The following is a 72,089-nucleotide window of genomic DNA, read 5'->3' as shown; positions in this document are numbered from 1 at the left end:
CGAATATTTGAAAAATGCTATTGATTGACCCTGACGTACTCGCGATAAACCACGCTACATAACCACTTATTATTTTAGGTGGTTATGTAGCGAATAAACGAATATAGCGAATAGGCGAATGATCTAATAGCCAGCTAATAGGCGAATTTTTGAAAAATGCTATTAACCCTGCCGCAGTAGTTAAAATATACCATCGGAACTGAGTTTTCACGAACGTATGGAAAACTTAGATCCGATGGTATATTCTAACAACACAGTGAAGTGACGCTTGTCGGGTTAGAGTGTTAAATGTATCGCATAATATGTATTATGCGATGCGAAAATTCGAATTATCGCATATGCGAAATAATAACGAATTTGAATATTCGCGAATATTTTACGAATATTCTTTTGAATATTCACGAAATTTCGCGAATTCGAATATGGGACATGCCGCTCAACACTAATGATCGGCTCATTGTTGAGCCACAGCGAGTTGATATCCATTTAAATGGCATCTAGAGATATTAGATTTTCGGGGCACTGGGACAGTAAGGTATATTTATAATCAGATACGTGTATCCAATTCTATTGGGGACATACAAACCGGATTCCAAAAAAGTTGGGACACTATACAAATCGTGAATAAAAACTGAATGCAATGATGTGGAGGTGCCAACTTCTAATATTTTATTCAGAATAGAACATAAATCACTGAACAAAAGTTTAAACTGAGAAAATGTACCATTTTAAGGGAAAAATATGTTGAATCAGAATTTCATGGTGTCAACAAATCCCCAAAAAGTTGGGACAAGGCCATTTTCACCACTGTGTGGCATCTCCCCTTCTTCTTACAACACTCAACAGACATCTAGGGACCGAGGAGACCAGTTTCTCAAGTTTACAAATAGGAATGCTCTCCCATTCTTGTCTAATAAAGGCCTCTAACTGTTCAATAGTCTTGGGCCTTCTTTGTTGCACCTTCCTCTTTATGATGCGCCAAATGTTCTCTATAGGTGAAAGATCTGGACTGCAGACTGGCCATTTCAGTACCCGGATCCTTCTCCTACGCAGCCATGATGTTGTGATTGATGCAGAATGTGGTCTGGCATTATCTTGTTGAAAAATGCAGGGTCTTCCCTGAAAGAGATGATGTCTGGATGGAAGCATATGTTGTTCTAGAACCTGAATATATTTTTCTGCATTGATGGTGCCTTTCCAGACATGCAAGCTGCCCATGCCACACGCACTCATGCAACCCCATACAATCAGAGATGCAGGCTTCTGAACTGAGCGTTGATAACAACTTGGGTTGTCCTTGTCCTCTTTGGTCCAGATGACATGGCGTCCCAGATTTCCAAAAAGAACTTTGAATCGTGACTCGTCTGACCACAGAACAGTCTTCCATTTTGCCACACTCCATTTTAAATGATCCCTGGCCCAGTGAAAACGCCTGAGCTTGTGGATCTTGCTTAGAAATGGCTTCTTCTTTGCACTGTAGAGTTTCAGCTGGCAACGGCGGATGGCACGGTGGATTGTGTTCACTGATAATGGTTTCTGGAAGTATTCCTGAACCCATTCTGTGATTTCCTTTACAGTAGCATTCCTGTTTGTGGTGCAGTGTCGTTTAAGGGCCCGGAGATCACGGGCATCAAGTATGGTTTTACGGCCTTGACCCTTACGCACAGAGATTGTTCCAGATTCTCAGAATCTTCGGATGATGTTATACACAGTTGATGATGATAGATGCAAAGTCTTTGCAATTTTTCGCTGGGTAACACCTTTCTGATATTGCTCCACTATCTTTCTGCGCAACATTGTGGGAATTAGTGATCCTCTACCCATCTTGGCTTCTGAGAGACACTGCCACTCTGAGAAGCTCTTTTTATACCCAATCATGTTGCCTATTGACCTAATTAGTGTTAATTGGTCTTCCAGCTCTTCGTTATGCTCAAATTTTCTTTTTCCAGCCTCTTATTGCTACTTGTCCCAACTTTTTGGGGATTTGTTAACACCGTGAAAATTTGAATCAACGTTTTTTTCCTTTAAAATGATACATTTACTCAGATTGAACGTTTGATCTGTCATCTACGTTCTATTACAAATAAAATATTGACATTTGCCATCTCCACATCATTGCATTCCGTTTTTATTCATAATTTGTTTAGTGTCCCAACTTTTTTGGAATCCGGTTTGTATATCGATAATAGTATCAAGATCCATACTCATAAAAAATAAAATGAAACGGGGGCAAAACACTGCGCCAATGTCAGACTAGGTGTATCATAGCCGTGCACCATATTGGTATTCAAAGTAAAAGTGGGAAAAAGAAAGAGACAGTGAAAGGACCCGGTACTGCGGGTAGCCACAATGTCCCCCCTACCAAAATATAGGGCCATGGTCAGATACCCACTGTTTCAAAAATAAGATGATGTAATGGCCGGCTATAAAAAGCATGAAAAATTTATGGTCTCGTTCAATCCCAATGGTGACATCGTGTTTAACATAAAGATCCATTTGGATTCCTTTTGTTTTAGGATTTTATCTACATCGCCTCCCCTGATGGAATGTTTGATTGTTTCAATCTTCAAGAACACATTAGAATTACCTCCATGAAGGAGCACCACATGTCTAAACAGCGGTTTGTCACGTTTATTGCGAACGTCCCCAACGTGTTCCAATATCAATTTCTTGAAGGCTCTGTGGGTTTTACCCACATACTTGATGCCGCACCCGCATTGGGCCAAATACACAAAGCCTACAGTGTTGCAATTTGCAAACGTGCGGGCTGTATATATATGTTCCTGATTGTTATTTGAGAAGGTGTCCCCTACTTCCACAAATGGACAGGCTTTACACCTCCCATATTTGTAGGTACCACATCTCCTGTCCATCAAACAAGTTGTGGGTGCAGCGGATGGTTCAGATTGGCTATATACCAATGTGTCACTCATGCTTCGTCCCCGTCTGAACGTAATAGATGGACAATGATACCAAAACAGCAAGCAAAATACTTTTTTTTGTTTGTTTTTTTCACAGAAGAATGATGATGACAATAATCTCTCCCTAGCAGAGAAAACCCTAACACAATGACACTAAAACAGCACGCAAAAATACTTTTTTAGTTTTTTTTGTGTTTTTCACAGACAAACGATGATGACAATAATTCCTCCCTAAAACACAAACCCTAAAACAATGACACTAAAAAAGCAAGCAAAAGACTTTTTTTTGTTTTTTTCATAGACGAACGACGATGGCAATAAACCCTCCCTAGTACTTGAAACCCTAAGTCAATGACACTAAAACAGCAAGCAAAATACTTTTGTTTTGCTTTTTTTCACAGACAAATGAAGATGGCAATAAACTTTCCCTAGCACATGAAACCCTAAGACAATGACACTAAAACAGCAAGCAAAATACTTTTTTCATTTTTTTTTCCCCAGATGAACGATGATGATACTAATCCTTCCCTAGCGTATGAAACCCTAAGACAATGACACTAAAACAGCAAGCAAAATACTTTTTTTTGTTTTTTTTCACAGATGAACGATGATGACAAAAAACCCTCCCTAGGCACATGAAACCCTAAGACAATGACACTAAAACAGCAAGCAAAATAAAATAAAAATTCACAGACAAATGACGATGACAATAAACTTTCCCTAGCACATGAAACCCTAAGCCAATGACATATCACAAAAACATTGCACCAAACGGATATACCACTGACTATACTGGCTAGTCATACAAGTAGATATTAAAAGCTGAGACTTTTGCCAATATATTCCTGTCGGGAAGATATCGGAGCCCATCATGCACCACGTCACGGTCCTCAGCATGGCAAGGGGTGCATGATGGGCTCCGATATCTTCCTGACAGGAATATATTGGCAAAAGTCTCAGCTTTTAATATCTACTTGTATGACTAGCCAGTATAGTCAGTGGTATATCCGTTTGGTGCAATGTTTTTGTGATATATGATTGTATTTTCATCCGCACAATGCCTTGTTGTGTATGGGATGCCTTAGTGGTGCATGTGGACCGCGCCGACATCCTCCATTGTATGCATTTTTTGCTGGGGATAGTCGTCCGCTGCGGTCCACATGCGGTGGAACTGCTCCCCCAATGTAAAACACGCTACAGTGTTCGGTGTTTGAGCAGTTCCTCCATATTTGCCACAATATTTTTGTGTTTTTTTGTTTGATATGCAGTGTATGTGCCTTTACTTGGCACTTAAGCACTTTTGCACCTGGTAACCTCCATCACATGGTCTGATATGGGTGTGGCTTACAGTCTTGCTTTGTTCACATTGCATTAGTTGTCCTGCTACGCGGTTGTGTGGAAGCTTGGCTGTGAGCTGGATTACATCACCTTCAGACCTTGTTCACACCATAGGTAGCTTAGTGGTAGGACCCCTTGCCATGCTGAGGACCGTCACGTGGTGCATGATGGGCTCCGATATCTTTCTGACAGGAATATATTGGCAAAAGTCTCAGCTTTTAATATCTACTTGCCTTAGTGGTGCATGTGGACCGCGCCGACATCCTCCATTGTATGCATTTTTTGCTGGGGATAGTCGTCCGCTGCGGTCTACATGCGGTGGGACTGCTCCCCCAATGTAAAACACGCTACAGTGTTCGGGGTTTGAGCAGTTCCTCCATATTTGCCACAATATTTTTGTGTTTTTTCCTAAGCCAATGACACTAAAACAGCAAGCAAAAAACTTTTTTTTGTTTTTTTTCAGACAAATGACAATAAACTTTTCCTAGCACATGAAACCCTTAGACAATGACACTAAAACAGCAAGCAAAACCCTTTTTTTTGTTTTTTTCACAGACGAAAGACGATGACAATAAACCCTCCCTAGCACATGAAACCCTAAGGCAATGACACTAAAACAGCAAGCAAAATACTTTTTTTTGTTTTTTTCACAGACGAACGACGATGGCAATAAACCCTCCCTAGTACTTGAAACCCTAAGACAATGACACTAAAACAGCAAGCAAAAGCCTTTTTTTTGTGTGTTTTTCACAGACGAAAGACGATGACAATAATTCCTCCCTAGCGCACGAAACCCTAAGACAATGACACTAAAACAGCAAGCAAAATACTTTTTTTTGTGTTTTTCACAGATGAACGACGATGACAATAATTCCTCCCTAGAACACGAAGCCCTAAGACAATGACACTAAAACAGCAAACAAAATACTTTTTTGGGTGTTTTTCACAGATGAACGACGATGACAATAATTCCTCCCTAGCACATGAAACCCTAAGACAATAGTGTAATTGTCTTAGGGTTTCATGTGCTAGGGAGGAATTATTGTCATCACCATTCGTCTGTGAAAACCTTCATGTGCCTGAGGACAAGTTGTTCAAAGCACTTCATAGCAATAGGAGTGAGAGCCACCGGGCGATAATCACTTAAGATCTTCACCCCGGCCTGTTTTGGAATTGGGACAATTGTGGAGGACTTCAGGCAAGTGGGGACAATGGCCTGCTCTAGTGAGCTGTTAAACATACTGGTAAACACTGTTTTCAGCTGTTTAGCACAGTTTTTTTAGGACTTTTCCAGGAACTTCATCAGGGCCAGCTGCTTTGTGGTGATTAATGTGGTTTAAGGCCCATTCTACCTCATGTGCTCTCAGCATCAGGGAAAATGATAGAGCCTCTTGCTGGGCAAATTTGATGATAGGCAGCTCATTGTCTTTGTCAAATCGTGCAAAAAAATGATTTAGGTCATCAGGAGAGAAAGAATTTCTAGTATTGATAGAACAGGTGTTGCTCTTATAATTCGTAATTGACTTGATACCCTGCCACATGCTTCGGGAATCAGAGCTTGTAAAATGATGTTGTATTTTTGTTTTGTAGCAGTCCTTTGCCTCCTTAATGCCCCTCTTCAGATTGGACCTGGCTGTTTTGTACTCCTCTGGGTCTCCCTTTCGGAAAGCAATGTCACTTGCCTTCAAAAGGTTTTGGACATTTCTGTTTATTCATGGTTTCCTATTTGGGAAGGTCCGAATGATTTTGGTATCAGTGACATTGTCTATGCAAAATTTAATATAGGATAGGACAGAGGAGGCATATATGTTTAAGGCCTCATGCACACGACAGTATTTTTTCACGGTCCGCAAAAACGGGGTCCGTAGGTCCGTGATCGTTTTTTCGTCCGTGGGTCTTCCTTGGTTTTTGGAGGATCCACAGACATGAAAAAAAAGTCGTTTTGGTGTCCGCCTGGGCGTGCGGAGCCAAACGGATCCGTCCTGAATTACAAACCGAATTCCAAAAAAGTTGGGACACTATACAAATCGTGAATAAAAACTGAATGCAATGATGTGGAAATGGCAAATGTCAATATTTTATTTGTAATAGAACGTAGATGACAGATCAAACGTTTAATCCGAGTAAATGTATCATTTTAAAGGGAAAAATACGTTGATTCAAAATTTCACGGTGTCAACAAATCCCAAAAAAGTTGGGACAAGTAGCAATAAGAGGCTGGAAAAAGTAAACTTGAGCATAACAAAGAGCTGGAAGACCAATTAACACTAATTCGGTCAATTGGCAACATGATTGGGTATAAAAAGAGCTTCTCAGAGTGGCAGTGTCTCTCAGAAGCCAAGATGGGTAGAGGATCACCAATTCCCACAATGATGCGCAGAAAGATAGTGGAGCAATGTCAGAAAGGTGTTACCCAGCGAAAAATTGCAAAGACTTTGCATCTATCATCATCAACTGTGCATAACATCATCCGAAGATTCAGAGAATCTGAAACAATCTCTGTGCATAAGGGTCAAGGCCATAAAACCATACTGGATGCCCGTGATCTCCGGGCCCTTCAAACAACACTGCACCACAAACAGGAATGCTACTGTAAAGGAAATCACAGAATGGGCTCAGGAATACTTCCAGAAACCATTGTCAGTGAACACAATCCACCGTGCCATCCGCAGTTGCCAACTGCAACTCTTCAGTGCAAAGAAGAAGCCATTTCTAAGCAAGATCCACAAGCTCAGGCGTTTTCACTGGGCCAAGGATCATTTAAAATGGAGTGTGGCAAAATGGAAGACTGTTCTGTGGTCAGACGAGTCACGATTCAAAGTTATTTTTGGAAATCTGGGACGCCATGTCATCCAGACCAAAGAGGACAAGGACAACCCAAGTTGTTATCAACGCTCAGTTCAGAAGCCTGCATCTCTGATGGTATGGGGTTGCATGAGTGCGTGTGGCATGGGCAGCTTGCATGTCTGGAAAGGCACCATCAATGCAGAAAAATATATTCAGGTTCTAGAACAACATATGCTCCCATCCAGACGTCATCTCTTTCAGGGAAGACCCTGCATTTTTCAACAAGATAATGCCAGACCACATTCTGCATCAATCACAACATCATGGCTGCGTAGGAGAAGGATCCGGGTACTGAAATGGCCAGTCTGCAGTCCAGATCTTTCACCTATAGAGAACATTTGGCGCATCATAAAGAGGAAGGTGCAACAAAGAAGGCCCAAGACGATTAAACAGTTAGAGGCCTTTATTAGACAAGAATGGGAGAGCATTCCTATTTCTAAACTTGAGAAACTGGTCTCCTCGGTCCCCAGATGTCTGTTGAGTGTTGTAAGAAGAAGGGGAGTTGCCACACAGTGGTGAAAATGGCCTTGTCCCAACTTTTTTGGAATTTGTTGACACCATGAAATTCTGATTCAACATATTTTTCCCTTAAAATGGTATATTTTCTCAGTTTAAACTTTTGTTCCTTGATTTATGTTCTATTCTGAATAAAATATTAGAAGTTGGCACCTCCACATCATTGCATTCAGTATTTATTCACGATTTGTATAGTGTCCCAACTTTTTTGGAAACCGGTTTGTACAATGCAAGTCAATGGGGACGGATCCGTTTAACATTGACACAATATGGTGCCATTTCAAACGGATCTGTCCCCATTGACTTTCAATGTAAAGTCAGGAGTCCCTTTTATACCATCGGATCGGAGTTTTCTCCAATCCGATGGTATATTTTAACTTGAAGCGTCCCCATCACCATGGGAACGCCTCTATGTTAGAATATACTGTTGGATATGAGTTAGATCGTGAAAACTCATTTCCGACAGTATATTTTAACACAGAGGCGTTCCCATGGTGATGGGGACGCTTCTAGTTAGAATACACTACAAACTGTGTACATGACTGCCCCCTGCTGCCTGGCAGCACCCGATCTCTTACAGGGGGCCGTGATCAGCACAATTAACCCCTCAGGTGCCGCACCTGAAGGGGTTAATTGTACTATCATATCCCCCTGTAAGAGATCAGGGCTGCCAGGCAGCAAGGGGCAGACCCCCCCTCCCCAGTTTGTTTATCATTGGTGGCCAGTGCGGCCCCCCCCCTCCCTCCCTCTATTGTAATAATAGGTTGGTGGCACAGTGTGCCCACTGAAAAGCATAATGAAAATCTTGAAAGCAGTTCTTATCCTACATAATGCTGAAGTATACAATGTTTACAAGGGAACCTTGATAAAGATATTCCAGAGTGGTGTGACATAATAATGATTGTTTAGTGGCCACAAAATAAAAGAGTTCTCCGAGGCTGGAAATCCATTTTTCAGGGGGCCATACAAATGGGTTCAGTACAAATGAACTGAAGCTGAGCAGTCTTGTGCCTTGCCTGAAAACTTCATCGCTGTGGCCATTGATTGGCTAGCAGAGGTGACATACAGTAAGTGTAGATAGCCTGTCAAACTTCTTGAACAGTGGGGAACACAGGAGGAAGAGAAGTGAGATCAGCAATTGACCTGTGACAGGTTACTCTTTTATTTATTTTAACTCTTGTACCATTTGTGGCCACCTGAATAGGAGTTCCCATTCTCTGAGATCCCTTTTAATTTGTGGATCCTAAACCCCTTTAAGTGAGAGTTTTCCTTTAAGAAAAAGGGGTTTGAGCTGAATACAGAAACTAGCTGCACAATCGCTTTAAGAGTCACATTCATTACAAAACAATATATGCAAGACTAGCAGATGTTACACCCTCTGCATATTTTTTTTAATTTGGACACTTTAATTAAGCATTTCCTTGTGGAATCCTTTTAAAAAGGGACAATTAGTTGTTGTGGATACAAACCATTACCGAATGATTAATTACTCTATTTTGTGTGGATTATTTTGATGCTTATATGTAAATATCTGGTACTTATTTAATAATTTAATAGTTCACAGATATGAATAGGACTGTACACATTCTAATGAAATTTTAATTCATTTATTAATTATTGGTGTCTTTACTGAAAGTGAAATGCTGTAGTAATTTAATCATACAAAATATTCAAATAATGAATGAATAAAAATATAGGGCCAGATTTTTCATATCCTGATAGCATACATTGGGCTATGAGAACCAGAAACGCTACAAGATGCTGTACCTGATTTATGATTAGACATATACCTTGTCATAAATTAGGTGCAGAATTTGGCATTCTATGTACCTGAATGGAGATCTACACCATCCCCAGGCTAGCATAAATTTCAGTGTTCTTCTATGCCAGAAAACTTGTATGGCAATTACAATCCCTACACCCTCTCCTGGTGAAGGAGACCTTTCCTTCCCTTGAAAATATAGCACTACTCATGCAGTATTTGACCTTCCCAACACTGTTACACAACAAATTTCTGACCAGATTCAAACAAGCTATAACTTGCATTGACCCTTCCAGATTCTTAACATGGTTCAAAACTTTATCATCTCAATCACATAATGTACCTCCAAAATAAGGTCTGTCCAGCTCTTATAAACAATTACTAGAGATAAGCAAAGTTTAGAAAAATTCAGCAGCTTCATCAAAGTTCCACAAGAAATTTGATTAGTTACAAAATAATTCATCATGAATTTCTATAACTCAGGTATACTCAGACCACTCTGCGTTAGGGTATGGCCACATGGAGTGGCTGTGCTTTGGGCAGGCTTGTGACCACGCTGCGGTGAAGAACCGCGTGGCCAAATAGCCTGCAGCTGCCTTTTTTATTTAATATTGAAGACCGCACTGCATAGTCAAACTTTCTTGTTAATGCCCACGCGGCACTTTTAATGCACCTTTAATCCTTTAAGGACCCATTACGTAGCTGGATGTCATGGGTCTAATCCCTGAACATGCACGGGAACTCTACTTAAATAGCAGAGACACATAGCACATGTATGTGATCAGCCATAAGGCTGATCGCATACATCTTACCCTTCAGATGCAGTGGTCAAATGTGACCACGGCATCTGCGCAGACCAGAACCGGAAGTTGTGCGCTTCCGGTCTGGTAACAGCTTTCCCAGGCTGAGATCAGGGAATCTGTTACCTTTTTGCTAATTGACCGAAGCCTGAAGCAGGTTTCAGAGTCAATTAGATGTATATATCAATACAGGCTACTAGGTGGCAGCCTTGTATTGATATAGTGCAAATGAAGTCTTCAATGATGGCTATTTAGCCATCACTGAATACTATGACTTAAAAAAAGTAAAAAAAAAAGTTTTTACAAATATAAAAAAAAAAAAAAAAAAATTTAAATCACCCCCTTTCCTTAAAATAAAAATACTTAATCAATAAAAAAATAAACATCATGGGCATCGCCGCATGCGAAAATGCCCATACTATTAAAATATAACAATATAAATGGCATACAGCAAATGGCGTGGTGGGAAAATAATAAAAACAGCCAATTTGCAATTTTTTCATCAAAAAGTTACACACACTTAAAATTGGCATAGCTGAAAAGAATAGATTGTCCCGCAAAAAAATGTGCCCTCAGACAGCCCTGTACAGATAGCTACAAAAAAGTTATAGGGGTCAGAATATGGTTATGAAAAAAAAAATCCTTAAAAACGCAAGAAAAATTATACAAGTGTGGTTTCGGAACTGTACTGACCTGGAGAATTAAGATAGCAGGTCAATTTTACCGCATAGTGTACAGTGTAAAAAAAAAAAAAAAAAAACCTTTATCAGAATTGCATTTTTCCCAATTCTACCCAATTTGGAATTTTTTCCTGCTCCCTACTACATGGTATGCAACCGTAAATGGTGCCATTAGGAAGTACAACTTGTCCCGCAAAAAATAAGCCCTTTATAAGGCTATGTAAATGAAAAAATAAAAAAGTTAGGACTATGGGAAGGTGAGGAGTGAAAAACGAAAATGCAAAAATGGAAAATCCCAGGGTTCTTAAGGGATTAAACAGGGGTTGTACCCACATCTCCAAGCCCAGCACTCTCCTGCCCTACACGTGGGAGTCTTTCTTCTGCCATCTGCTTTTCCTCCTTTCCACATCATCTAATATCGATTAGAATACAGTTAGGTCCATATATATTTGTACACTGACACAAATGTTGTTTTTATGACCTGTTTACTAAAACATATTCAATTATATTTATATAATGGACATGGACATAAAGTCCAAACTTTTAGCTTTCATTTAAGGGTATCCATATTAAATTTAGATGAAGAGTTTAGGAATTTCACCTCCTTTATATGTGGCACCCTGTTTTTAAAAAGACTAAAAGCAATTGGACAATTGACTCAAAGGCTGTTTCATGGGCAGGTGTGGGTAATTCCTTCATTATTTCATTCTCAATTAAGCACAGCCAACCAAGTGAACAACACTATCCAGGATATAGGAATATCAATATCCAAATATACCATAAAGGGAAGACTGCATGAAAGTAAATCTAGAGGCTTCACTGAACGGTGCAAGCCACTAATAAGCCTCAATAATAAGAAGGCTAGATTGGACTTTTTTTTAAAAAACTTTTTAAATAAAATTTCCAATAATAACAGACAAAATTATTTTTTAAACATATATATATATATATATATATATATATATACAGTACAGACCAAATGTTTGGACACACCTTCTCATTCAAAGAGTTTTCTTTATTTTCATGACTATGAAAATTGTAGATTCACACTGAAGGCATCACAATTATGAATTAACACATGTGGAATTATATACATAACAAAAAAGTGTGAAACAACTGAAAATATGTCATATTCTAGGTTCTTCAAAGTAGCCACCTTTTGCTTTGATTACTGCTTTGCACACTCTTGGCATTCTCTTGATGAGCTTCAACAGGTAGTCACCTGAAATGGTCTTCCAACAGTCTTGAAGGAGTTCCCAGATATGCTTAGCACTTGTTGGCCCTTTTGCATTCACTCTGCGGTCCAGCTCACCCCAAACCATCTCGATTGGGTTCAGGTCTGGTGACTGTGGAGGCCAGGTCATCTGGGGCAGCACCCTGTCACTCTCCTTCATGGTCAAATAGCCCTTACACAGCCTGGAGGTGTGTTTGGGGTCATTGTCCTGTTGAAAAAAAAATGATGGTCCAACTAAACGCAAACCGGATGGACTAGCATGCCGCTGCAAGATGCTGTGGTAGCCATGCTGGTTCAGTATGCCTTTAATTTTGAATAAATCCCCAACAGTGTCACCAGCAAAGCACCCCCACACCATCACACCTCCTCCTCCATGCTTCACGGTGGGAACCAGGCATGTAGAGTCCATACGTTCAATTTTCTGCGTCACACAAAGACACGGTGGTTGGAACCAAAGATCTCAAATTTGGACTCATCAGACCAAAGCACAGATTTCCACTGGTCTAATGTCCATTCTTTGTGTTCTTTAGCCCAAACAAGTCTCTTCTGCTTGTTGCCTGTCTTAAGCAGTGGTTTCCTAGCAGATATTCTACCATGAAGACCTGATTCACACAGTTGTTCTAGAGATGTGTCTGCTGCTAGAACTCTGTGTTGCATTGACCTGGTCTCTAATCTGAGCTGCTGTTAACCTGCGATTTCTGAGGCTGGTGACTCGGATGAACTTATCCTCCGCAGCAGAGGTGACTCTTGGTCTTCCTATCCTGGGGCGGTCCACATGTGAGCCAGTTTCTTTGTACCGTTTGATGGTTTTTGTGACTGCACTTGGGGACCCTTTCAAAGTTTTCCCAATTTTTTGGACTGACTGACCTTCATTTCTTAAAGTAACGATGGCCACTCGTTTTTCTTTACTTAGCTGCTTTTTTCTTGCTATAATACAAATTCTAACAGTCTATTCAGTAGGACTATCAGCTGTGTATCCACCTGACTTCTCCACAACGCAACTGATGGTCCCAACCCCATTTATAAGGCAAGAAATCCCACTTATTAAACCTGACAGGGCACACTTGTGAAGTGAAAACCATTTCAGGTGACTACCTCTTGAAGCTCATCAAGAGAGTGCCAAGAGTGTGCAAAGCAGTAATCAAAACAAAAGGTGGCTACTTTGAAGAACCTAGAATATGACATATTTTCAGTTGTTTCACACTTTTTTGTTATGTATATAATTCCACATGTGTTAATTCATGCCTTCAGTGTGAATCTACAATTTTCATAGTCATGAAAATAAAGAAAACTCTTTGAATGAGAAGGTGTGTCCAAACTTTTGGTCTGTACTGTATATATGATCTTCATTTTCCAACCCCATATAACCCAACCCTAACCCCTCCGAATCCCACCCCCAGATGTGTCCTCCTTCGGCACCAGTCTTCCGTAATCCGACCGAGGAAAGATGTAGAAGCATGGAGATCGAAGGAAAATCTATCTATTCCAATCTCTCCAAATTTTAACCATGTATTAATACTTGGAGCCTCTCGCGCAAAGCAAGAGAGTGCTATTAGGAGTTTTGCCAGGAACATTATCTTAATCAGAAGATTTTTTTTATATTGATAACAAGCCACCCTGGCAAGATCCCCCAATAACCAAACATCAGCCATAAAAGGAATCCGCACGTTCAATTTACTCTGGATATAGTCATGAATAGACCACCAATATTGTTTCAACTTTGGGCATGACCAAAACATATGCAAATAGTCAGCGTCCGGAGCCTCACACCTAGGGAAATTGGCATGACTCCTAATACCACATCTCCTAAGCCATTGTGGAGTAACATACAATCTATGTAGAATATTAAACTGCACCAAAACGTGATTAAAATTGTGTGAAACCACTTTAAGATCCTGAGATACCCTCTCTTGTGTCACGGGGCGCCAAAGGCACAATCGGTCTCCCATCAGCCGCAGACCTGCTGCTTAGCTTCATGAGCGAGGATCTGTGTTTGGCCTCGTTCCCAGGGCGGCTTTTATAGCTGGGAGGCTCCCTGCTTCTAGGTCTGCCTTGAGCGCCAAGCTGATCACTTGGTGCTTGACTTGTCTGTCTGTCGGTCATGTGACGCTGGCCACGTCACATGACCCTCAGACCCCACTATAAATACAGGCAGCCTGCTGGCCACAGGTTGCCTGTTAATTCTAGGTTCCTGGCTATTTGTTGGACTACTGAATACTCACCTGATCCTGTTCCCTGACAATCCTTTGCCTGCTCCTCCTGTACTGCACATCCGTCCTGGTATTGTGACCTCGGCTCCCACCTGACTACTCTTTGCGGACTCCTCTGGTACTTCTCTACTCTCCTGGTATTTGACCCCGGCTTCGCCTGACCATTCTTTGCTTAACCCTTTGTACTGCGTAACTCTCTTGGTTCTGACCCGGTCCATTCACGTTCCGTATTTTGTCTTGTCTGTCTTCCCTGCACATATCCCAAGTAAGGGACTGTTGTCCCCTGTCATCAGGACTCGTGAGGCAAGTAGGCAGGGCCAGGGGTGAGGGTGGAGCGCAGTGGTCACCATCCTTCCCCCTGTGTGTGTGTGGACGTGACCGTTACAGATTAACAGGCCCAATAACCACTGTATCATGAATCCTCTTATCACCCTGACTGACCATGTCTCTAACCTGACACAGATGGTGCAGGAGCTAGGAGAGAAACTCCTTTCTTTTGAGTTGGGGCAAGGTTCTTCCACTCCTCAGTCCTCCAGTCCACATTTTGAGCCCCAGATCAAGCTCCCAGAACCCTTTTCTGGAGACCGGAAGAGGTTTCTCTCCTTTAAGGAGAGTTGCAAACTCTACTTCCGTTTGCGCCCCGTGTCCTCCGGTCCCGGGAGCCAATGCGTGGGGATTATTATTTCTCTACTACAGGGTAATCCCCAGGACTGGGCATTCTCGTTACCTCCTGGGGCCAGTTGTCTAACTTCTGTGGAGGTTTTTTTTCAGGCCCTTGCTACCCTCTATGACGAACCAGACAGGGCCCTGGTAGCCGAGACGGCTCTTAGGGCACTGGTTCAGGGCCATCTCCCTGCGGAGGAGTATTGCACCCAATTCAGACGGTGGTGTGTCCCCTCAGGATGGAATGAACCAGCCCTGAAGAGTCAGTTTAGGTCTGGTCTGTCTGATAATTTAAAAGATCTATTAATCAGTTATCAAATTCCAGAGACCTTAGAGGAGATGATGACCCTAGTTGTCCAACTTGACCGACGAGTTAGAGACAGACGACTAGAACGACAGTTCTGTTCTCAGATGGTGGTCCAGCCAGAAGCCTTTTCCAGGGACAACACTGAGGTCTCCACCAAGGAACCCATGCAGGTTGGCATGACCCGGGGTAATCTTCAACGCAGACGTGGAGAGTGCTTCTACTGTGGAGATCCTGGCCATTGTACCATTGTATCAACAAGTGTCCTAAGAGGGTCCTCTCTGACAAGTCTCCTAAGGCAAGACAACCTAAAGACCAGGTACACCCTGATTTTTTTAAATGTAAGCTTTTGGTACCCATAACAATTTCTCTGGGGGTTAATAAGTGGCCGGGTAAGGCCTTTATTGATTCCGGTTCAGCGGCCAGCTTTATTGACTTTGAATATGCTAGTAAATTGGGTATTCCTATGTTTGCTTTACCTACACCTATCCATGTCATGGCTATTGATGCTACTCCCCTGATTGGTGGTACGGTGAGGTCATGTACCTCTGAAATTTCTCTAACTGTGGGTGTGTGCCACTCTGAGAGATGTTCTCTTTTAGTCCTGGAGAACCTACCGGTTGAGGTGGTAATAGGGTTACCTTGGCTCCGTTTACATAACCCCACAATAAGTTTGTCCAAAGGAGAGTTGGTGAAATGGGGACCTAAGTGTGACTCATGCTTGTACGTGGTCCAGGCTGGGGTTTCAGTAAGTAACATAGTAACATAGTACATAAGGCCGAAAAAAGACATTTGTCCATCCAGTTCGGCCTGTCATCCTGCAAGTTGATCCAGAGGAAGGCAAAAAAAACCTGTGAGGTAGAAGCCAATTTTCCTCACTTTAGGGGAATAAAAATTCCTTCCCGACTCCAATCAGGCAATCAGAATAAATCCCTGGATCAACGATCTCTCTCTAGTAGCTATAGCCTGTAATATTATTACGCTCCAGAAATACATCCAGGCCCCTCTTGAATTCCTTTATTGTACTCACCATCACCACCTCCTCAGGCAGAGAGTTCCATAGTCTCACTTCTCTTACTGTAAAGAATCCTCTTCTATGTTTGTGTACAAACCTTCTTTCCTCCAGACGCAGAGGATGTCCCCTCGTCACAGTCACCGTCCTGGGAATGAATAGATGATGGGATAGATCTCTGTACTGACCCCTGATATATTTATACATATTAATTAGATCTCCTCTCAGTCATCTTTTTTCTAAAGTGAATAACCCTAATTTTGATAATCTTTCAGGGTACTGTAGTTGCCCCATTCCAGTTATTACTTTAGTTGCCCTCCTCTGGACCCTTTTCAGCTCTGCTATGTCTGCTTTGTTCACTGGAGCCCAGAACTGTACACAGTACTCAATGTGTGGTCTGACTAATGATTTGTAAAGTGGTAGGACTATGTTCTCATCACGGGCATCTATGCCCCTTTTGATGCAACCTATTATCTTATTGGCCTTGGCAGCAGCTGCCTGACACTGTTTTTTGCAGCTTAGTTTGCTGTTTATTAAAATTCCTAGATCTTTTTCCATGTCAGTGTTACCGAGTGTTTTACCATTTAATAAGTACGGGTGACTTGCATTATTCCTTCCCATGTGCATAACTTTACATTTGTCATTGTTAAACCTCATCTGCCACTTATCTGCCCAAGCCTCCAATCTATCCAGATCGCTCTGTAATAGTATACTGTCCTCTTCAGTGTTAATTACTTTACACAGTTTAGTGTCATCTGCGAAAATTGATATTTTACTATGCAAGCCTTCTACAAGATCATTAATAAATATATTGAAGATAATAGGGCCCAATACTGACCCCTGAGGTACTCCACTAGTGACAGTGACCCAATCTGAGTATTTACCATTAATAACCACCCTCTGTTTTCTATCATTGAGCCAGTTACTTACCCACTTACAAACGTTTTCTCCCAGTCCGAGCATTCTCATTTTATATACTAACCTTTTATGTGGTACAGTGTCAAATGCTTTGGAGAAGTCCAGATACACGACATCCATTGATTCGCCGCTGTCAAGTCTAGAACTTACCTCCTCATAGAAACTGATTAAATTTGTTTGACATGATCGATCCCTCACGAAGCCATGCTGATATGGCGTTGTTTGCTTATTTCCGTTAAGATGCTCTAACATAGCATCTCTCAGAAAACCTTCAAACAGTTTACCCACAACAGATGTTAAACTTACCGGCCTATAGTTTCCAGGCTCTGTTTTTGGACACTTTTTGAATATTGGCACCACATTTGCCATGCGCCAATCCTGTGGGACATTCCCTGTCAATATAGAATCTGCAAATATCAGAAATAAGGGTCTGGCTATGACATTACTTAATTCCCTTAGGATACGGGGGTGTATGCCATCCGGTCCTGGCGATTTGCATACACCCCCATATCCTAAGGGAATTAAGTAATGTCATAGCCAGTCCCTTATTTCTGATATTTGCAGATTCTATATTGACAGGGAATGTCCCACAGGATTGGCGCATGGCAAATGTGGTGCCAATATTCAAAAAGGGTCAAAAAACAGAGCCTGGAAACTAATACATTACCCTCAGTTATTAAGGAATATTCTGATGTATTCTCATCCCCTACTCCAGAGGTTGTACCCCCCCCCCCCCATAGACCTTATGATTGCACCATAGAGCTAATAGAGGGTGCCAAATTTCCTAAAGGGCGAATTTATAATCTTTCTAAGCCCTATGGAAGATTATATTAAGGAGAGCCTTGCTAAAGGTCATATTAGACCTTCAGTCTCTCCTATGGGAGCAGGGTTTTATTTTGTTAAGAAGAATGATGGTGGTCTTAGGCCTTGTATTGATTACCAGAGATTAAAAAAAATCACTGTCCAAAATAGATACTCTCTCCCATTGATTCCGGATTTATTTAACCAGGTTCTGGGGGCAACCTGGTTTTCCAAGATTGACCTGAAAGGGGCATACAATCTAATCCGAATCAAGGAGGGAGACGAATGGAAGACAGCGTTCAATACTCCGATAGGACACTTTGAATATCAGGTGATGCCTTTTGGACTCAGCAATGCCCCAGCTGTGTTCCAAAACTTAGTGAATGATATTCTTAGGGAGTTCTTAGGTAAATGTATTATTGTCTAGCTTGACGACATTTTGATATTCTCTCCTGATTTCGAATCTCATGTGTCTCATGTCAAACAAGTATTAGAGGTGTTGAGGGAGAACCAGCTATCCGCTAAGCAAGAGAAATGTGTCTTTGGTGTACAGGAGATACTGTTTCTAGGGTATGTTCTGACTCCTCACGCCTTTAAGATCGATCCTGGTAAGGTTTTGGCAATTAAGGAATGGGTAAGGCCTTCATCCTTAAAGGCCTTACAACAGTTTTTGTGTTTCGCTAATTACTATCGTAAATTCATCATGAATTTTTCTGTAATTGCTAAACCATTGACCGACCTTACTAAGAAAGGGGCGGATTTGGAGAATTGGTCTACCAAGGCAATTTCTTCATTTGAAACATTAAAAAAGGCATTTAGTAGCGCTACCATTCTGATCCAGCCTGATCAGGAGAGACCCTTTATTGTGGAGGTGGATGCGTCCGAGGACGGCGCAGGAGCAGTCCTTTCACAAGGTCCTGCTAGCCTCACTAACCTGAGACCGTGTGCCTTCTTCTCCAGGAAAGAAACTACGACATAGAGAATAGGGAGCTGCTGGCTATTAAATGGGCATTTGAGGAGTGGAGCTATTTTTTGGAGGGGGCAAGGCATCGGGTAACTGTTGTCACTGACCATAAAAACCTAATGTTTCTCGAGTCTGCTAAGAGGTTAAATCCCCGACAAGCCTGATGGGCTCTGTTTTTTACCCGTTTTGATTTCATTACGTTCAGGCCGGGAAGTAAAAATGTGAAGGCAGACGCATTATCTCGGAGCTTCCATGCTTTTCAACCCACTGAGGCCCCGCCTGAATCCATCCTACCAGCAAACATCTTCTTAGCGGCTCTAACCCAGGATATCTCGGCTCGCATTAAGGCTGAACAACATCTGGCACCAGCATCCACCCCAACAGATAAGTTGTTTGTTCCCGTACAATTTCGTCTCCAGCTGTTGGGGGAGTGTCACGATTCTGCCTTTTGTGGACATCCGGGTTTTGAGGGCACTAAGGATCTTGTTTCTAAAACTTATTGGTGGCCCACTCTGACCAGGGATGTGAAGTCCTACGTGTCAGCCTGTGAGGTTTGTGCCAGGTTGAAGACACCTAGGACTCGCCCTGCTGGTAACCTACAACCCCTACCCATTCCCAGTAGACCCTGGTCCCATATCTCGATGGACTTTATAACTGACCTACCGCTGGCGGAGGGTAAGACTGTGGTTTGGGTAGTGGTCGATAGGTTTAGCAAGATTGTTCATTTCATTCCCCTGTCTAAACCCCCTGTCTAAACCTCCTGGCGTCTATTTTTGTGAGAGAGATTGTTCGTTTACATGGCATCCCAGAAAATATTGTTTCTGACAGGGGTGTGCAGTTTGTTTCCAAATTCTGGAAGGCCTTCTGTCAAAGATGTAAAATGTAATTGTCTTTTTCTTCCGCCTACCATCCTGAGAGTAATGGGCAGACTGAACGCCTTAATCAGTCTGTGGAACAATTCTTGAGGTTGTATGTTGCTGATGACCAGCAATTATGGGTCAAATTCCTTCCGTTGGCTGAATTTGCTTTGAATAACCGTGTCAATTCTTCTGCTGGGGTCTCCCCTTTCTTTTGTAAGCATGGTTTTCATCCCCGTTTTCATTCTGGGTCGTCCGTCTCCTCCTCTAACCCTGAAGCGGATAAACTCTCCTCCAAACTGTGCACAGTTTGGGCCCAGGTTCAATCAAACCTAGAAAAGGCTCAAAGTTCTCAAAAACTCAAGGCCGATAGGAGACGTTCAAGGGGGGTGAACTTTCAGGTTGGGGATAAAGTATGGTTGTCCTCCAAGAATCTATCTCTCAAGGTAGCTTCTAGAAAATTTGCTCCTCGTTTTATTGGACCGTATAAGATCACGGAGGTGATTAATCCGGTATCGTTTAAGTTAGAGCTGCCCGAGTCGTTCCACATTCATAATGTATTTCATAAATCTCTACTTAAAAAGTATTTTGAACCTGTTGTACCGTTGAAAGCCTCGCCTCCGCTGATTCTTGTTAGTGATGCTGTTGAGTATGTGGTGTCTAAGATAGTGGATGTCAGGAGAGTGCGTAATTCCTTATAGTACCTGATTCACTGGAAGGGGTATGGACCCGAAGCGAGATCTTGGGTACCCGCCAGGGAGGTTCATGCTCCTAGACTTGTTCAAAATTTTTATTTAGAACACCCTGAAAGGCCATCGCCTAAAGTCTTGGGTCCTGTGGCCCCTCGTAACAAGTAGGATGGTGACGCTGATAATAGCAGAATCACGGCTCACCATCTGTGTTGATTCCTCCAAGTTGCATAAAACCTCACAGAGGTCAGACATTCATGCCCACTCGTCGTTTTTGAAAAGCGGAAGCTGACTGGAAAGGCGACGACCATGTTGCAGCTGGTATTCCACTACTGCTACTCACAAAGCCTGGCTAACATGTGGAACGTGCAGTTCCAGTGTGTGCTCACGTTGCACAATAGTCGGTAAGCTGTCAATTGTAAGCGCTGCTGCAGCATTGCCAGACCGGCTGCAGCTGTAGATGACTTTACAAAATGGGCACACACGCAGCACCTTCACTAGTAGCTCAGGCAAATTGGGAATGGTTTTGAGAAACCGCTGAACCACTAAGTTGAACACGTGGGCTAGGCATGGTATGTGCGTGAGCTTGCTGGGCTCTAAAGCCGCCACCAAGTTACGGCCATCATCAGACACAACCATGCCTGGTTGTAGATTGAGTGGCGAGAGCCACAGCTCAGTTTGGTCCCTTATACCCTGCCACAGCACTGCGGTAGTGTGCTGTTTGTCACCTAAGCAAATAAGTTTCAGCACAGCCTGTTGCCGCTTCCCCACTGCAGTGCAACACTGCTTCCAGCTACTGACTGATGGCTGACTGGTGCTGCAAGGTGAGAATTCAGAGGTGGAAGTGGAGGTGGAGGAGGAGAAGAGGGGGTTGCAGCCACTAATGTAGGTGGTGGTGGAAATCCTGATGGAAGTAGGGCCCGCAATCCTTGGCGTTAGTAGCACCTGTGCCATCCCAGGGTACGACTCGCTCCCGGCCTCCACAACACCCACTGTGCAGTCACGGAAATGTAGCATCCCTGGCTGAAAGCACTAGTCAATGTGTCAGTCGTTAAGTGGACCTTCCCAATAACTATATTGTATGCAAAATTACTGTGGAGCCCCAGTTATGGGTCTTCAACACAGAGAAAGCCAGATATCCTTTAAAGGAAGGAAACCCAAGCAAAGGGGTGTCTCCACTACAGAGATCACTAGATCTACCATATTATGTGTGGCCCCTATGTCAAGATCCCGCTCTTTTACAAGTTTTAAGGATGTAACGGGTAAGACTTAAGCCAGTTATCCATCCACAGACAGCTGTTTCGGGGGGTTTCCCCTCATCAGTGTGGAGTAGGATTCTGGCATACATGAGCAATGCCTTGGAAACTACTTAAACAAAACAATAGCTGCTCTTAAAGAGGCCAGATAAAGAAAACTGTGGAGCCTCAACACAGCAATTCAAAATGCAAAGCTCCCTGGGAATGTCGCTGCCACCAGCAGCAAAAAAAATAATGGACTAAAGGTCACTGATATTTAGGATGGGCAAATGTTATACAGGAGATGTAGCACAGGTAATGTCACTGCCACCAGCAGCGAAAAAATTTGACTGAATGTCAATCATATTTAGGATGGGCAAACGTTATACAGGAGATGTAGCAAAGGTAATATCGCTGCCACCAGAAGCAAAAACATTTGACTGAATGTCACTGATATTTAGGATGGCCAAACGTTATACAGGAGATGTAGCGCAGGTAATGTCGCTGCCACCAGAAGCAAAAACATTTGACTGAATGTCACTGATATTTAGGATGGCCAAACGTTATACAGGAGATGTAGCACAGGTAATGTTGGCGCCACCAGCAGCGAAAAAATTTGACTAAATGTCACTGACAGAGAAGGCCTTGCGGTTCGCCCTGCGGTAGTTTTGCAACAAACTTTGCTCGTTCGCAGATCACCGAACAAGCATATGGCGATGCCCGCTGGCACCATATTCTTTTACATTGTGAAGAACTTTGACCCATGACACATGGTACAGGACAGCCAATTAAGACGTGTCAGTACAGGGACATACCCCCTACCTTATAAATAAACCTGACCATTTTACATTCAGTCTTTTGCCAGTGTAGGGAGGGGTTGCTGTGTGGAGCAGGGACAGACCAAATGCTAGCTAATAGTGCCACAAAAGTATTTTTAAGGACTGGTGCTTTCGATGGGTGTGACTTACTGAGGGGTGTAATATACTTGTAATATACTTTCCAACATAGAAAGTATATTATAGTGCAATTGTATTGTGCAGCAGTTGCGTGCGGTTTTGCTGCAATATCGCAGCTACACAGAGTGACAAAAGCTATTGGAACAAAATTTCTACTGGTGTGAAATACCAGTTGCCCCCCAAAAAAACTGATTGGAGCAGGGGTGTTATATACCAATAATACACTTTCTATATGGTGCATTTGGGTAGTGCAGCATTTGTTTGCGGTTTAGCTGCGTTACCTCAGCTACAGATAGTGACAAACGCCATTGGAACAAATAATTTCTACAGGTGTGAAATACCAGCTGCCCCCTAAAAAAACTGATTGAAGCAGGGGTGTTATATACCAATAATATACTTTCTATATAGCGCATTTAGGTAGTGCAGCATTTGTTTGCGGTTTTGCTGCGCTACCTCAGCTCACAGAGTGACAAACGCTATTGGAACAAATAATTTCTACTGGTGTGAAATACCAGTTGCCCCCCAAAAAATCTGATCAAAGCAGGCGTGTGATATACCAATAATATACTTTCTATATAGTGCATTTGGGTAGTGCAGCATTTGTTTGCGGTTTAGCTGCTTTACCTCAGCTACACAGAGTAACAAATGCCATTGAAACAAATAATTTCTACTGGTGTGATATACCAGTTGCCCCAATGCCCCCCCCCCCCCCCAAAAAAAAAATTAAAATTGATTGAAGCAGGGATGTTATATACCAATAATATACTTTCTATATAGTGCATTTGGGTAGAGCAGCCTTTGGGTTTGCGGTTTTAGCTGCTTTACCTCAGCTATGTACACAGAGTAAAAAATGCCATTGAAACAAATAATTTCTACTGGTGTGATATATCAGTTGCCCCAATGCCCCCTCAAAAAATTTATTGAAGCAGGGATGTTATATACTAATTATATACTTTCTATACAGGTCCTTTAAAAAAAATTAGCATATTGTGATAAAGTTCATTATTTTCTGTAATGCACTGATAAACATTAGACTTTCATATATTTTAGATTCATTACACACAACTGAAGTAGGTCAAGCCTTTTATTGTTTTAATATTGATGATTTTGGCATACAGCTCATGAAAACCCCAAATTCCTATCTAAAAAAATTAGCATATTTCATCCGACCAATGAAAGAAAAGTGTTTTTAATACAAAAAAAGTCAACCTTCAAATAATTATGTTCAGTTATACACTCAATACTTGGTCGGGAATCCTTTTGCAGAAATGACTGCTTCAATGCGGCGTAGCATGGAGGCAATCAGCCTGTGGCACTGCTGAGGTGTTATGGAGGCCCAGGATGCTTCGATAGCGGCCTTAAGCTCATCCAGAGTGTTGGGTCTTGCGTCTCTCAACTTTCTCTTCCCAATATCCCACAGATTCTCTATGGGATTCAGGTCAGAAGAGTTGGCAGGCCAATTGAGCACAGTAATACCATGGTCAGTAAACCATTTACCAGTGGTGTTGGCACTGTGAGCAGGTGCCAGGTCGTGCTGAAAAATGAAATCTTCATCTCCATAAAGCTTTTCAGCAGATGGAAGCATGAAGTGCTCCAAAATCTCCTGATAGCTAGCTGCATTGACCTGCCCTTGATAAAACACAGTGGACCAACACCAGCAGCTGACATGGCACCCCAGACCATCACTGACTGTGGGTACTTGACACTGGACTTCAGGCATTTTGGCATTTCCCTCTCCCCAGTTTTCCTCCAGACTCTGGCACCTTGATTTCCGAATGACATGCAAAATTTGCTTTCATCCGAAAAAATTACTTTGGACCACTGAGCAACAGTCCAGTGCTGCTTCTCTGTAGCCCAGGTCAGGCGCTTCTGCCGCTCTTTCTGGTTCAAAAGTGGCTTGACCTGGGGAATGCGGCACCTGTAGCCCATTTCCTGCACACGCCTGTACACGGTGGCTCTGGATGTTTCTACTCCAGACTCAGTCCACTGCTTCCGCAGGTCCCCCAAGGTCTGGAATCGGTCCTTCTCCACAATCTTCCTCAGGGTCCGGTCACCTCTTCTCGTTGTGCAGCGTTTTCTGCCACACTTTTTCCTTCCCACAGACTTCCCACTGAGGTGCCTTGATACAGCACTCTGGAAACAGCCTATTCGTTCAGAAATTTCTTTCTGTGTCTTACCCTCTTGCTTGAGGGTGTCAATGATGGCCTTCTGGACAGCAGTCAGGTCGGCAGTCTTACCCATGATTGCTGTTTTGAGTAATGAACCAGGCTGGGAGTTTTTAAAAGCCTCAGGAATCTTTTGCAGGTGTTTAGAGTTAATTCGTTGATTCAGATGATTAGGTTAGTAGCTCGTTTAGAGAACCTTTTCATGATATGCTAATTTTTTTAGATAGGAATTTGGGGTTTTCATGAGCTGTATGCCAAAATCATCAATATTAAAACAAAATAAAAGGCTTGAACTACTTCAGTTGTGTGTAATGAATCTAAAATATATGAAAGTCTAATGTTTATCAATACATTACAGAAAATAATGAGCTTTATCACAATATGCTAATTTTTTTAGAAGGACCTGTATAGTGCATTTGGGTAGTGCAGCATTTGTTTGCGGTTTTGCTGCGTTATCTCAGCTACAGATAGTGACAAACGCTATTGGATCAAATCATTTCTACTGTTGTTAAATGCCAGTTGCCCCCCCCCCCCCCAAAAAAAAAAAAAAAACTTATTGAAGCAGGTGTGTTATATGCCAATTATATACTTTCTATATAGTGCATTTGGGTAGTGCAGCATTTTTTTGCGGTTTTGCTGCGTTACCACAGCTAAACAGAGTGACAAACGCCATTGGAACAAATAATTTCTACTGGTATCATATACCAGTTGCCCCCCAAAAAAACTGATTGAGGCAGGGGTGTGATATACCTATAATATAATTTATATATAGTGCATGTGCAGCATTTGTGTGCGGTTCTGCTGAGATAACGGAGCTATTCAGAGGGACAAACAACACTGGAACAACTAATTTCAACTAGTGTGATATACCAGTTGCCTGCAAAAAAAACTGATTGATCCAGGGGTGTGATATACATTTAATATAATTTCTATAATGCATTTGTATTGTGCAGCATTTGTGTGCGGTTCTGCTGAGATACCGTAGCTATACAGAGAGACAAACGCTATTGGAACAACTAATTGCAACTGTTGTGATTAGAGATGAGTGAATTGAAGCTGACAAAGTAGAATTTGTTCCGAATTTCAGGAAACATTTTATTCTGAACAAATGCGAATTTCTTCACGCTTTGTGGTAACAAATCACACTATTTCCTAAAATGGCATCTAAAATGGTGGCTACACGTGTGAGTACATGGGGTAAGGAACTCTGGGAAGGCGGGGTGACCCATAATGCCATGTATGCAGCCAATCAGCAGCCAGACAGGTGATGTCACAGCCCTATAAATACGGCGGCAATCTTAGATGCTGCCATTCATTATCGTACTTTGTTTAGGGACAGACGTGTATGCAGGCGCTAGGGAGAGTGAAAGAAAAACTAATTGTTAAAAAAAAGGAAATAAGTGATTTACTAGTGCAGTGAAAGGATAGTGAGAGGAATCATTTCACAGTCAGAGAGAGACATCGGAAATTTCTCATTGTAATAAAAACTGTGATTTACAAGTGCAGGGAAAGGACAGTGAGAGGACTCATTTCACAGCCTGGGACAGACCTGTGCAGATGCTAGAGAGAGTTATAGTAAAATCCTCGATGTGAAAACAATCGATTTACAAGTGCAGGGAAACATTACATGGGGATCCAGATAGTCTCATAACACAGCTCTGTCATTCCAGCAATTAGTTATTGGGGTGCAAGTGCTATGTTCAAAAGCCTTTAGTGGCTTTTATCTGTGGAAAAAGATAAATATATACGCAGGTCACTTTTGCTGTTAACTGCGCTGATATCATTTAGTGGCCTATTTTAATACAATACAAAAAATATATACGCAGGTCACTTTTGCTCTTAACTGCGCTGATATCATTTAGTCGCCTATTTCAATACAATACAAAAAATATATACGCAGGTCACTTTTGTTGTTATTTACGCTAAAATCATTTGCAGTCATTTCTGGTGAAAGAGTATAGGGCGATATTTTAGTAATACACAAAACATTAAAAGCCACTGCACGGTTGCATTCATTTCTGGTGAAAGATTATAGGGGCTTATTTCAATAAACGGGTTTTCCAGGCTTTTAATATTGATGACCTATCCTCAGGATAGGTCATCAATATCAGATCGGCGGGGGTCCGACACCCCCGCCGATCAGCTGTTTGAAGAGGAGGCGCGCGCCTTGCCTGTTTACTTTCTCGCCGTTGCCTCTGCAGCGGTGAGCAGGTGTAATTACACCTAACCGTCCCATTCATTCCAATGGGACGGATCGCTCCCATACACTTGTATAGGAGGGATCCGTCACATTGAAATGAATGGGACGGCTTGGGTGTAATTACACCTGCTCAATGCTGCAGAGGCGACGGCGAGAAGGTAAACAGTGAAGAGGAGGCAGCGCTGGCATGGCCCCCGCCGTTCTGATATTAATGACTTATCCTAACAGTGGTGTACCTCTAATAGAGGCAGACCACTCAACTGTTATGGGGTCCGTAGGGGAAGGGGGACCCGCTGTGGAGGAAAGGCCCCGCCCCTTATTACAAATAGCACAACAACTCTGTCCAGAGTCCTTGACAGGGTTTCTGGCTCAGCCTTTCAGCTCCCCTCACTGTTTTTCCTGTGCACTAGGTGCCCCAGCTTCCCCCCCAGCAAGGTCCGGATTCTACCATGAGAAGATGCCTCCAGGAAGCAGCCTGCACATGACCTCAGGGGCTGCACTGCTAAGGAGAGGTCCGTTTTTCAGAAGCTACAGCAAGATGTGCTGCTGCCATCAGAAGCCTCCCCAGTGCTCCCCTCCCCCACTCTGCTCCTCTTTCCTGTCCTGGCACAGAGTCCTCCTCTGTTGTTATGTAATCCATGTGCAGGAGTCGGGATAGAGGAAGGGGGGAAGAGAGCCTGTTGCACTGCCCAGCTGAGGAGAATATGTCCTCTCATCAATCCTGACTGTTTACCCTGGAGACCTGCGCAGAAGGTAAGTGTGTGCCAGTATAATATGTGTGTGTTTACATATCTGTACTTATGCCTGTGTAGTGTACTGTATTATGTACAGTCGTGGCCAAAAGTTTTGAGAATGACACAAATATTCGTTTTCACAGCTAAACTGCTTTTAGATCTTTGTTCCAGTTGTTTCTGTGATGTAGTGAAATATAATTACACGCACTTCATACGTTTCAAAGGCTTTTATCCACAATTACATGACATTTATGAAAGAGTCAGTATTTGCAGTGTTGGCCCTTCTTTTTAAGGACCTCTGCAATTCGACTGGGCATGCTCTCAATCAACTTCTTGGCCAATTCCTGACTGATAGCAACCCATTATTTTATAATCACTTCTTGGAGTTTGTCAGAATTAGTGGGTTTTTGTTTGTCCACCCGCCTCTTGAGGATTGACCACAAGTTCTCAATGGGATTAAGATCTGGGGAGTTTCCAGGCCATGGACCCAAAATGTCAACGTTTTGGTCACCGAGCCACTTAGTTATCAATTTTGCCTTATGGCACGGTGCTCCATCGTGCTGGAAAATGCATTGTTCTTCACCAAACTGTTGTTGGATTATTGGAAGAAGTTGCTGTTGGAGGGTGTTTTGGTACCATTCTTTATTCATGGCTGTGTTTTTGGGCAAAATTGTGAGTGAGCCCACTCCCTTGGATGAGAAGCAACCCCACACATGAATGGTCTCAGGATGCTTTACTGTTGGCATGACACAGGACTGATGGTAGCGCTCACCTTTTCTTCTCCAGACAAGTCTTTTTCCTAATGCCCCAAACAATCGGAAAGAGGCTTCATCAGAGAATATGACTTTGCCCCCGTCCTCAGCAGTGCATTCACCATATTTTCTGCAGACGATCAATCTGTCCCTGGTGTTTTTTTTGGAGAGAAGTGGCTTCTTTGCTGCCCTTCTTGACACCAGGCCATCTTCCAAAAGTCTTCGCCTCACTGTGCGTGCAGATGCGCTCACACCTGCCTGCTGCCATTCCTGAGCAAGCTCTGCACTGGTCGCACTCTGATCCCGCAGCTGAATCCTCTTTAGGAGACGATCCTGGCGCTTGCTGGACTTTCTTGGACGCCCTGAAGCCTTCTTAACAAGAATTGAACCTCTTTCCTTGAAGTTCTTGATGATCCTATAAATTGTTGATTGAGGTGCAATCTTAGTAGCCACAATATCCTTGCCTGTGAAGCCATTTTTATGCAACGCAATGATGGCTGCACACGTTTCTTTGCAGGTCACCATGGTTAACAATGGAAGAACAATGATTTCAAGCATCACCCTCCTTTTAACAGGTCAAGTCTGCCATTTTAACCCAATCAGCCTGACATAATGATCTCCAGCTTTGTGCTCGTCAACATTCTCACCTGAGTTAACTAGACGATTACTGAAATGATCTCAGCAGGTCCTTTAATGACAGCAATGAAATGCAGTGGAAAGGTTTTTTTGGGGATTAAGTTAATTTTCATGGCAAAGAAGGACTATGCAATTCATCTGATCACTCTTCATAACATTCTGGAGTATATGCAAATTGCTATTATAAAAACTTAAGCTGCAACTTTTCCAATTTTCAATATTTATGTAATTCTCAAAACTTTTGGCCACGACTATACATATGTATGTGATGTGTGTGTACAGTGGCGTACATATAGGGGTCGCGGGGTCCCAGTTGCGACCGGGCCCGGCATCCCAGGGGGCCCGGCCGCCTGCGGATCCCTGGCCCCTGCTGCAGCTGCGTCTGACTTCTATTATCTCATTTTCACTTGCGGTCAACGCTGGGCTCGGGCAGGAGCGAGCACGGCGTCAATCCCACGAGGCCTGTGAACTCCTGCGGCAGGTCTCACGGGAACATGCGCACGTCGCTCGTCTAAACTCAGACGGGATCTGGACGTGAGTGAGGACCGCCGACCGACCAGAAGACAGAAGTTCCCCTGCCCTAGACAGCACCGCAGCAGCCTCCAGCCGGTCTGAATGGAGACGATGAAGAAAGAGAACATCTACTGTACATCAAAGGAGACGTCACTGGATGTAAGAGGTATGGGCGCGATATATAGGTAGGGCTGTGCGTGGGTGTGGCTTGAGGGTGGGCGGGGACACAGGGGCCCCATAATCTCCTATTGCCCGGGGAAGTGCCCCTCCCGAGACCAGGCTCTGGATCCGCCACTGGGGGGGCCCATGGATCAGTTTTGCACAGGGGCCCCATGGTATGTGTGTACGCCACTGTGTGTGTAATTGTCTAATGTACCTGTATATATGTGAATGACTGAGTAAATGTATATACTGTATGTGTACTATATGTACAGTGTATATTGTGTGTGTGTGTGTGTGTGTGTGTATATATATATATATATATATATACAGGACAAATGACGAGGCAGCACTTCCAGCTTTGAGTGATAGGGTGAAGACCCCAAAATAAACTTTAATCCCACAGCAACGTTTCGGCCTGCTCAATGAGGCCTTTATCAAGCTATACAACAGTGCAACATAACAGGTATATATACCCACAGTCAATTACAGATCAGTTACAATCAGTGATTTCACATGTCATTATTCAAGTCACATGATCCTCCACTTCCTTATCACATGACATTTGTGCATTATAAACAATATTAGACTATTCGTATAAAAGTGAAACAAATACATATCTTTGATCATCCAACAATACAGTGTATCTATATAGTAATAATCATGATAAGTACGTCCATCTAACTACATAGGGATCATATCCCTTACCTCAGTAGCTTCAGAACGCACAAACGTGCAAATGTGCTCAGTGCATAAATGGTTAAAAACATTAATCTATGATGCAGCTGCATCGTATATTTATTTAAAAACATCCTGATGGAGCTCACCATCATTCCCCTGGTGCCAGTCGGCGTTGGCGTCCCTTGATCGGCATCGCGCATGCTCAGCGTCAAACGTGTCTGGCCCCGCCCCCGACGTCAGCGTACACCCGCGTGTCAGCTCCATGGACCGCAGCGTCATCCCATGGAACGCATCGCGGGCGTAACAGTGCAGAGGGGAGGAAGGCCACATCACGTGACTCGGCACGCGCGACGCGTATACAAGGGGCGTGTTTAGTGTCCATGGAGACATGAGAAACATTTCCCAATGCAGGAGACTGCGGAGGCGCCACCCCGGGCGTTAGTGCACATCAACTTAACCCTCAATATGTCAGCCACCTCACTGTATGGAAGGCGAACAGGGAGAAAGTCAGCAAACTAATTCAGCCCACTAGGCCAACCCAGATTGCTTCTTACTTCCCTGGATTTCTAACTCAATTATATTTATATTTAAATGAGTGCAGTTATCCTGGGACAAACCCTTCCCATCAATCTGCACACACTAAATATGTTTTGGGTGCATAACTACTCACTAATACGGTTTGTGGTGAGTGTCATATGGTGAACTACCCACAAATAAATTATCCCAGTTATAGGTCCATTGTGCATCAAATCACCCAGTCGGGCGTACCTCCGCATCCTCCCATCATATCTCCTATGTTGGTCACTTCATTCACTGGCATATCCTGGGGTTCATAGGGGGCTCCATCAGTGTAATAGACAAAGGTTCATTAGGCTCTTCGAACGATTTATCTGAAATAAATGACAAAATAATATCATCATACAGACAATATAGTAGTTAGACAAATAACAGAGCACTGTTATATATCCCCCACACTCGACAGGACGGGGCAGAACCCTCACAGATCCAGCGAGCTGGCAGCACATATCCTATCCACATAATTCCCATCTACATTCCGCATTGAGGCCATCGGGCTTCAGTGTATGTAGCTTGTGTATCCACATGATCTCCCGTTGCTTCAAGAGCTTTTCCCTGTTCCCTCCCCTTTTCAGTGGAGGGACATGGTCAATCACCCTGAATTTGAGGTCCTTCTCCCTGTGTCCAGCCTCAAGAAAATGCTTGGGCACTGGGAGATCTTTCCTCTTCTGACGGATGGAATACCTGTGGTAGTTCATCCTAGTCTTTACGTCACAGATGGTCTCACCTACATAAAAGAGGTTGCATGGACAAGACAAAAGATAGACCACGTAAGAACTATCACAGGTTAAAAAATGTCGTATATCATACTGCATATTAGTTACTGGATGTGTAAATTTCTCACCTTTGAGCATATAACAGCAGTTGACACAGCTTAAACACGGATAGCATCCGTATTTCCTACGTCCTATGTATGTCTGAATTTTTGCCCTATCTCCACCCACCTCTGCTCTCACTAGCTTATCCCTCAAACTATCTGTTCTTCTGTATGACATTAGAGGAGGTACTGTAAATTCTTGAACTTTGTTATAATTACTCATTAGTATAGGCCAATGTTTTTTGATGGCACCTGCTATTTTATAACTACCCTCTGTGTAGGTGGAGATAAATGGCACCCTAGTATTTTTGTTAACTTTCTTCGGACTCACAATTTTCAATTCTTCTAATTGTCTCTGAACTAATCTTCTAGGGTAACCCCTGTTGATGAACTTATTTGCCATCTCAGACTGTCTCCTATTTCGTACCTGTGGGTCTTGTACTATACGCTGCACACGGAGGAATTGACTACGTTGCAGTGTTTTGACCATGGACCGCGGATGACAACTTTCAAACCTTAATAACTTGTTACAGTCAGTCGGTTTAATGTATAGGTCTGTAACAAGTGCAGTATCATGTTTCATCACCATTGTGTCCAAAAATTGGACCTGCTCGGTGGAGTATGTGAGAGTGAACCGGATCTCAGGGTCCATTCCATTCAGGAATCCATGAAATCCTGCCAACTCATTCTCAGTGCCGTCCCAGATGACAAAAACATCGTCTATGTATCTCCACCACCCCCGCACATGGCTGAAGTGGTGGGACACATAGACGTGTTCAGCCTCCAGGCCCGACATGAAAATGTTGGCGTGAGTCGGCGCCATATTCGAACCCATTGCGGTTCCCCGCTGTTGTAGATAGTAGCCATCTTGGAATGCAAAGTAATTATATCTCAAGACTACACCGAGCAGGTCCAAAATGAACTCCCTACACTCGTCGGTGTAACCAGTCCTAGCCAGACATTTTTTAACAGCCTCTACACCCCTATCATGATTGATAGAGGTGTAGAGGCTCACCACATCAAATGAGACCAACAGAGTGTTTGCAGTAACCTCAATATCTGCAATTCTGTCCAGAAAATCACCAGTATCGCGTATATATGACTTAGCCTCTACCGCAAATTTACATAGGACTTTATCTAGAAAAATTGCCAGATTCGAGAATACCGATTCCCTCCCGGAGACAATCGGTCTCCCCGGCGGATTTTTCACACATTTATGAATTTTAGGTAGCACGTATATCAATGGTGTCTTAGGTTCTTTTATTGTGAGATATTTATGCAGGGCTTCGTCAATGAGACCCCCCATTTTGGCTCCATCCAATATTCTAGTGATCACCCTCATCACTTCGAATTTGGGATCATGATTAAGCCGTCTATAGACCTGGGTGTCCCCCAATTGCCTCTGTATTTCAGAGATGTACCATTGGGTGTCCATCACAACGACGGCTCCCCCCTTATCGGCGGGTTTAACCGTGAGGGAGTAGTCGCTGCGCAGTTCACCCAATGCCTGCATCTCAGCTGATGTCATGTTTGGATGTTTCAAACCTCCATTCTGCAATGAGCCTTTCAGGCTCTCAATGTCAGCCCTCACTGCATTGATATACGTGTCTATAGCTGGACTTTTGATCTGTGGTGTAAAGTCACTCCTGGCATGTAAACCCACACCGCGGAGAGAGAGTTCACAACACTGCTCAATGTCACCACCACTCTTTGGTTTATCTGTTTCTAAGAACCAAACTTTCAATTTTATAGTTCTAAAGAATTTTTGCAGATCTACTTCAAGTTGGAACCAATCTATACCCACTGCAGGGCAAAATGTTAAACCTTTAGACAACAGTTCGGTTTGTACAGTAGTCAATACTTTAGAGGATATATTTACCACTGTGGATTCCTTCTCTTTGTCGGCCGATTTCTTGTACTCCGTTGCTCTCTTTCTCCATTTATATTGTCTCTGTCCACCACGTCTGGTTCTTTTGAGTCCAGACCTGGGCCTAAAAAACGGTCATCCGGTCGTTGTTCTGTTGTAGTATGTCCATCATCGGCTGTCGAAGTCATTCCTCTTCTAGGATTGATGTTACTTTTTTTATAATTATTGTAGTTACCGTAAGCAGGTTGACGTCTTTGGCCTTTTTGTTCCTTCAACTTCTTATCGGCTGTATCCTGCTGTTCTCGTATCATGCCCAATTCGTGGCCTCAATGGAGCTGCATCTAGCGACTCTGGCTGAGTATTACAAGTCGCATAGGATCCCAAGGGGTATGCGCTCCCAACTGAAGCCTAGCTTGTTTCCAGCTGACAGCAAATTTGCATTGAAATTTACACAGATCTCCAATAGATATGCCCTTGATATTATACTGCTTAATCTGGAGTTTCTTCAGCACGAATTGGGCATGATACGAGAACAGCAGGATACAGCCGATAAGAAGTTGAAGGGAGTTCTCCCCACACAAGAGTATGAGTCATACTTAATGAATTGCTCTGCATACCTAGATAAATTTAGGAAGGAGCAGGAAGCTATTAAACGGCGAAAATGGCTACGGGATGAAGAAGATTACAGGAGAGGCAACGTTTATACGTGGCAGGAACAAAAAGGCCAAAGACGTCAACCTGCTTACGGTAACTACAATAATTATAAAAAAAGTAACATCAATCCTAGAAGAGGAATGACTTCGACAGCCGATGATGGACATACTACAACAGAACAACGACCGGATGACCGTTTTTTAGGCCCAGGTCTGGACTCAAAAGAACCAGACGTGGTGGACAGAGACAATATAAATGGAGAAAGAGAGCAACGGAGTACAAGAAATCGGCCGACAAAGAGAAGGAATCCACAGTGGTAAATATATCCTCTAAAGTATTGACTACTGTACAAACCGAACTGTTGTCTAAAGGTTTAACATTTTGCCCTGCAGTGGGTATAGATTGGTTCCAACTTGAAGTAGATCTGCAAAAATTCTTTAGAACTATAAAATTGAAAGTTTGGTTCTTAGAAACAGATAAACCAAAGAGTGGTGGTGACATTGAGCAGTGTTGTGAACTCTCTCTCCGCGGTGTGGGTTTACATGCCAGGAGTGACTTTACACCACAGATCAAAAGTCCAGCTATAGACACGTATATCAATGCAGTGAGGGCTGACATTGAGAGCCTGAAAGGCTCATTGCAGAATGGAGGTTTGAAACATCCAAACATGACATCAGCTGAGATGCAGGCATTGGGTGAACTGCGCAGCGACTACTCCCTCACGGTTAAACCCGCCGATAAGGGGGGAGCCGTCGTTGTGATGGACACCCAATGGTACATCTCTGAAATACAGAGGCAATTGGGGGACACCCAGGTCTATAGACGGCTTAATCATGATCCCAAATTCGAAGTGATGAGGGTGATCACTAGAATATTGGATGGAGCCAAAATGGGGGGTCTCATTGACGAAGCCCTGCATAAATATCTCACAATAAAAGAACCTAAGACACCATTGATATACGTGCTACCTAAAATTCATAAATGTGTGAAAAATCCGCCGGGGAGACCGATTGTCTCCGGGAGGGAATCGGTATTCTCGAATCTGGCAATTTTTCTAGATAAAGTCCTACGTAAATTTGCGGTAGAGGCTAAGTCATATATACGCGATACTGGTGATTTTCTGGACAGAATTGCAGATATTGAGGTTACTGCAAACACTCTGTTGGTCTCATTTGATGTGGTGAGCCTCTACACCTCTATCAATCATGATAGGGGTGTAGAGGCTGTTAAAAAATGTCTGGCTAGGACTGGTTACACCGACGAGTGTAGGGAGTTCATTTTGGACCTGCTCGGTGTAGTCTTGAGATATAATTACTTTGCATTCCAAGATGGCTACTATCTACAACAGCGGGGAACCGCAATGGGTTCGAATATGGCGCCGACTTACGCCAACATTTTCATGTCGGGCCTGGAGGCTGAACACGTCTATGTGTCCCACCACTTCAGCCATGTGCGGGGGTGGTGGAGATACATAGACGATGTTTTTGTCATCTGGGACGGCACTGAGAATGAGTTGGCAGGATTTCATGGATTCCTGAATGGAATGGACCCTGAGATCCGGTTCACTCTCACATACTCCACCGAGCAGGTCCAATTTTTGGACACAATGGTGATGAAACATGATACTGCACTTGTTACAGACCTATACATTAAACCGACTGACTGTAACAAGTTATTAAGGTTTGAAAGTTGTCATCCGCGGTCCATGGTCAAAACACTGCCACGTAGTCAATTCCTCCGTGTGCAGCGTATAGTACAAGACCCACAGGTACGAAATAGGAGACAGTCTGAGATGGCAAATAAGTTCATCAACAGGGGTTACCCTAGAAGATTAGTTCAGAGACAATTAGAAGAATTGAAAATTGTGAGTCCGAAGAAAGTTAACAAAAATACTAGGGTGCCATTTATCTCCACCTACACAGAGGGTAGTTATAAAATAGCAGGTGCCATCAAAAAACATTGGCCTATACTAATGAGTAATTATAACAAAGTTCAAGAATTTACAGTACCTCCTCTAATGTCATACAGAAGAACAGATAGTTTGAGGGATAAGCTAGTGAGAGCAGAGGTGGGTGGAGATAGGGCAAAAATTCAGACATACATAGGACGTAGGAAATACGGATGCTATCCGTGTTTAAGCTGTGTCAACTGCTGTTATATGCTCAAAGGTGAGAAATTTACACATCCAGTAACTAATATGCAGTATGATATACGACATTTTTTAACCTGTGATAGTTCTTACGTGGTCTATCTTTTGTCTTGTCCATGCAACCTCTTTTATGTAGGTGAGACCATCTGTGACGTAAAGACTAGGATGAACTACCACAGGTATTCCATCCGTCAGAAGAGGAAAGATCTCCCAGTGCCCAAGCATTTTCTTGAGGCTGGACCCAGGGAGAAGGACCTCAAATTCAGGGTGATTGACCATGTCCCTCCACTGAAAAGGGGAGGGAACAGGGAAAAGCTCTTGAAGCAACGGGAGATCATGTGGATACACAAGCTACATACACTGAAGCCCGATGGCCTCAATGCGGAATGTAGATGGGAATTATGTGGATAGGATATGTGCTGCCAGCTCGCTGGATCTGTGAGGGTTCTGCCCCGTCCTGTCGAGTGTGGGGGATATATAACAGTGCTCTGTTATTTGTCTAACTACTATATTGTCTGTATGATGATATTATTTTGTCATTTATTTCAGATAAATCGTTCGAAGAGCCTAATGAACCTTTGTCTATTACACTGATGGAGCCCCCTATGAACCCCAGGATATGCCAGTGAATGAAGTGACCAACATAGGAGATATGATGGGAGGATGCGGAGGTACGCCCGACTGGGTGATTTGATGCACAATGGACCTATAACTGGGATAATTTATTTGTGGGTAGTTCACCATATGACACTCACCACAAACCGTATTAGTGAGTAGTTATGCACCCAAAACATATTTAGTGTGTGCAGATTGATGGGAAGGGTTTGTCCCAGGATAACTGCACTCATTTAAATATAAATATAATTGAGTTAGAAATCCAGGGAAGTAAGAAGCAATCTGGGTTGGCCTAGTGGGCTGAATTAGTTTGCTGACTTTCTCCCTGTTCGCCTTCCATACAGTGAGGTGGCTGACATATTGAGGGTTAAGTTGATGTGCACTAACGCCCGGGGTGGCGCCTCCGCAGTCTCCTGCATTGGGAAATGTTTCTCATGTCTCCATGGACACTAAACACGCCCCTTGTATACGCGTCGCGCGTGCCGAGTCACGTGATGTGGCCCTCCTCCCCTCTGCACTGTTACGCCCGCGATGCGTTCCATGGGATGACGCTGCGGTCCATGGAGCTGACACGCGGGTGTACGCTGACGTCGGGGGCGGGGCCAGACACGTTTGACGCTGAGCATGCGTGATGCCGATCAAGGGACGCCAACGCCGACTGGCACCAGGGGAATGATGGTGAGCTCCATCAGGATGTTTTTAAATAAATATACGATGCAGCTGCATCATAGATTAATGTTTTTAACCATTTATGCACTGAGCACATTTGCACGTTTGTGCGTTCTGAAGCTACTGAGGTAAGGGATATGATCCCTATGTAGTTAGATGGACGTACTTATCATGATTATTACTATATAGATACACTGTATTGTTGGATGATCAAAGATATGTATTTGTTTCACTTTTATACGAATAGTCTAATATTGTTTATAATGCACAAATGTCATGTGATAAGGAAGTGGAGGATCATGTGACTTGAATAATGACATGTGAAATCACTGATTGTAACTGATCTGTAATTGACTGTGGGTATATATACCTGTTATGTTGCACTGTTGTATAGCTTGATAAAGGCCTCATTGAGCAGGCCGAAACGTTGCTGTGGGATTAAAGTTTATTTTGGGGTCTTCACCCTATCACTCAAAGCTGGAAGTGCTGCCTCGTCATTTGTCCTGTATATATCTTGGAGGAAGGGCCGGCCTCTGTGAGGACTTGCACCCAGTGCACAACGTCTGACTGTGCTGCTGCAATTTTATATATATATATATATATAATATATACACAGATGTAGCAGAGTTAACACAACACTTGATGAGTTTTCACATTTAGTTAATGCGTTATGAGTTTTGTTGACTGAACTTGTGTATAAGGTTTTGATTTTCTACAAATCCCATTATGGATTCCGGTACCACGGACCACAACGGAATTCTATGATGGCATCCACCACGAAAGCCTATATGAGGCTTTCCGTATTGCATTCAGTCATAATATAAGTCTGTGTTGACCATGCTATGCTGTCATAGAATTCTATTATGGTCCGTGGTAGCAGAATCCATAAGAGAATTCTTAGATAACCCGAACCCGAAATTTGTATGCCAAACTTGAAAATACAAGTTCACTCAATACCAGTTATGACTATGACTGTTAAAGGGGTTGTCACATTCCCTTTTTCCCCCACTCAGCCCCCTCCAATGCACTCCCTTGCCCTGCACTGAATTGCGCATGGCAAGGGCTTTTTCTGCAGATCCTGTGACGTCACCGAATCTCCAGAAAAATTCTCTAGATTCAGCGCAGGGAGAGGGAAATGCTCCGATGTTCTTGTCACAGGGGCTGAATGGGGAGAAGGGGATATGTCCGGGGTTCAGCTCTGAATCCAGACATAATTAAGCCGTCTGATCACTGCACTTTGATGCCGTATTAGTCTTCATTCACATCTCTGGTGAACGACAGAATCTAGCAATGCTGGATCCAGTCAACTCTGGCAGGATGTTCTCTGCCGGATACAGTCACCTGAGATATGAATTAAGCCTTAGGCTGGGTTCACATCACTGTTTCGTTTTCCGTTCTTCTGATCTGTCAGAAGAAAAGATAAACAAAACACAGATTCTGTATTTTAAGCATCCGTTATGCTCAGTTACACACATTTTGCATCCTCTTTAGCCATTTCCGTATGATATCAGTTTTTTTAATGTAAAAAAAGTTCTACACAAAGTATTTTTTTTCTTACCATCTAAAATAACGTATCTCAGAAGGAAATGGCTAAAATGGATGCAAAATGTGCATAAATGTGCATAACGGATGCTTAAAATACATGATCTGTTTTATTGCTTTTTTTTTTCTTCTTCTGACTGATCAGAAGAACGGAAAACTAACAGTAATGTGAACGCGGGCTTGGATGGTAGTGCTATATAGTACATTATGCCTACTAATGTCACCCCTTGTGTACATGTTGTTTCATAAGCACCCCCCAGGTTATGACAGTAGTAATGTGTAATGTAGCACCAATGTACCTACATAGGTGAGGAAGGAGAGGGCCTGGGGTACAAGTTTGGAGGGACCAGAGATGGGTAGTCAGCGGGGCTTGGAAAGGACCATTGCGGCCCAATTCAGATTCCTGCTATGGGGCCCAATGAATTCTATGTACGCCCCTGTATCCTGAGGATAGGTCATCAATATTAAAAGCCCAGAGAACCCCTTAAAAAAAAATAAAAAATACATATGCACTGCTGGTGAAAGCGTATAGTGGCCTATTTCAGTCCAAGAAGAAATATATATTTTCAGTTTACTTTTGCTTCTGTTGAAAGCGTATAGGGACGTATTTCAGTAAACAAAGAAAAATATATTCTCAGTTCACTTCTGTAGTTATTTGAGGGTGTTGCGATGGATTAAGCATTCCAAAAACACAATTCATCTACACATGGAGCCAAATCCTGTCAAGATTGATGCAAGTGTGTTATTGGCTGCTCATCCAGCAAGATACTTCTGGGGGAACCTGCCTGCCATGCTTAGGCCTCTACTAGCGACAGACAATGAGAAGAAGACAAAGCTTGTTCTTTTCTGTACATTGAATGAATAATTTTTGGGGCCTGTACTCCACTGGCCTGCAGTAAAATTGATATCTAATGACCATCTAATATACAGATGTAGTAGAGTTAACACTCATGATTTATGTACCTCCAGCCACATAATCACTTGATGTTTTCTGTCCGGTGAATGCCTAAGGTTTGGGGCCTGTACTCCCGTGGCCTAAAATAACATTTTCTAGGCTCCAACATGGCACATTTTTGAGAGTTTCAATTTAAAGGGAATCTGTCACAGGCAATTTAGCAAATTTTTTATTTCATGAATCCATGTGTAATAAAGTACCTTATTTCCAGATGTCTGGGGGGGTGTTGATCACTTAGCCGCGCCTCTGGGAGGCGATTTAGCTGAACTTGGAGGCGTTATTAGTTTTCAAATTTAGGCGGGCACGGCACTTCAGAGGGGCGTTCCTGGGCACCGTGGAGAAAGAATAACGCCCCTCTGGGCTCCTTACAGCTTCATTTGCATATCAGAAGAAGCGTTTTTTGGAAGAAATGACAAGACTCACAAAAAAAGAACAAGACATCTGGAAATAAGGTACTTTATTACACATAAATTCATGAATTTTTTTTTTTTGTGCTAAATTGCTAGTGACAGATTCCCTTTAAGACACATAAAAAAGGCCCCTAATTAAAATACATATTTTTTGTGGGAATTTTTTCCATTTATCCCCCTCTGGTATGTCACTGCCCATGTTGTGGGCTTTGTGCACTTCTTGTAGGTATTTGGTGGCTGCAAATATGAGCTGAAGATCTTTCAGGTTCGCCTGCCATTAAAGTGAATAGGGCCCGCTGCAAACTTGCGGTTTGTGAACATTTGATCGCGTGCGCAAACTGTCCCGGCCGATGTTCATCCATCACTGGTCACTGATATTTAAGATGGGAAAACGTTATACAGGAGGTGTAGCACAGGTAATGTTGCTGCCACCAGCAGCGAAAATATTAGACTGAATGTCACTGACATTTAAGATGGGCTATCGTTATACAGGAGGTGTAGCACAGGTAATGTCGCTGCTACCAGCAGCGAACAAATTTGACTGAATTTCACTAATATTTCAGATTCGCTAACGTTATACTAGTGATATAGCACCCGATGACACGTTGCGGCCAGCCAATCACTGTAATGCCAGTAGCCAACATGACTACAACATTACAGTAAGGGCCATTACCTCTGCGCATGTTTAATGGCTATGTAGCAGCGAACAAACGTGCAGGGAGGAGACTCGAGCATCTCGCTCGAGCACACGTGGTTTTCGGTCGACCACAGCGATGTGCTGAGCATCGCGATGCTCGAGTAAAAAAGTTTTCGGCCGAGCATGCTCACCCAACACCACTGAGTGGGTAACCCGTACCTGTCGGAAAAGGGTAGACACATGGTGATCCCTTCAGTGCAGAGCATGAGCAGCCCCGGACATGTAAGGGCATCACAGAACAGTTAGTGCTGAATGCACAAAGTTGGACATGGAACTCCTGGGGTAAAATAACTTCTTAAAACCAGATGAGCCAAATTTGCTTGATAGATCAAATATGGCAACGGTAATATTGCCATAATGGAGTGTCATTGGTTATTGGAATGAACCACACAAATCATTCCACCCACTGGACTCAAATTAATTGTTGTGAAAAATTTTGTCTGCATCGTTATTGCAAATATTTATGGTCGGAACTACAACTGTATTACCAGACAAATCGTTCCACTAACTGGACCCAAATTCATCACTCCTAGCTATCATGTTCTGTTATGAAAAATTTTATTCTGCGTAACTCTGACAGTCACAAGAAGTTTTAAACAAATTCTATGACACTGTGCAGTGCAACAAAATTTTAGTCTATGTGTATTTCTCCATACGGTCCAGGATCCCTCCATACTATGAACTTAATGCCATTTTACTTTCAACATGTACATTTATTTGGGTTAAAACCAGATGGGATGAACCTGGTAGCTGGATAGGAGGAGTGTTATTGGTTATTGGAATGAACCACACAAATCGCTCCACCAACTCAACCCAAATTCATTGTTGCTAATACGTTCTTTTAGTCAGTGTTTGGTCAGTGTTTTGCATCAGTATTTGATCAGAATTTGCAAGCCAAAAGCAGGATTGGGTCCAAAACAAACACAGAAGGACCCACTCTTTTTTTGGCTTACAATTACTGATCAAATCCTGATGCAAAACACTGACAAAATACTGACCATCTGAAAGAGGCTTTATGGATGTTCAAAATACAGGATGGTTGTTTTTTTTTTATGTTCTTCTGTTGGATTAGAAGAATGAAAACATAAACAGTGATGTTAACACAGCCTTACTACCACTCCTGCTGTCCCCCTCCCCACTCTGTCATGGGACAACGTTTGTCCCAGTTACTGCCACTGCTTCCGCTACCGCCATCGTTTCCATTCTGTCATGGGGCCACTACTGTCACGATTACTGCCACTGTCCCCACTATGTAATTGGGCTACTACTGCTGCTGCTGCCCCCACTCAGTCATGGAGCTACTACTTGAATCTTGGGGCACTGCACGGTTAATTCCACAACGATAAATTAGACCTGATGCTTTTATTGACCTGTATTACTAACGTACACTAATTCCATAGCTAACAGAAGGGATTAGCTATGAATCTTGGTGCCCTGCACAGTGGTGTAGATGGGGATAATTTACAACTGCCTGTAATACTGATGGCATGGTACCTACCAAATGGATTAAGTATAAATGTGGGTGTACTAGAATGCAATGCACTGTCCCTGCAGTTTAATTACCTAGCCTTCACACTGAGATTGGGCCACCAAGTAGGATGCATATAATTAGGCAGAGTGGCCTGGATATGCCAGATTTATAGCGATTTATGACAAATTAATTCAGAACAAACCAAATTTCTTGAAGATCCTCTGAGAATAGTCCGAATCAAATTTTTCCAAACTTCTCTAGTCATCAGTATCAGAATATCAGAAAACTCCTTTAAAAGGAATCTGCCTGCTCTGCTAAATGCGATTAAGTCCATTACAACTTTAATAATACTGTTGCTGATGAGTCCAGTCATTTGTTTCTCTATACTCACCCCCGTTTCTCCAATGTGTGCCAGTAAACCAGCCATTGAGTGCATTGGTAGGACTTTTCTTGCAGTCCTCTCTACTATGTATATGCACTTAGGAGTTCTCTGAATGTATTTTAGGGCCAGTGTGTAGGCACACAGGGGTGAGTATAGGTCTATAGATCACTTATCTAGAGTCATTGGCAGCAGTACTCTACTTAATAGGGCTTGAAGATGACGTATTTACTTTAAAACGCAAGATACACATCTTGTCTCATTTAGGCTACATGCACACAAACGTTGTTTGTTTCCGTGTCCGTTCAGTTTTTTTGGCGTATAAGATACAGACCCATTCATTTCAATGAGTCCGCAAAAAATGCGGTCAGCACACCGTGTGCTAGCCGCATCAGTATGTCCGTTCGGTAGCCTCACAAAAAAAATATAACATGTCTCATACTTGTCCATTTTAGGCATTGTTACAATGGATCCGCAAAAAAAAAAAATGGATGGCATACGGATGTCATCCGTTTTTTTTGAGGATCCGCAATTTGCGTACCGCAGAGCACATACGGTCAATGTGCATGTAGCCTAATTCAGAGATTTTTTTCTAGAGATGATTCTAACTGTATTAAAAAAACTATAAAACTATGGTTATATGTTATTATGCACTTAGATATCAAATCTATCACAGTATTTACCATATTGTATCTGTATAATGTAAAGTAGATCAGGGGTCATCAACCTCCAGCACTCCAGCTGTTGTAAAACCCCAATTCCCAGCATGCTCTTTTCACTTCTATGGGAGTTCTGCGAACAGCCAAGCAAGTGTGCATGCTAGGAGTCGTAGTTTTACCACAGCTGGAAGTTTCTTATCCCTGATGGAGATAATACAAAATAAACAGCTGATTTAGAAAAATACATACATCCTCTGTCCTTAAATCATGAGGTAATACAACATAAAGCATGACCTAATGCCCTTTGATTGCAGTTTCGTTGTCTTCAGCAAAGAGCACATAGATGAACACACAATTTTAAAGACCAGCAGAAAATGTACTTTAATTACATGAAGTTGGAAATGAAGTGGATTCTTCCATTATACCTATTGGCATTTATATTATGCTGAATGTCAGGGTAATATATTTCTCTGTGCTTTATATGGGCTGTACTAATTAATTGTCTACTCTGCAGCTACATGCCTCATGCAACCTTTCAAATTTGGAAAGGAAAAAAAATCTGAGTAAAAATATGCTGCTTCTTTTAAACCCAGAGAAATACTCTGCATACAATTGGAATTTTTTTTGTTGGCTTTTAACTCACAGAAATAACAGTAATTCTGAACCCTTGCTTTTAGCAACCAGAAACCCCTTGCATTGTAAATGTGTAAAATGCTAGTGACTAGTGTTAATCAAGCACCGTAGTGCTCAGGGGCTCGGGGCTAACACATCGGGATGTTCGGGTGCTCGACCGAGCACCCAAGTATAATGGAAGTCAATGGGAAAGCCCAAGCATTAAACTAGGTACCCCCGGCTCTGGTTCATAGGAAAATGTCAGAAATTGATGGAAGCACCACTAAAATGGCTCTGTAACAGCATAGGGAGGATGTATGGGTGCATCTTGGACTCCCTAGTCACTGCTGGCAATGATGTTGTTCGAATAGTACGCCACTTTTACAGACTTACTATAATACGCACAAAATCAAAGAAATTATCGATTTTAGAGGAAAAATGTATAGGAAACATTCTTTCCTGTATATTTACTTGTATATAAAGTGCAAGTGCTGCCAAGAATTACAAGGAAGATGCACTCCGATGCAACCTGTATATCACATAAAGGAGGGCCTCATTTACATTGTGGTACAATTGTTCAATAGTGGGACTCCTACACTCATAAAGCCTATGCACTAAGTGAAAGGCCTGCCAAAAATTACAGTGAACCGGAACTCCAATACACCCTTTATTACACAAAAAGGAGGGCATCATATGATGGCCTACTGGTGACCCTCAAAAACAAGGGGCCTGCTGATTTAACCATCTAAATCACTATGGGTGAGGGCCTGCTGCCTCTTTGGTTACTCTAGTTAACCTGGGGCCGATCGCATGTCCCCGTGACGATCCATTTGGATGTCTGGCCTGTCAAATTTCGATGTTTTTGTCAGCGCAATCCATTGTGACTATGGGTAACGGTGAATCAGTGTTTGATTCCGAAGAGGCAGACTGAGAAACGGCTATGGCTATCACATCCAAGCAAGGCAGCATGCACACAAATTACCTATTAGGCATAATTAGGTGAGGGCCTACAGGTGAGCTGACCCTGTAAAAGAGTTTAGGTGCAGGACTGCATGTGAGGTGACCCAGTAAAAAATTATATGTGAGGGCTTTCAGGTGAGCTGACCCTGTAAAAGATTGTAGGTGAAGGCCTGCTGGTGAGCTGACCTCTAAAAAATTTAATGCGAGAGCTTTCAGGTGAGCTGACCCTGTAAAAGATTTGAGGTGCGGGCCTGCAAGTGAGCTGACCCTGTAAAAGATTTTAGGTATGGGCCTGCAGGTGAGCTGACCCTGTAAAAGATTTTATGTGTGGGCCTGCTGGTGAGCTGACCCTGTAAAAGATTGTAGGTGAATGCCTTCTGGTGAGCTGACCCTCTAAAAAATTATATCCGAGGGCCTGCTGTTGAGCTGACCCAGTAAAACATTGTAGGTGAAGGCCTCCTGGTGAGCTGACCCTCTAAAAAATTATACGCGAGGGCCTGCAGCTGAGCTGACCCTGTAAAAAATTATATGCGAGAGCCTGCAGGTGAGGTGACCCTGTAAAACATTATATTTGAAGGGCATATATGTGAGGGCATTATATGTAACGAATAAGCATGTTGATATGATGGATGAGGAGGAGGAGGTGGATGAGAAAAGGAAGATTCAACCATATACCCTTGTTTGTGGTGGAAGGGGTGCGTGGGAATACAGTGTATTCAGTACATTAAAAACAACACATTTAAAGTGCCTTTATGTTCAGCCGATTTCCTCTGGTGGAGTCGAGAAGTAATGGCCAATCCAGGCCTTGTTCATTTTTATAGCCTGTCAGCATTTTAAGTTAGTATTTAAGTGTATAGGGTGATATATCTACAGTGTTGAACAGAGTCAGTCACTTGCAATATAGACCCAGGGATAAAACAAGAGAAAAAGAGCGCCAATCCCCGTTATAGGACACAATCGTGAAGGAAATAGGAAGTACCACCCAGAGTGATGGTGACTAAATGACACTAAATGTATCATGAAACATGTATTGAGTGAGTACTCAAGATTAAAACCATGAACGGACACAGCTATAGAGGAAAAACACTGATAAAACCATATAAAATATATAAAGTAAAAAATAATATAAATCATATAGTTAATGATAAAATTAATGGTGAAACGCTCCACGGAACGGTAGTCAGGAGCACTTCCGGTTCGATACCCTATAGTTTTAGACAAAGTTTTAGACAAAGAATTACCTTAAATGTAAGTTTTTAGCTCATATGAGTTATGAACCGGCCGATTTTATCATATATTCTATTTGCTGTTATGCTATCATTATTTCAGATGTTTTACTTATAACTACCATGTGGAGCGCATATGCGTTCCAAATACCGGAAGTGTTGTCATACCACTTCCGGTCTTTCGAAAAATGCGCCCTTTTCAGGGTTATCAAGGTATAAATTCTTTTGTCTCATTGATATTTGGTTATGTAATGCTCCTGAAGAAGGGGAATTATCCCCAAAACGCGTTGAGCCACATATTTGCATTAAAGGTGATTGATCAGAAGCACTGGATTTTTGCTGCCTTCCATCACTACGACTCTACATGCGATCCTGGCCGGGGGGTTTAAGTTGCAGGTTTTATGTGCTTATCCTGATGACTATCCCCCAGTGAAGTGAGTTCTACTTGTGTGAAATTGTCCTGAGGGGCATTTCACCATTATTTTTTTCATTAACTATATCATTTATATTATTTTTTACTTTATATATTTTATATGGTTTTATCTGTGTTTTTCCTCTATAGCTGTGTCCGTTCACGGTTTTAATCTTGAGTAGGGATGAGCGAACCCGAACTGTATAGTTCGGGTTCGTACCGAATTTTGGGGTGTCCGTGACACAGACCTGAACCCGGACATTTTCGTAAAAGTCCGGGTTCGGTGTTCGTCGCTTTCTTGGCGCTTTTTGAAAGGCTGCAAAGCAGCCAATCAACAAGCGTCATACTACTTGTCCCAAGAGGCCGTCACAGCCATGCCTACTATTGGCATGGCTGTGATTGGCCAGAGCACCATGTGACCCAGCCTCTATTTAAGCTGGAGTCACATAGCGCCGCCCGTCACTCTGCTCTGATTAGCGTAGGGAGAGGTTGCAGCTGCGACAGTAGGGCGAGATTAGGCTGATTAACTCCTCCAAAAGACTCCATCCATTGATTGATCTGCAGCTGTGGATGATTGAACTGCTGCTATTGAATTGCTCACTGTTTTTAGGCTGCCCAGAGCGTTTTTCAGTCACTTTTTTCTGGGGTGATCGGCGGCCATTTTGTGTCTTGTGTTGCGCCAGCACAAGCTGCCACCAAGTGCATTTAACCCTCAATGGTGTGGTTGTTTTTTGGCTAAAGCCTACATCAGGGTCAAGCTGTCACACCAAGTGCATTTAACCAGCAATAGTCTGTTTATTTTTTGGCCATATACTACATCAGGGGCAAGCTGCGCCTGTCACCAAGTGCATTTAAAACAGGGGATGTACCACCAACACCACCAACACCTCCGTCACCAAGCATCTCAACCATGTCACACGGCAGCGTTCAGCTCTCCATCTCACAAACATTTGAGAGAAAGCGTAAATTCCCACCTAGCCACCCCTGATCGATCCCTGGCCCTAAATGCCAGCATTTCTAAACTACTGGCCTATGAAATGCTGTCATTTAGGCTGGTGGACACAGACAGCTTCAAACAGCTCATGTCGCTTGCTGTCCCACAGTATGTTGTTCCCAGCCGCCACTACTTCTCCAAGAGAACCGTGCCTTCCTTGCACAACCAAGTATCCGATAAAATCAAGTGTGCACTGCGCAACGCCATCTGTAGCAAGGTCCACCTAACCACAGATACGTGGACCAGTAAGCACGGCCAGGGACGCTATATCTCCCTAACTGCACACTGGGTAAATGTAGTGGCAGCTGGGCACGTCCTTCCGCCGCCAAGGATCGCAGGGCAACATTCTTTGCCTCCTGTTGCCACCTCCTCCTTCTCGGCTTCCTCCTCCTCTTCTTCCACCTGCTCATCCAGTCAGCCACACACCTTCACCACCAACTTCAGCACAGCCCGGGGTAAACGTCAGCAGGCCATTCTGAAACTCATATGTTTGGGGGACAGGCCCCACACCGCACAGGAGTTGTGCAGAACAACAGACCGACGAGTGGTTGCTGCCGGTGAGCCTCAAGTCCGGCCTGGTGGTGTGCGATAATGAGCGAAATCTCGTTGCAGCTCTGGGACTAGCCGGTTTGATGCACATCCCTTGCCTGGCGCATGTGCTGAATTTGGTGGTGCAGAAGTTCATTCACAACTACCCCGACATGTCAGAGCTGCTGCATAAAGTGCGGTTCGTCTGTTCGCGCTTCCGCCGTTCACATCCTGCCGCTGCTTGCCAGTCTGCCCTACAGCGTAACTTCGGCCTTCCCGCTCACCGCCTCATATGCGACGTGCCCACCAGGTGGAACTCCACCTTGCACATGCTGGACAGACTGTGCGAGCAGCAGCAGGCGATAGTGGAGTTTTAGCTGCAGCACGCACGGGTCAGTCGCACATGCGAGACCTGTGTGCCCTGTTGCGCTGTTTCGAGTACTCCACCAACATGGCCAGTGGCGATGACGCCGTTATCAGCCTTACAATACCACTTCTATGTCTCCTTGAGAAAACACTTAGGGCGATGATGGAAGAGGAGGTGGCCCAGGAGGAGGAGGAGGAAGAGGGGTCGTTTTTAGCACTTTCAGGCCAGTCTCTTCGAAGTGACTCAGAGGGAGGTTTTTTGCAACAGCAGAGGCCAGGTACAAATGTGGCCAGCCAGGGCCCATTACTGGAGGACGAGGAGGACGAGGATGAGGAGGAGGTGGAGGAGGATGAGGATGAAGCATGGTCACAGCGGGGTGGCACCCAACGCAGCTCGGGCTTATCACTGGTGCGTGGCTGGGGGGAAAGGCAGGACGATGACGATACGCCTCCCACAGAGGACAGCTTGTCTTTACCCCTGGGCAGCCTGGCACACATGAGCGACTACATGCTGCAGTGCCTGTGCAACGACAGCAGAGTTGCCCACATTGTAACGTGTGCGGACTACTGGGTTGCCACCCAGCTGGATCCACGGTACAAAGACAATGTGCCCACCTTACTTCCTGCACTGGAGCGCGATAGGAAGATGCGCGAATACAAGCGCACGTTGGTAGACGCGCTACTGAGAGCATTCCCAAATGTCACAGGGGAACAAGTGGAAGCCCAAGGCCAAGGTAGAGGAGGAGCAAGAGGTCGCCAAGGCAGCTGTTAGCATGGCAGAGATGTGGAAAAGTTTTGTCAACACACCACAGCTAACTGCACCACCACCTGATACGGAACGTGTTAGCAGGAGGCAACATTTCACTAACATGGTGGAACAGTACGTGTGCACACCCCTCCACGTATTGACTGATGGTTCGGCCCCATTCAACTTCTGGGTCTCTAAATTGTCCACGTGGCCAGAGCTAGCCTTTTATGCCTTGGAGGTGCTGGCCTGCCCGGCGGCCAGTGTTTTGTCTGAACGTGTATTCAGCACGGCAGGGGGCGTCATTACAGACAAACGCAGCCGCCTGTCTACAGCCAATGTGGACAAGCTGACGTTCATAGAAATGAACCAGGCATGGATCCCACAGGACCTGTCCATACCTTGTGCAGATTAGACATTAACTACCTCCCCTTAACCATATATTATTGTACTCCAGGGCACTGCCTTATTCAATCCTATTTTTATTTTCATTTTACCATTATATTGCGAGGCTACCCAAAGTTGAATGAACCTCTCCTCTGTCTGGGTGCCGGGGCCTAAATATATGCCAAAGGACTGTTCCAATGTTGGGTGACGTGAAGCCTGAGTCTCTGCTATGACATGCAGACTAATTCTCTGCTGACATGAAGCCAGATTCTCTGTTACGGGACCTCTCTCCTCTGCCTAGGTGCCTGGGCCTAAATATATGCCAATGGACTGTTCCAATGTTGGGTGACGTGAAGCCTGAGTCTCTGCTATGACATGCAGACTGATTCTCTGCTGACATGAAGACAGATTCTCTGTTACGGGACCTCTCTCCTCTGCCTGGGTGCTGGGCCTAAATATCTGACAATGGACTGTTGCAGTGGTGGCTGACGTGAAGCCTGATTCTCTGCTATGACATGCAGACTAATTCTCTGCTGACATGAAGACAGATTCTCTGTTACGGGACCTCTCTCCTCTGCCTGTGTGCTGGGCCTAAATATATGACAATGGACTGTTGCAGTGGTGGCTGACGTGAAGCCTGAGTCTCTGCTATGACATGCAGACTGATTCTCTGCTGACATGAAGCCAGATCCTCTGTTACGGGACCTCTCTCCTCTGCCTGGGTGCTGGGCCTAAATATATGACAATGGACTGTTGCAGTGGTGGCTGACGTGAAGCCTGATTCTCTGCTATGACATGCAGACTGATTCTCTGCTGACATGAAGACAGATTCTCTGGTACGGGTCCTCTCTCCTCTGCCTGTGTGCTAGGCCTAAATATCTGACAATGGACTGTTGCAGTGGTGGCTGACGTGAAGCCTGATTCTCTGCTATGACATGCAGACTGATTCTCTGCTGACATGAAGCCAGAGTCTCTGTTACGGGACCTCTCTCCTCTGTCTGGGTGCTGGGCCTAAATCAATGACAATGGACTGTTGCACTGGTGGCTGACGTGAAGCCTGATTCTCTGCTATGACATGCAGACTGATTCTCTGCTGACATGAAGACAGATTCTCTGTTACGGGACCTCTCTCCTCTGCCTGGGTGCCTGGGCCTAAATATATGCCAATGGACTGTTCCAATGTTGGGTGACGTGAAGCCTGAGTCTCTGCTATGACATGCAGACTGATTCTCTGCTGACATGAAGACAGATTCTCTGTTACGGGACCTCTCTCCTCTGCCTGGGTGCTGGGCCTAAATATCTGACAATGGACTGTTGCAGTGGTGGCTGACGTGAAGCCTGATTCTCTGCTATGACATGCAGACTAATTCTCTGCTGACATGAAGACAGATTCTCTGTTACGGGACCTCTCTCCTCTGCCTGTGTGCTGGGCCTAAATATATGACAATGGACTGTTGCAGTGGTGGCTGACGTGAAGCCTGAGTCTCTGCTATGACATGCAGACTGATTCTCTGCTGACATGAAGCCAGAGTCTCTGTTACGGGACCTCTCTCCTCTGTCTGGGTGCTGAGCCTAAATCAATGACAATGGACTGTTGCACTGGTGGCTGACGTGAAGCCTGATTCTCTGCTATGACATGCAGACTGATTCTCTGCTGACATGAAGACAGATTCTCTGTTACGGGACCTCTCTCCTCTGCCTGGGTGCCTGGGCCTAAATATATGCTAATGGACTGTTCCAATGTTGGGTGACGTGAAGCCTGAGTCTCTGCTATGACATGCAGACTGACTCTCTGCTGACATGAAGACAGATTCTCTGTTACGGGACCTTTCTCCTCTGCCTGGGTGCTGGGCCTAAATATCTGACAATGGACTGTTGCAGTGGTGGCTGATGTGAAGCCTGATCTCTGCTATGACATGCAGACTAATTCTCTGCTGACATGAAGACAGATTCTCTGTTACGGGACCTCTCTCCTCTGCCTGTGTGCTGGGCCTAAATATATGACAATGGACTGTTGCAGTGGTGGCTGACGTGAAGCCTGATTTTCTGCTATGACATGCAGACTGATTCTCTGCTGACATGAAGCCAGATCCTCTGTTACGGGACCTCTCTCCTTAGCCTGGGTGCTGGGCCTAAATATATGCCAATGGACTGTTGCAGTGGTGGCTGACATGAAGCCTGATTCTCTGCTATGACATGCAGACTTATTCTCTGCTGACATGAAGCCAGATCCTCTGTTACGGGACCTCTCTCCTCTGCCTGGGTGCTGGGCCTAAATATATGCCAATGAACTGTTGCAGTGGTGGCTGACATGAAGCCTGATTCTCTGCTATGACATGCAGACTGATTCTCTGCTGACATGAAGACAGATTCTCTGTTACGGGACCTCTCTCTTCTGCCTGGGTGCTGGGCCTAAATATCTGACAATGGACTGTTGCAGTGGTGGCTGACGTGAAGCCTGATTCTCTGCTATGACATGCAGACTGATTCTCTGCTGACATGAAGCCAGATCCTCTGTTACGGGACCTCTCTCCTCAGCCTGGGTGCTGGGCCTAAATATATGCCAATGGACTGTTGCAGTGGTGGCTGACGTGAAGCCTGATTCTCTGCTATGACATGCAGACTGATTCTCTGCTGACATGAAGCCAGATCCTCTGTTACGGGACCTCTCTCCTCTGCCTGGGTGCTGGGCCTAAATATATGCCAATGGACTGTTGCAGTGGTGGCTGACATGAAGCCTGATTCTCTGCTATGACATGCAGACTGATTCTCTGCTGACATGAAGACAGATTCTCTGTTACGGGACCTCTCTCCTCTGCCTGGGTGCTGGGCCTAAATATATGACAATGGACTGTTGCAGTGGTGGCTGACGTGAAGCCTGATTCTCTGCTATGACATGCAGACTGATTCTCTGCTGACATGAAGACAGATTCTCTGTTACGGGACCTCTCTCCTCTGCCTGGGTGCTGGGCCTAAATATATGACAATGGACTGTTGCAGTGGTGGCTGACGTGAAGCCTGATTCTCTGCTATGACATGCAGACTGATTCTCTGCTGACATGAAGCCAGATTCTCTGTTACGGGACCTCTCTCCTCTGCCTGAGTGCTGGGGCCTAAATATCTGAGAATTGACTGTTCCAGTGGTGGGTGACGTGAAGCCAGATTCTCTGCTATGGGACCTCTCTCCAATTGATATTGGTTAATTTTTATTTATTTTATTTTTATTTTTATTCATTTCCCTATCCACATTTGTTTGCATGGGATTTACCTACATGTTGCTGCCTTTTGCAGCCCTCTAGCCCTTTCCTGGGCTGTTTTACAGCCTTTTTAGTGCCGAAAAGTTCGGGTCCCTATTGACTTCAATGGGGTTCGGGTTCGGGACGAAGTTCGGATCGGGTTCGGATCCCGAACCCGAACATTTCCGGGAAGTTCGGCCAAACTTCTCGAACCCGAACATCCAGGTGTCCGCTCAACTCTAATCTTGAGTACTCACTATCTGTATATCATGTCATTGTTTCATGATACATTTAGTGTCATTTAGTCACCATCACTCTGGGTGGTACTTCCTATTTCCTTTTACGATTGTGTCCTATAACGGGGATTGGCGCTCTTTTTCCCTTGTTTTATCCCTGGGTCTATATTGCAAGTGACTGACTCTGTTCAACACTGTAGATATATCACCCTATACACTTATATACCATCTTGGCAAGTGTCTGTAGCTACAAACAATTTGTTGAGCTGCCTTCCCTTCTCTTTCTCTTTCTGCACGAACTGAACCACCCCTGTCAGCGCCCAGTTTTTTCATTCCTTTGGGATACGCTGTGATCCCTAAGTGTCTGAATTAACTTCCGCTTTTGTTCTGTTCCATTAGCATTTTCAGTTGACAGACGGATACGCTTATCTGTTATAATGCCACCAGCAGCACTAAATACCCGCTCAGACAAAACTCTTACGGCAGGGCAGGCCAGCACCTCCAAAGCGTAGAGCGCCAGTTCGTGCCACGTGTCCAGCTAGGACACCCAATAGTTGTAAGGCACTGAGGAATCATTGAGGACGCTGACACGGTCTGCTATGTACTCCTTCACCATCTTCCAAAAGATTTCTCTCCTTGTGATAGTAGGCCGCGCATCAGGGTGAGGGTGCTGGCGGGGTGCCATGAAACTGTCCCAGGTTTTGGAGAGTGTTGCCTTGCCTCTGTTAGAACTGCTATGTGTTCCCCTTGTCTCCCCTCCCCGGTTGACCAAGAAACTACAGAATCTGCCGCCAGCGTTGTCAGATATAAACTTTTGTAGCAAATTTTCAACAAGGATCTTCTGGTATTGCACAATTTTGCTCGTCCTCTACACTAGAGGAATGAGAGATTAGACATTATCTTTGTAGTGGGGATCGAGAAGGGTGAACAACCAGTAATCTGTGTTGTCTAAACTGCGTAAAACGCACGGGTCGCGGGAAAGGCAGCCTAACATGAAGTCAGCCATGTGTGCCGTAGTACCAACAGGCAAAACTTCGCTGTCATCATCAGGAGGATCACTATCAATCTCCACATCCTCTTCCTTCCCTTCTGCCCACCCATGCTGAACAGATGGAATTAAACTTCCATGGGTACTACCCTCTGTAGCAGAGGCAACCGTCTCTTGTTCATCCTCCTTAATTGTGAGCAGCAAGTGTTTGAGTAGACACAGAAGTGGGATGGTTATGCTGATAATAGTGTTATCGCCGCTTACGATCTGTGTTGATTCCTCAAAGTTTCTTAAAACCTCACAGAGCTCAGATATACATGCCTACTCCTCGCTTGTAAATAGCGGAATCTGACTGGAAAGGCGACGACCATGGTGCAGCTGGTATTCCACTTCTGCCCTCTGCTGCTCACAAAGCCTGGCCAACATGTGGAACGTGGAGTTCCAGAGCGTGCTAATGTCGCACAACAGCCGGTGAGCTAGTAATTTCAAGTGCTGCTGCACCAGAAGCTCAGGCGAATTGGGGTAGGTATTTAGAAACTGCTGTACCACAAGGTTGAAGACATGGGCAAGGCATGCGATGTGTCTAAGCTTGCCGAGCTCAGTTTGTTTCTTTTCCCCTGCTATAGCTCTGCGGCGGTGTGCTGCTTGTCCCCTAAGCATATCAGCTTCAGCACGGCCTGTTGCCACTTCCCCACTGCAGTGCTACACTGCTTCCAGCTACCGACTGATGACAAACTGGTGCTGCACGTAGATAATTTGGAGGTGAAAGTGGAGGAGGAGGCGGAGGAGAAGTGAGGGTTAGAGTCACTTACGTAGGTGCTGGCCGAAACCCGGATCAACATAGGGCCCGCAATCCTTGGCGTCGGTAGCACCTGTGCCATCCCAGGGTATGTGTCACGGACGGTGTACAGGAAACAAGACAAAGCAACATGCATATATGACTGAGTGGATCCAAAGCTAAGGAACCAAAAGGGAGACCCCTGCACAAGACCTGAGACTATCCCTGGCTGCTCAGCCTATGCAAAGATCCGAAAGGTAGAGGTTTGCATATCCACGTACCTCGACTATATAACCCCTGAACACCCTACAATAGTGAGGGGACACGACCACCGGCTCCCTACTCCAGACACGGAGGGAGTCAGTGTCACCTGGGATCCAGCAAACAGAAAATAACAGATAAATGTTCAGCACTTAACTTTGTAGCAGACAGGAAAACAAGGTCAGCATGCACACACACTCCAGGAGGAAGTATAAGCCGCCCAGCAATGCACCATGGGGAGGGATTTAAAGGGAAGCAATCAGTCCAACTCCATGACAGCTGAGAGAGGCTAACGAGATGAGGAACTGAACAGCACAACAAAGAGAACTCAAGGAGGAGGTTCTGAAAGGCCTCTGTCAGAGCTTCTCAGCTGTCTGGTTGTGACAGTACCCCTCCCTCTACGAGTGGACTCCGGACACTCAGAGCCCACCTTCTCAGGATGGGACCTATGGAAAGCCCTGATGAGACGAGAGGCCTTAATGTCCGTCACTGGGACCCACATCCTCTCCTCAGGACCATAACCCTCCCAATGAACAAGGTACTGAAGAGAACCGCGAACAAGACGAGAATCCACAATCCTAGAGACCTGAAATTCAAGATTCCCATCAACCATAATCGGAGGAGGAGGCAAAGGCGAGGGTACAATGGGTTGAACATAAGGTTTCAATAAGGACTTATGAAAAACATTATGGATCTTCCAAGTCTGAGGAAGATCAAGACGGTAGGCAACAGGATTGATGACAGACAGGATTTTGTAAGGCCCAATAAACCTAGGACCCAACTTCCAGGAGGGAACCTTCAATTTGATATTCTTGGTAGACAACCACACCAGATCACCAACATTCAGGTCCGGACCAAGCACACGTCTCTTATCTGCCACACGCTTATATCTCTCACTCATGCTCTTTAGATTATCCAGAATCTTTTGCCAAATAGATGACAAAGACGAGGAGAATCTGTCCTCATCAGGTAAACCAGAAGACCCCTCTCCCGAGAAAGTCCCAAACTGCGGATGAAACCCATATGCACCAAAAAATGGTGACTTATCAGAGGACTCCTGACGACGGTTATTTAAAGCAAACTCAGCAAGGGACAAAAAAGAACACCAATCCTCTTGATTCTCCGCCACAAAACAGCGCAGATATGTCTCCAGATTCTGATTGACGCGCTCTGTCTGGCCATTCGACTGCGGGTGGAAAGCAGAAGAGAATGACAACCGAACCCCAAAGCGAGAACAGAAAGCCTTCCAGAATCTGGAAACAAACTGCGTGCCCCTATCAGAGACTATGTCTGAAGGAATACCGTGCAATTTGACAATGTGATCAATAAATGCCTGCGCCAGCGTCTTAGCATTGGGCAAACCAGGAAAAGGGATGAAATGCACCATTTTGCTAAAACGTTCCACCACCACGAGAATCACAGTCTTCCCCGAGGAACGAGGCAGGTCCGTGATAAAGTCCATGGACAGATGTGTCCAAGGACGGGAAGGAATGGGTAAGGGAAGGAGAGGACCTGATGGCCGTGAATGAGGGACTTTAGCACGAGCACAAGTCTCGCAGGCTGCCACAAAACCCTCAACCGACTTACGAAGCGCAGGCCACCAGAATCTCTGAGCGATGAGATCCAGTGTGGCTCTTGCCCCCAGGTGCCCAGCAAGGACCGTATCGTGGTGTTCCTTAAAAATCTTGTGTCTTAAAGTGAGAGGCACAAACAACCTCCCAGGAGGACAAAGATCAGGAGCCTCTGACTGGGCTGCCTGCACCTCTGCCTCCAATTCAGAAAAAAGAGCAGAGACCACCACACCTTCAGCCAAAATGGGACCCGGGTCTTCAAAATTCCCGCCTCCCGGAAAACAACGTGACAGGGCATCTGCCTTCACATTCTTAACTCCAGGGTGGAATGTGACAACAAAATTAAATCTTGAAAAGAACAAAGACCATCTGGCCTGTCTCGGGTTCAGACGCTTGGCTGACTCCAAGTAGGCCAGATTTTTATGGTCAGTAAATACGGTAATAGGGTGTCTGGCTCCCTCTAGCCAATGGCGCCATTCCTCAAAAGCCAACTCGATGGCCAACAATTCCCTATCTCCCACATCGTAATTTCTCTCTGCGGAGGAGAGTTTTTTCGAGAAAAAGGCACACGGTCGCCATTTGGCAGGAGAGGAACCCTGAGACAAGACCGCCCCCACACCCATCTCAGAAGCATCAACCTCAACTATGAAGGGTGAAGAAATATCAGGTTGCACAAAGATGGGAGCGGAAGCAAAACTCTCCTTGATATTAGAAAAAGCCTTACGCGCCTCTACTGACCAAGAAGAAAAATCTACCCCCTTTCTGGTCATATCAGTGAGTGGTTTAACAATAGAGGAATAATTCAAAATAAACTTCCTGTAATAATTGGCAAAGCCCAAAAAACGCATCAGCGCCTTCTGATTCTCAGGAAGCTCCCACTCAAGCACAGCGCGGACCTTCTCGGGGTCCATGCGAAAACCAGAAGCGAAGAGAAGAAACCCCAGAAATTGAATTTCTGGAACCGCAAACACACATTTTTCCAGTTTCGCATATAATTTATTCTCCCGCAGGATGAGCAAGACCTGACGTAAATGTTCCTTATGAGTTTTGAAATCAGGAGAAAAAATCAAAATGTCATCCAAATACACTAATACAAATTTTCCCATCAAATGATAAAAAATGCTGTTCACGAAATGCTGAAAAACGGCTGGGGCATTCATCAAACCAAAAGGCATAACCAAAATCTCAAAATGGCACTCAGGAGTATTGAAGGCCGTCTTCCATTCGTCTCCTTCTCTGACCCTGACCAGGTTGTATGCCCCTCTTAGATCTAATTTGGAAAATACTTTAGCCCCAACAACCTGGTTAAACAGGTCCGGGATCAGAGGAAGCGGATAAGGCTCACGAATAGTGATACTGTTCAGCTCCCTGAAATCCAGACAAGGTCTTAAAGAACCATCTTTTTTCTTAACAAAGAAAAAACCAGCGGCAACAGGTGACTTCGAGGGTCGTATGTGTCCTTTTCTCAGACTCTCAGAGATATAAGCACGCATAGCGATCCTCTCAGGTTGGGAAAGATTGTATAAACGAGATTTAGGCAGTTTGGCGCCTGGGATGAGATTAATAGGGCAATCGTACTCCCTGTGCGGGGGCAAATCCTGAACTCCACTCTCAGAGAAGACATCCGAAAATTCAGAGAGAAAAGATGGTACAGTCTTAGTAGCAACCTCAGAAACAGATGTCGTAAGGCAATTCTCTCTGCAAAAGTCACTCCAACCATTTATTTGCCTCGCTTGCCAATCAATGGTGGGGTTATGTTTAGTGAGCCAGGGTAGCCCCAACACTAGAGGGGTAGGTAATCCGCTAAGGACGAAACATGACACATCCTCAACATGAGCATCACTCACAATTAAATGGATATTGTGAACTATGCCCTTTAATGATTTCTGAGAAAGTGGAGCGGAATCAATAGCAAAAACAGGAATATCCTTTCCCAAAGTGCGCACCTGGAAACCATGAGTTATCGCAAATTGATTATCAATGAGATTGACAGCTGCTCCACTATCCACAAAAATCTCACAAAAAATGTTCTTGCTCTCTAGCGCCACCCTAGCCGGCAGGACAAAACGGGAACTACAAGCAAACGGAAAACCTTCAATTTCCGCCTCAACCCTGCCAATAGTAACAGACGGAACATTTTTAAAAGATTTTTTCCTGTTTGTTTCTTTATTACTCCCAGAAAACTGCCTGAATCTCCTAGAGGGACAAATATTTGCCAAATGATTTATACCTCCACAACAAAAACAAACCCTCCCATGCGAGCTGAATCTTCTATTGTCAGAAGCAATCAACCCCAGCTGCATGGGCTCCTGCTCAGAAGGGGCTGACAGCGACTGAGACCCCTGCGCACAGAATGGGACCGCTGCACTGTCCTGGGACTGAGTATGACAAGAAGGGGACATCTCTCCTCTCTCTCTAAGACGCCTGTCAATACAAACGGCCTGAGACATAGCAGAGTCCAAAGAAATAGGCCTCTCATGAAAGGCAAATGCATCTTTCAATCCCTCTGAAAGACCATGGCAAAATTGACTTCGGAGTGCAGCATCATTCCAACCAGTATCAACTGCCCATCTCCGAAATTCTGAGCAGTATATTTCTGCGGATTGTTTACCCTGGCATAATAGACGTAGTCTAGACTCAGCCAGAGCAATACGATCCGGATCATCATATATCTGACCCAGGGCTAAAAAGAATTCATCCACTGAACGGAGAGGCCGTGCCCCCTCCGGCAGCGAAAAGGCCCAGGACTGAGCGTTACCTCTGAGCAGCGATATAATGATCCCCACCCTCCGTTCCTCATCACCAGAGGAATGAGGAAGAAGGCGAAAATGGAGTTTGCAAGCCTCTCTAAAACGCACAAAATTCTACCCCGGAGAACGTATCCGGGAGCGAGATCTTAGGCTCAGAACAAACTCCATGAACGCAAGCTGAACCAGTCACTTGAAGCTGAGAAAAAGTCTTACGGAGATCAGCTACCTCCAATGAAAGACCCTGGAAGCGTTCAGCCAAAAGTGAAACCGGATCCATGCTTGAGACGGTTTTGGTGGCTTATAATGTCACGGACGGTGTACAGGAAACAAGACAAAGCAACATGCATATATGACTGAGTGGATCCAAAGCTAAGGAACCAAAAGGGAGACCCCTGCACAAGACCTGAGACTATCCCTGGCTGCTCAGCCTATGCAAAGATCCGAAAGGTAGAGGTTTGCATATCCACGTACCTCGACTATATAACCCCTGAACACCCTACAATAGTGAGGGGACACGACCACCGGCTCCCTACTCCAGACACGGAGGGATTCAGGGTCACCTGGGATCCAGCAAACAGAAAATAACAGATAAATGTTCAGCACTTAACTTTGTAGCAGACAGGAAAACAAGGTCAGCATGCACACACACTCCAGGAGGAAGTATAAGCCGCTCAGCAATGCACCATGGGGAGGGATTTAAAGGGAAGCAATCAGTCCAACTCCATGACAGCTGAGAGAGGCTAACGAGATGAGGAACTGAACAGCACAACAAAGAGAACTCAAGGAGGAGGTTCTGAAAGGCCTCTGTCAGAGCTTCTCAGCTGTCTGGTTGTGACAGTATGACTCGCTCCCGGCCTCCACAACAATAACCCAGTGTGCCATCAGGAAAACGTAGCATCTCTGGCCGAATGCACTTGTCCATGTGTCCGTGGGTAAGTGGACCTTCCCAGTAACTGCATTAGTCAGGGCACGTGTGATGTTACGGGACACATGTTGGTGTAAGGCAGGCATGGCACACCTTGAAAAATTGTGGCGGTTGGGGACTGCATAACACGGCGGGACAGCCGCCGATATCAGGCTGCGGAAGGCCTCAGTGTCCACTAGCTTAAATGGCAACATTTCCAGGGCCAGTAATTTAGAAAGCGGTGCATTTAGTGCTATTGCCTGTGGGTGGGTGGCTGGGTATTTTCGCTTGCGTTCAAAGTGGATGTGGATGTGGTCGCTGATGGTGCTTGCAAAGGTCCAGGTGCAGGGTGGGAGGCATCCGGGCCTACACCTTTGACAGCGGATTGGCTAGCACATAACACAGGGGAAGAGGAGGCAGTGGTGTGACCAACAGACACAGATTGTGGACTCATGCTGGTGGTGGTGAGGTTGCTAGTATTCAAACCCCGACTCATTTTCGTATGGCACAGGTTGCAAACTACTATTCTTTTTTCGTCTGCACTTTCTTTAAAAAAGTGCTAGACTGCGGAACATCTACCACTTGGCAAGGGAGATTTCTGCAAGCGGTGCTCTGTGGAACAATTGCGGGCCTGTTTGGTGTGGCCCCCCTTCCCTACTTTGCCACCCCACTGCCTCTTCCAGCCTGTTGCGGTGCTGAAGATCCATCCTCCTCTGTACTGCTCTCCTTGCTCGGCTTGCCACCTTCCCAGGTTGGGTCAGTGACCTCATCATCCACCACCTCCTCTTCCACTTCCTCACTCTGATAATCCTCCTGATTTGTTGACCTAATCACCACCTCAGTGATTGCCAACTCTTTCTGAACCTCTTCATCAACCTCTTGAGACAGTAATTGCGGTTGACTCATTGGCAACTGTGTCTCATCTTCATCCACCTCATTAAACACTAATTTCTGTTCCCCACCATCATGTTCTTGTGACTGTGGATGCTCATTCGCGGTTCTCTGAGCAGGCAAACATATGGCGATTAGTGTTGATCTCGAATATTCGAATTGCAAATTTTAATCGCGAATATCGGCACTTCAAGAATTTGCAAATATTTAGAATATCGCAAATATATTCGTAATCACGAATATTCAATTTTTTTTTTAATACCAGTTCATGCAAATTTTTATGCGAAAATGTTTATGCAAATTTTATGCAAATTTTTGCAATCAAGAAAATAATGCCTAGAGATCACAAATTCTCGAATTCTCGAATATATGGCGAATATTCGCCCAAATATTCACGAAATATCGCAAATTCGAATATTGCCCCTGCCGCTCATCACTAATGGCGATGTCCGCAGGCGCCCTATTCTTTTGCATTGTTCAGAACCTTGACCCATGACACATCCATCAAGAGGGATAGGACAGCCAATTGAGACGTTTCAGCACATGGCCACACGCCCTACCCTATTAAAAAAAGAAAAAAAACTATCTGGCTGCCATTTTGCATTCAGTCTTTTGCCAGTGTAGGGAGAGGTTGCTGTGTGGAGCAGGGAGAGACTGTTAGGGACACCAAACACTAGCTAATAAGGAAACAAAAGTCTTTTTAAGGACTGGTATAAGTGTGCTATCGATAGGTGTGATATACTTATAATATACTTTCTAACATATAAAGTATATTATAGTGCATTTTATTGTGCAGCAGTTGTGTGCAGTTCTGCTCCGATACTTTTACCAAAACTAGACTCAGGACAGCACAGTTTAAACAAGTACAAAAACTTTTATTGGACATACATTAATAAAAACATACATCTCCATATATATGAATAAGCAGCACAAAGCTACACAGGATAATACTAACGGATCTGTTGTAAGAAAAATGACTATGAATAGTCCCAGACTGTGCAGGAAGTATCCAAACACAGATCACTATCAATACAATACAAAGTGCATAGTGCTTATTATAACCAATGATAGAGGGAAAATGCATATATTAATACAGACCACGTCCTCCCGGATCCCTACACGTGTTTTCGCGTTTTGCTTCCCCTGAGGAAGCAAAACGCGAAACACGTGTAGGGATCCGGGAGGACGTGGTCTGTATTAATATATGTATTTTCCCTCTATCATTGGTTATAATAAGCACTATGCACTTTGTATTGTATTGATAGTGATCTGTGTTTGGATACTTCCTGCACAGTCTGGGACTATTCATAGTCATTTTTCTTACAACAGATCCGTTAGTATTATCCTGTGTAGCTTTGTGCTGCTTATTCATATATATGGAGATGTATGTTTTTATTAATGTATGTCCAATAAAAGTTTTTGTACTTGTTTAAACTGTGCTGTCCTGAGTCTAGTTTTGGTAAACGCAATTGTTCTAGGACAGCGATAACACCGGGCGTTTGTCTCGCTCTGCGCGTATTTGGGATTCTGCTCCGATACTGCAGCTATACAGAGGGACAAACGCTATTGGAATAACTAATTGCAACTGGTGTGAAATACCAGTTGCCCCCCAAAAAAACTGATTGAGGCAGTGGTGTGATATACCTATAATATACTTTCCATATAGTGCATTTGTATTATGCAGCAGTTGTGTGTGGTTCTGCTGAGATACCGCAGCTATACAGAGGGACAAACACTATTGGAACAACTAATTGCAACTGATGTGATATACCAGTTGTCCCCAAAAAACTGATTGAGACAGTGGTGTGATATACCTATAATAAAATTTCTATATAGTGCATCTGTATTGTGCAGCAGTTGTGTGCGGTTCTGCTGAGATACTGCAGCTATACAGAGGGACAAACGCTATTGGAATAACTAATTGCAACTGGTGTGATATACCAGTTGCCCCCCAAAAAAACTGATTGAGGCAGGTGTGTGATATACCTATAATATACTTTCTATATAGTGCATTTGTTTTGTGTAGCAGTTGTGTGCGGTTCTCCTGATATACTATAGCTATACAGTGGGACAAACGCTATAGGAACCACTAGTTGAGACTGGTGTGATATACCAGTTGCCCCCAAAGGGGAGTTCAGAGGGAGAGACAGGGCAGCAGATAGGGAGGAGAAGCAGGAAGAACTTGCAGTGTACAGGAGGCAAAAAGAAGACTGCAAATGTATCTGGAGCGAGCCATCCACTATTCAAGGTCACATCTGGCACTCCTAGGACTCTTGCACATGGGTCCGCAGTGTGGGCTTTTTTTAACGTCAGATGCTGACAATCTGCAGTCTGTGCTGTCAATGCATAAGTCGCGGTAAGCCCAGCACTCACCTAGGGATGACCGCCTTAAGAAGGCACCTTCTCTCAGGTCTCTCATCACCGAGCCCAGTGGGAGCAACAATGTCAGAACCCACAAAGCCACACTCCCGGTGCTCCACGTCCTGCCTCTTCTACTTCTCCTCTTTCCTCTCATTTATCCTCCACTCCACCTTCCACAGTGCCATCGTCACATTCATCTGGCAAAAGGCAGGCTTCCGTGGCCCAAATGTTCGAACGTAAAAAGTTGATGATGCCGGATAACCCTCTTGCCCAATGGCTGATCGTTAACTTGTCGAAATTTCTAGCCCACCAATTACTGCCATATAAACTAGTGGACTTGGAGGCCTTTAGAAAATTGGTGGCCATTGCCACACCGCAATGGAAAGTACCCGGAAGGAAATATTTCTCCCAGAAGGGCATCCCAGATCTATATGGCCATGTTCAGCGGCCAGTTAATGTATCTCTGGCACACAGTGTCGGTGCCAAAATACATCTTACCACAGACACGTGGTCTAGCAAACATGGGCAGGGAAGGTACATAACTTTTACTGACCACTGGGTGAACCTGTTGACGGCTGTCAAGCATGCAACCAGTGGCACCTGTGTGGATTTGGTTTTACCGCCATGGATTGCATGCAGGCCTGCCTCCTCTTTCTTTTTCACTGCTACCGCCTCTTCCGCTGCATCCCCTCCAGCTCCCCAGAACCTATTCCATGTGCAAGGTGAGATGTTGCCATGCTGTGCTGTGGCTGTTGTGCCTGGAAGCCAAGATCCACATCGGTCCTGCACTCCTTTCAGTTCTGCGGTCACAGGCCGATCAGTGGCTAACCCTGCTCAATTTGACAGTTGGTAAAGTGATGTGCGACAATGGTGCCAATCTGATGAGCGTGCTGAAACAGTGCAAAATGACACACGTGCCGTGCAAGGCACACGTCCTGAACGTAGTCGTGCAGCAATTTGTTGCCAAATACCCCAGTATGCAGGACGTCTTGCGGCAGGCCAGGAAAATCTCTGGCCATTTTAGATGATCTTACAAGGCCATGAATCGCCTTGCTGATTGCTTGCTTTACTTGCCCGCCAGATGTCTGATTTGTGACTGCCCAACAAGCTGGAACCCCACCTTGTATATGCTTGATATGCTGCTCCAGCAGAAATGTGCCGTTAACGACTACCTGTATGAACTCTGAGGCAGGACAGGTTCTGGGTCGGCATCAGTGACATCATACCTTACACCTTCTTTCTGGAGCGTAGATTGCGTTGTGTCATTGATGAAGCCGTCAAGGAGCAGGAGCAGGAAGATGAGGAAGTCACAGTGCAGAATAAATTCCCAAGGGGGGGCTACTCCATCTGAAACAAGACAGCAGGAGTCTGAAGAGGAGTCAGAGGAGGATGGTGCCTGGGGGGAGGAGGAGGAGCAGGAAGAGCAGACTTTAAACTTTTCTGGGATCCCTGGTTTTGTTCGTGGATGGGGGAGGACGACATTCTCCTAAGCGATGAGCAAGAGCCAGCCCGCTCCACTGCTTGCAATTTAGTGCAAATGGTGGCCTTCATGCTCCAGTGTTTGAAGAGGGACAAGGACCAGTACTGGGAGGCAAAGTACTTTGTACCGGGGGTCTAACACAAAATGGCGGGCATGTTTCCAGCATCACAGATGGCTGTCAGAATGCAGCATTTTCTGATGCTGCATTCTGCCGTTGCGGGCGCTGGCAGAGGAATTTCCACCCACAGAGAAACAGTTTCGAGTACCAATCCTACTGCTCATGCAACAAGAGGACAGTTTAAATATTTGATGGTCACTTCGGATATGAGATCATTCTTGCAGCCAAGCCATCTACAGTCGCCCTCCGGATCCAGCCTCAGGGAACGCCTAGACTGACAGGTGTCTGACTACATCGAGTTAACGACCGATGTGGACGCTATGAGAAGCGAGGAACCCCAGGACTACTGGGTGTGCAGGCTTGACTTGTGGCCAGAGCTGGCACAATTTGCCATGGAACTCTTGGCTTGCCCCCTGTCGAGTGTCCTGTCTGAAAGGACGTTTAGCGCAGCAGGGGGGATCGTGACCGATAAGCACACTCGCCTAGCTCACGACAGTGTGCACTACCTTACATTTATAAAAATGAATAAAGGCATGGATCTCGGAGGAATTCAACACCTGTGACTACCACATTTAACTGAATTTCCTCATGCCAGCCCACACATATCCGCCACCACCCAGAACAAATAATAGTCCCTGTCTTATGGAATTACAGTGTCATAAAAGGCCTTTTCTGTCCGGTGAATGCCTAATGTTTGGGACCTCTGAGGAATTCAACACCTGTGATGACCACGAATTTCAACTATTATCATTTGTTTTTTTTTTCCTGAGAGGGAATTTCATTAGCCATGTTTTTAATCCAATTTTATATTTTAGTTTTTTTTAAACAAATATATTTGACATATATTTGTACTGGACTGCAGTAAAACAGATGTCGAATGACCGTCTAATTTACCTCCAGCCAAATTATCAATTGTTCTTTTCTCTACGGTGAATGAATAATATTTGGGGCCTGTAGTTCACTGGCCTGCAGTAAAATTTATATCCATTGACCGTCTACCATACCTCTAGCCACATTAATCACTTGATCTTTTATGTACGGTGAATGCATAATTTTTGGGGCCTATAATCTAACTGGCCAACAGTAAAATTGTTATACGGTGACCGCCTAATGTACCTCCAGCCACATTATCAATTGTTCTTGTCTGTACGGTGAATGAATAATTTTGGGGGCTTGTAGTCCACTGGTCTGCAGTAAAATTGATTTCCATTGACTGTCTAATATACCTCCAGCCACATAATCACTTGATCTTTTATGTATGGTGAATGTATGATTTTTGGGGCCGGTAATCTAACTGGCCAATAGTAACATTGTTATACGGGGACCGCCTAATGTACCTCCAGGCACATTATCAATTGTTCTTGTCTATATGGTGAATGAATATTTTTTGTCTGTACGGTGAATGCCTAATTGTTGGGGCCTCGGAGGCCTGTGATGACCAAGTGTTATCGAATTTAATCTATTATAATTTGGGGATTATTTAAGAGCGGGGATTTCGCTAGCCATGTTTTTAATCCAATTTTATATTTTTAGTTTTTTTAAACATATATATTTGACATGTATTTGTACTGGCTTGCAGTAAAATTGATATCCAATGACCGTCTAATATACCTCCAGCCACATAATCACTTGTTCTTTTCTGTACATTGAATTAATAATTTTTGGAGCCTGTACTCCACTGTCCTGAAGTAAAATTGTAATCCAGTGACCGTCTCATACACCTCCAGCCACATAATCACTCAATATTTTCTGTACGATGAATGCCTAATGTTTGGGGCCTGTACTCCAAAGGCCTGCAGTAAAATTGATATCCAGTGACCGTCTAATATACTTCCAGCCACATAATCACTTGATGTTTTCTGTCCGGTGAATGCCTAATGTTCGGGGCCTGTACTCCCGTGGCCTAAAATAATTTTTTTCTAGACTCCAGCAGTCCACATTTTTGACAGTTTCCCTTTAAGATGCATAAAAATGGCCCCTGGTTAAAATACATATTTTTTGTGGGAATTTTTGCCATTGATCCACCTCTGGTATGTCACTGTCCATGTTATGGGATGATTTGTGCACTTCTAGTAAGTATTTGGTGGCTGCAAATATGACCTGAAGGTTTTTCAGTTTCACCTGCCATTAAAGTGAATGTGGCCCGCCGCAAACTTTCAGTATGCGAACATTTGATAGCGTTCGTGAATCGTCCCGGCCGATGTTAGTTCACTAGTTGGGAATCAGGGCACAAGAGCTCATGTTCCTCTTTAAGCATGCTTGGCGAGAGGGCCAAATCAAGTAATGGTGATGAAAAGAGGTCCTCGGAATATCCGAGTGTGGGATCACTTGTTTGGCCAGACTGTAAATGGTGCGAGGAAGGAGGATCAGGGTGAGGTTCGTATGGACCAGACTCCTGGCTACTGAGACTGGACTTGGTGAAAGACAGGGTGGTGCTTATCCGACTGGAAGCATTATCCGCTGCAATCCAACTGACCACCTGCTCACACTGGGCTGACTTGAAGAGTGGTGTCCTGCGCCGCCCTTCAAACTGGGAATTGAAGCTAGATATCTTGGATGATTGTTTTTCTTGTGCTCTGGCAGCAGACACAGTTTGTCCGCTTCCAGGGCGACGGCCTCTGAGTGCACCAACAGCATGGCGGCCACTTCCCTGTCCCTTGCCGCTCGCCTTCTAAATTTTAAATGTGATATATTCTTGAAAGTATGTCACACGTACAGTAGCGTAGGATTTGCAAGTGTATGTGCAAAAAAAATGTACAACAGCATTTGTGATGAGGAAACGTTATATAGGACAGGTACCACAGGTAATGTCACAGTTCGCAGTGTCTACGGAAAAACTGCACTGGATGTCCCTGATATTTTAGGGATGCATACACTTTAAACAGGAGATGTGGCGTGGATAATTTAACTGTCCGCAGCAGACACCATCTACAGAAAAAGTGCACTGGATGTCACTGATATTTTAGGATGCGCACACTCTAAAGATGAGTTGTGGTGCGGATAATTTAACTGTCCGCAGGGGACATCGTTAATGGAAAAACTGCACTGGATTCTAGGGATGCACACACTTTAAATAGGAGATGTGGCGCAGATAATTTAACTGTCCGCAGAGGACACCATCTACGGAAAATTGCACTGGATGTCACTAATATTTTAGGATTGCGCACATTTTACACAGGAGATGTGGCACGGATAATTTAACAGTCCGCAGCAGACACCAGGATGAAAAGTTTTTTGTATAAAAATCTTCCTATTACACTCCCTACACTGTCTGTCCCCTCCAATGCTCAGCTCTCCCTAATAATGAGCAATTTAGCGCAGGTTGCACTACAAAAATATATTGCTGGTGTCAGACAGAATAGTCCTTGCAAGGACTTCTGGGCCTCTGAAACACTTTTGTATACTGATAATATTTGATTACACTCCCTACACTATCTGTCCCTTCCTATCCTCAGCTCTCCCAGCCAGTCACTGTAATGCCAGTAGCCAACATGGCTACTGGCATTAGAGTGAGGACAATACTTACCTGCACGTTTATTGGCTGCTTAGCAGCTGCAAAACTTGTGGGGATGAGACTCGAGCATTGCGCTCGAGCACATGCGGTGTTCGGTCGAGTACCGCCATGTGCTGAGCATAGCAATGCTCGAGCCGAACTGGTATTCAGCCGAGCATGCTCGCACAATACTACTAGTGACTAATCAATGATTAATTCTATAAACATTTGAATAAAATTTCCACCTTTTCCCATTATGTCAATGTTTAGGTCCAACATTTTGTTCTAATAATTTTGTTAGTACATTTTTACTGGGGTTGGAGACTTGCTTTTCTAATGAAGATCTCTAAAGGTCCTGCTGATTGGAGGAGGTCTGACACTCTGCAACTCAAATTAGATGTTTTAGAATTGCAACGTTGATAGAACAACATATCTTTAACCATTTTGTATTGGATGGAGCTTGTAACTGCAGTGTAACTCCCATTCACATAAGTTGGTAAAATATTGAGGTTACAAGCTCCATCCACTACATTATGGATGGAGACATGTTGTTTCGGTGATGACTTTTGGTTCAAGAGCTACTCGATTCAAGAGCTGATCGACAGTGGTGCAGAATGTCAGACCCCATCCAATCTGATGTTGACAGCGGATCCTGGGGATAGGTCCTCAATTTTAAAATCTTGGAATATCTTTTTAAATGCTACAGTTCAATATTCAATCAAAAAAAGAGACTGCGCTGCCAAAAGAATATAATATTTTATTTTTCTCCTTCCTCTTTTCTTCTGCAAACTTCTCTCCTCAGATTTAAAGGGAAAGACAGTGTTTTCACCAGGTTCACAAGATGTGAAAAAATCCTCCTCAGATCTACAAGTGCAAGATTCCATTCACTGTGTGCGTATTTATCACCACTTGTGTCCCCACTAGAGTTGAGCGAACACCTAGATGTTCGGGTTTGAGAAGTTCGGCCGAACTTCCCGGAAATGTTCGGGTTCGGGATCCGAACTCGACTGAACTTCGCGCCGAACCCGAACCCCATTGAAGTCAATGGGGACCCAAACTTTTCGCCACTAAAAAGGCTGTAAAACAGCCCAGGAAAGGGCTAGAGGGGCTGCAAAAGGCAGCAAAATGTAGGTAAATCCCCTGCAAACAAATGTGGATAGGGAAATGAATCGAAATAAAAATAAAATAAATAAAAATTAACCAATATCAATTGGAGAGAGATCCCATAGCAGAGAATCAGGCTTCATGTCACCCACCACTGGAACAGGCCACTGTCAGATATTTAGGCCCCGGCACCAAGACAGAGGAGAGAGGTCCCATTGCAGAGAATCAGGCTTCATGTCATAGCAGAGAATCAGGCTTCATGTCATAGCAGAGAATCAGGCTTCATGTCACCCACCACTGGAACAGGCCACTGTCAGATATTTTTAGGCCCCGGCACCCAGACAGAGGAGAGAGGTCCCATAGCAGAGATTCAGGCTTCATGTCATAGCAGAGAATCAGGCTTCATGTCACCCACCACTGGAACAGGCCATTGTCAGATATTTTTAGGCCCCGGCACCCAGACAGAGGAGAGAGGTCCCATTGCAGAGATTCAGGCTTCATGTCATAGCAGAGAATCAGGCTTCATGTCACCCACCACTGGAACAGGCCACTGTCAGATATTTTTAGGCCCCGACACCCAGACAGAGGAGAGAGGTCCCATAGCAGAGAATCAGGCTTCATGTCATAGCAGAGAATCAGGCTTCATGTCACCCACCACTGGAACAGGCCATTGTCAGATATTTTTAGGCCCTTGCACCCAGACAGAGGAGAGAGGTCCCATAGCAGAGATTCAGGCTTCATGTCACCCACCACTGGAACAGGCCACTGTCAGATATTTTTAGGCCCGGCACCCAGACAGAGGAGAGAGGTCCCATAGCAGAGAATCAGGCTATATGTCATAGCAGAGAATCAGGCTTCACGTCACCCACCACTGGAACAGGCCATTGTCAGATATTTAGGCCCCGGCACCCAGACAGAAGAGAGAGGTCCCATAGCAGAGAATCAGGCTTCATGTCATAGCAGAGAATCAGGCTTCATGTCACCCACCACTGGAACAGGCCACTGTCAGATATTTTTAGGCACCGGCACCCAGACAGAGGACAGAGGTCCCATAGCAGAGAATCAGGCTTCATGTCATAGCAGAGAATCAGGCTTCATGTCACCCACCACTGGAACAGGCCATTGTCAGATATTTTTAGGCCCCGGTACCCAGACAGAGGAGAGAGGTCCCATAGCAGAGAATCAGGCTTCATGTCATAGAAGAGAATCAGGCTTCATGTCACCCAACACTGGAACAGGCCTTTGTCAGATATTTTTAGGCCCCGGCACCCAGACAGAGGAGAGAGGTCCCATAGCAGAGATTCAGGCTTCATGTCATAGCAGAGAATCAGGATTCATGTCACCCAACACTGGAACAGGCCACTGTCAGATATTTTTAGGCCCGGCACCTAGACAGAGGAGAGGTTCATTTAACTTTGGGTTGCCCCGCAATATAATGGTAAAATGAAAATAAAAAGAGGATTGAATGAGGAAGTGCCCTGGAGTACAATAATATATAGTTAAGGGGAGGTAGTTATAAATGTCTAATCTGCACAAGGGATGGACAGGTCCTGTGGGATCCATGCTTCGTTCATTTTTATGAACGTCAGCTTGTCCACATTGGCTGTAGACAGGCGGCTGCGTTTGTCTGTAATGACGCCCCCTGCCGTGCTGAATACACATTCAGACAAAACGCTGGCCG

This window comes from Bufo gargarizans, chromosome 1 (genome assembly GCF_014858855.1).
Source record: "Bufo gargarizans isolate SCDJY-AF-19 chromosome 1, ASM1485885v1, whole genome shotgun sequence".
NCBI classification, from domain to species: domain Eukaryota; kingdom Metazoa; phylum Chordata; class Amphibia; order Anura; family Bufonidae; genus Bufo; species Bufo gargarizans.
This window is presented reverse-complemented; position numbering follows the sequence as displayed.